The sequence below is a fragment of the Solanum lycopersicum genome, chromosome 4 (assembly GCF_036512215.1).
Source record: "Solanum lycopersicum chromosome 4, SLM_r2.1".
NCBI lineage: Eukaryota > Viridiplantae > Streptophyta > Magnoliopsida > Solanales > Solanaceae > Solanum > Solanum lycopersicum.
Window position 1 is genome coordinate 23,569,204 of NC_090803.1, and position 72,089 is coordinate 23,641,292.

The 72,089-nt window shown below is 34.8% G+C and overlaps 5 protein-coding genes across 5 annotated transcripts; 3 read left to right on the forward strand and 2 right to left on the reverse strand.

The window, feature by feature from the left end:
• The first annotated feature begins 4,324 nt into the window (after window positions 1-4,324).
• On the forward strand, window positions 4,325-11,752 carry LOC101259739 (homeobox-leucine zipper protein HDG11-like). Its single transcript, XM_069296625.1, has 9 exons — window positions 4,325-4,440; window positions 5,307-5,424; window positions 6,486-7,001; window positions 7,699-7,791; window positions 7,895-8,104; window positions 8,859-9,042; window positions 9,882-10,147; window positions 10,824-10,913; window positions 11,378-11,752. Exons 1-9 carry the CDS (start codon window positions 4,325-4,327, stop codon window positions 11,750-11,752), a joined length of 1,968 nt encoding a protein of 655 aa, XP_069152726.1.
• Window positions 11,753-14,568: 2,816 nt separating this feature from the next.
• On the forward strand, window positions 14,569-16,301 carry LOC109119299 (uncharacterized). Its single transcript, XM_019211771.2, has 5 exons — window positions 14,569-14,665; window positions 14,777-14,868; window positions 14,954-15,482; window positions 15,570-15,688; window positions 15,769-16,301. Exons 1-5 carry the CDS (start codon window positions 14,569-14,571, stop codon window positions 16,117-16,119), a joined length of 1,188 nt encoding a protein of 395 aa, XP_019067316.2. The 3' UTR covers window positions 16,120-16,301.
• Window positions 16,302-20,329: 4,028 nt separating this feature from the next.
• On the forward strand, window positions 20,330-45,310 carry LOC138348021 (uncharacterized). The gene is made up of 4 exons (XM_069296626.1): window positions 20,330-20,527; window positions 38,846-38,910; window positions 40,167-40,875; window positions 45,251-45,310. Exons 1-4 carry the CDS (start codon window positions 20,330-20,332, stop codon window positions 45,308-45,310), a joined length of 1,032 nt encoding a protein of 343 aa, XP_069152727.1.
• An 11,271-nt stretch (window positions 45,311-56,581) lies between these two features.
• On the reverse strand, window positions 56,582-57,034 carry LOC138348022 (uncharacterized mitochondrial protein AtMg00860-like). Its single transcript, XM_069296627.1, has 2 exons — window positions 56,841-57,034; window positions 56,582-56,660 (listed from the first exon to the last, which is right to left on the reverse strand). The coding sequence occupies exons 1-2, from the start codon at window positions 57,032-57,034 to the stop codon at window positions 56,582-56,584; spliced, it is 273 nt and encodes a 90-aa protein (XP_069152728.1).
• A 1,266-nt stretch (window positions 57,035-58,300) lies between these two features.
• On the reverse strand, window positions 58,301-58,861 carry LOC138348023 (uncharacterized). Its single transcript, XM_069296628.1, has one exon. The coding sequence runs from the start codon at window positions 58,859-58,861 to the stop codon at window positions 58,301-58,303; it is 561 nt and encodes a 186-aa protein (XP_069152729.1).
• Between the last annotated feature and the right edge of the window lie 13,228 nt (window positions 58,862-72,089).

Sequence of the window (72,089 nt, forward strand, 5' to 3'; positions counted from 1 at the left end):
AAACACTTGGGTATTTTGGAGCAAGTTTGAAGAGGAGAAAAGGAAGGGTTTCAAGCGTTCTCTAAAGAACTAAGGATTTCACCAAGAACTGTAAATCCCAAAAATTAAATAGATCTTCACATGTGTTTTATGAGTTGATAAGTTGTTGATGTAATGTTAAACTGAGTTTATAGGTCAGTTTGGTTGTATTTGAGGTCAAACGTCAAGGAACGACCAAAACGTTCGGAGACTAGTCTTTTATGTGCTAATGTTCTCTTATGTGTTTTGGCTGAAGTTAGTGTGTTTTTTGACGTCTAAATCATGGTGGGGATGACTCATGTTTGTAGAATATCGAGTTTAGGGGTTTCAATTCTGGGTATGACTACCCAAGGACCCACAAGGGGCACTTGAGGAGGACCCCATCTTTTAGTGAAGAAGTTGCCAGGCAACATGATTGACGACTCCAAATGATGGACCATCAATGCATTAAAGGCCAGTCAGTCTTGAGTGGTAATCAGGCATGCATATTTTTGAGCCTCTGGCCGAAATCAAGGACCCCATTGACGGGGCGTGGGCCAAGTCACGATCCCTCATCTGGTGGGCGTCAAATAGACCTGCAATTCTGAGGTGGTTCTGCCAACTTGGGGGTGAAATGGTTAATTAACCCCAAGTATTTTAAAGGGTAGGGTCGGTGATTTTATGCTTATTTAAGTTTTTTTTTAAGAGTAATAAAACATTTAAATCCCTAAATAGAATTCATTATTCACTTTTCCTAAAATCAAAGCCCTTTCTCCTAAGAGAGTTCTCTCTATATTTCCATGGAAGTTCAAGATAATGTCGGAGCTAGGGCTATGGATTCCAATTAATTCATTCTTCAATTATCTTGGCATTTCATCTAGTAAGGTATGTGATTTATTTATCTAATGTTAGCTATCACCTTTGAGACAATTTCAACGTGATTTCAAAGTTTATTAAAAATTTAAATGTTCACTCTAACTCAAGGGTTCTTGCATGAAATGATCTCAAATCATTAGATGTGAATTATTGATTTTAAATTGATCTTTCACAATGAAAATCACCATGAAACCTTGATCTTGAAAAAATTCCTCAATTTGGCTTTTAAATTGGCTTTTATTCCTTATGATATAATGTTGATGGAATTATGATTATAATAAGTTGCATAGTTGATTTCTATTGTAAATTATGCTATTATATTATGAATTGTTTAAGATGTTAAGTAATGACGATCTTGGCTATTGGATGAGGATAAGTTGACCTAATTCCCTTTATAATGTAGAATTGATATGAAACTGCTATTATGTGGTATGGTCCACTTATGGTGACAGTGTTTACTGCTTGTTCTTACTGTAATCCTTGCATTGTAGGCATTACTATATGAATTGTAGTTGTTTCATGTTATGATATGTATGAAGCTATAATGTGAAGTCAATGTGACCTTGTATAATGAAGTTATGGCATATATGAATGTATAAAATGAAGGATTATATGATATATATGTGATATTGTATAATGCGAATGTAATGTGAATGTGGACTTGTATAATGCGAGTTAATGTTATGAAAGGCATGAGTCCTCTAAATGTTGATGTGTGATATGATAGACTATGAAGAGTCTTTACATGTTGATATGGTGTCTTGATTAGGTAGACCTAGTTGTCCCTACTTGATACATGAAACTTACATTGAATGTAATATGTTGACTTGGTAGAATTAGGCACCCTTGTCGTGAGGATGAATGAATGATAGTCTAGGATCGGTAGACCTAAGTTGATGACAAAAGAGGTATTCTAGAATGTCTTGAACCAATAGACCTAAGAATGATGACCCTTCTTGATGAGTCTAGAACCCTAAGTGAATGTGAAAACCTTGAATATGAAAAAAAGATTTATAAAGAAGTATACCCATTTCATGAATGATCTATCCTAATGAACCTTGATCGACATAACTAATTTGGATCATATATGATGTTTCGATATTGTTACAGTTTGTGGTTGGGTTCCAAAAGAGGACCAACTACTTGATATAATTGTGACATTTGTGAATTAGGAAACTGTACATTGTTCGTAATTGATTATGATATTCTATAAGTTCGGTGTATGCATCGTATTATTATGTTGTGTTGTCTTATGTATGTTGAACATAGTGGGATAGTCGTGTGATCCTACCTGTACACTATGCTTGAATACTGATACTGCACTTACGTATTCTTTGTTGAGTTTAGAGCATCTTCAAATTACTATTAATGGACCTTAACTTGGTCAATTGAGCGTGACTGGATTCAAGGGTGAGTCAATTCTTTGAGGCTGCCATGGATTTCTTGTTTAAGTAAACTCTTTTTGGACTTAGACTATTTATTTAAGGTGTTGTTTAGTTTTTGGATTGTACCCCTTGTTCTTATACTTGTTGTTAGTAGAGTTTTGATATAATGATTTTTAGGTTCTAGGGGTTGTTCTTCCGCATTAGTTTGGTTAGTGATTGTGAAAGCCTTGGATTTTATGGGGACACAATTTTATTGTCATTTAAACCTACTTTTGTATCTTTAAATTTCTTAGTGTTCATAAATAGACAATTTGTTTGGGTTTTACTAATGATTCTCCCATGGAAGGGTAAGTGTGGTGAAAATCACGACAGTCTGGGTGGTAACACGTTCCAACATAGTTTGGATGTAGCTTCCATGAGAGAACCATTTGTAACTATTACTTTCATATTTACCTTCTAAGGATACTGAGGATTTGTATGTTGTACCCTAAAAGATATGTGAATTACGACTTTTGTAAACATGTGTTTATTGGGTTGTATTTAAATGACTTATATATAGTTTATTGGAATTGATTCCAAATGAGTGGGCCCATTGGTATGTGGGCTAATAAGTAGAGATTGATGGTCCAGGTGTTATTATTATCTATGGTTAGAGGGGTTATTTTTAGTCTTAAATAATGAGAAGTGGGCTTGTGTAATATTAAATTTTAGTTTTTTGAAATTCCTTATTTAATATAAAATTCTATTTCTCTAAATTTCTAAAGAACAACTATGATAATTGAAAAAGAAAAAATCAATAAGTAAAACCGCATTCACAACTGCAACAATTCTTTGTATCATACACTATTTTTTCAAATTTCATTAAATCTCAAAAACGACCTATCGAACTTCTAAATTATTGTTGTAATCATTAAAATTGTTATTTTTAGTAATGTGTTGTCAACTTGTGTTTAAATTGTTGTGTTATGTATTGTAATTTTAAATTAAAAATTTCATCATATCATTTAAATTATGTATATTCTTCATATTGAAAATTGATCATAATATCAAAATATATCACTTAACGTGAACAAAAAATTTTTTTTAAAAAAATATTATTAATTTGGCACAAAAGTAGTATATATTTTATAATATACATAAATATTATATCATATTCAAAAATAATTAAATACATGACAAATTTAATTAATGGATTTCTTTGATTAACAATATGTTAATTATAAATGTTATATAATATAAATAATAATAATATAATCAGAAAGTAAACTAGAGCGTGTGAATAGTAATTCTCTAAATTTGAAAAAATATTATTCACCTCTGATAATTGAAGACTAGAGTGTGAAATAACGAGTGGTTAGAGAGAGAATCCTTTAATTTACTCTCCAAATATAGAAAATAGAGCGTCAAATTGAAAAAGGTTGGAGATGGTCATTTTAATATGAAAAATAAACTTATAATTTTTCTATTATTAACATAATTATGAAGCTTTGATTGATAATTGTCATAATTATATTTCCATTTATGAAATTCATCCTATGATAAATTTTTATAGAAAGTATATAAATAGCAAACCATATATACTATTTCAAAACCAAATATTTTTGTGAAAGTCATAATTATATTTTCATTTATGAAATTTATCCTATGATATAACTTTTATAGAAAATATATAAATAGCAAACCACATATACTATTTAAAACAAAATATTTTTGTGAAAGATAATTAAAACAAATCACAATTTTTTTCTTGTGTTCATACTTTATAATATATCCGATTTTTCTCCTTTTTACAATTTTTAACTATTATATTTTACAATATGTATCTCACATATTAAGCCAATTTTTTCAACTATATAAACATATCATTCACTATGAATTGATAAATTCTCACACGATCTCTTCTTATCAGTCAAAAGTGTGTAGAAATCTCTCTTGTGTATATCTGCTCTCCTAGTTCTATTTTAGTATCTTCATAGATAATTTAATTCTGTAAATCATAAATCAAATAGATTAACATTGTTTTTTGTTTTGTTTTGTATTATTCAACAGAAATATAGAAAAAATAAATGACAGATTCAGAGAATGGACATGTTGGAGAATCTTCAAGGACGTGTCAGCAAAGATTAGAAAAGCGGAGACAAAATCAGAGACTCGTAGTGGAAAAAACTCAACCTGTTGAAACGTAAGTTTATTAATTTGTAAAATAAATAGAAACTGGTACATTCATATACGTTTATAGTTTTGTCTTGTTTGGTTACATAGATAATGTTATTTTTTCAGAGGGATGAGTGGTAAAATCAAAAACTATTTAGTGATATAATAATTTATTTTCTATATGTGTTTTTTTCCATTAATTTAGGTTAACTTGTTCTTCATTTCATATGTTGCGTTTTTCTTTTGTTTTTATAGCCCCGTTAATATTTAGTTAAATGTACGTACTTTTGATATACCTTTAATCAATTAATCTCTTTCTTCTTGATTATTCGTTAGTGTCTAAGCAATAAAGACGTTAGTTTCTTTAGGTTAAATGTCTTTCTCATTTTAAATAAAAAATGTAACTTCTTTCTAATGGTTGGTTCTCGATATTATTTCTAGACTCGACTAATTAAGAATCACATCAAAAAACCCGCATTAGGGTTCCACTAATCAAGATTTGATTGACAAAAATTAGTAGTTCTGTCCCATATACGCTAAATATGTGTCGAAAAGTCCAACTTTAGGGGTTGAATTATTCATAAATTCAGTAGAAAGTCTAACTTTTTTAGTAAAATGCTCCCTACCGAAGATGACAGACACAATGTAGAGGGAAAACATGATCCCTACGATTAACAATGGGATTAAGTCAAATGTTTTTGAATGAAAGGTTCTCTAGCAATGATGATTTAATTTTGAAATACAAATTTTGAGATCCTAGCTAATGACAGAGACTTATCAACCAATCATGTCTTTTATGATGCATAAAGTCCTTAATTCTTTTCTTTTTAGGTTTATTTTTTTTAAAAAAAATTGTCAATAACTATTGTTCTTTTCTTATATTCTTAAATGAAGATCCTCCAGTGCACGTTCACACCCAAATGAGAATCAACAAAATAAACTGAGTAGAGAAATAGGGCCTTATACCGAGCAGAACGTGGTTCGATTTCAAAGCAAAAGTACTCCGGTTGAGGTATTTCTTAATTAGATTGTCTTTTCTATAAATGCTCTAATTCTAATTGATGGCTTTTTATTATAATTGTTATCATCAACATTATCATTATTATTATTGTTCTTAATGTTTACATAATGATGAATCGATTTGTTTTCCATTAAAAAATTTAAAATACTTAAGAAATAAATTACTAATTGAAAGTTGGGTAGACTCCATGGTGTGGCTAGTGAATCTTTTGTATTAGGCCATAAAATGTTTCTCCAAATTTTGTTACGTTGTTCGAATGTGTGATTTAATACAACAATTACTTCCTCTTAAAAAAAATTTCGGACTCATTAACAAATAAAAAAGATCTTTGAATATTAAATGGAAGATTTGAACTAAATCCAGACTAATACAAATGGTTGAACAAGCAGATGACTAATAATTAAAAATATTTATGCCTAAAAATTTATGCCTGCTCTTTGAGAAATTGTATTCTCTTTATCAAATAGTTATATATCAAAAAGTTATCGCCAATATTGTGAGCATCTTGTAAGAGTTATACAAAAATATGATCAGGATATGCCATCCTTACAATGTCTAGTAAATCAGTATCAATTTCACGATGTACATATGCATAAACATAAAATAAGTAAAAAAAGATAAATAATTATATGTGCTAAAGATACTTGGTGATTGTGAACATTACAATAATATATTCGTTGAATTGTTTGATATAATAGTATTAAAAATATAACAAAAGAATAACACCAAAATGGTAGAAAATAGTGAACATTTTTCATACTAAATATATTTCTGTTAAATCAATTAAAAGTTAATTAAACTTTAATATAAAATTAACAACTCAAAAAGGAAAATATGTATGAAAAAGTATAACGACCTAACAAAAACAACATAAAAATTTCTACATTGACATAACTTACAAATATATTTAATAGTATAGAATATGACGTAAATTTGATTACAGAAATATGATGATGTTGATGATATATGATAAGAATGTTATATGATCACTTAGTATAGTAATAAGTGACTTAATTAAGAATTGTTATTTAGTTTTTTTTTATATTTTGCAGCACGAAAGCATATCAAATGTCATTCCAAGTGTTCCTGGAACGATGGGTTCAAATATGGCACCACCAAAATCTAATACATCTTATGAGAGTTTGTTGAGCCAAAATATTAGTGGATCTTCCACTGCATATCATCCTCCTTTTCTTCAAAGTAGTAATAATAATAATAATAACAATAATGCTAGAGCTCATTCAATAAGTGATAATATATCCTCAGTAATGTCTCCATCGCCACAAGAAAATTATGAATTTCATCATAATAATAGGGAGAAATCAATTATTTTGGGGATACTTATTGCAGCATTAAATGAAATGGCAGAACTTTTAAAATTCGATATTCCAATTTCTATTGAATCATCAATTAGTAATGAATTTTTATTTAATTGGGAGAATTATGAGGAAATATTTTCAAATCCAAATCAGCCTGGCGAATCACCGACAACTCGATTTGAATCATCAAAGGTTTATGGAGTGGTGCCAATGAATGTAATTGAGTTGATCCAAAATTTTCTTGATCCGGTAAGTGTCGTTGATACTTTCACGTTATACCTTATGACTGGTATATTATCTACTTTTGCTTAAATTGATATATATATTCTTAGAATGTGCCAATGTTGTAATGAAAGGGTTAATTACTTCATTTTATATTTTAGCTCTCCCATGTGTTGAAAAGAGAAAAATTGTAATTGCTAACAACTATTTGGATATAGTTTTTAAAAGTAACTAATGTTTTTAGAATTTGGTAAAAACTAGTCGTTTTTCATGCGAAAACACACCATACAAATTTCAAACTTGAGAGACTAGTTAAAGATTGAACATGTTTTCATGATTTTTCGAAAATCTAATTTTTTAACTTAATGATATTCTAAAGATAGCCATTCTCAATGACTTTCGAATTCTATGGTCGTTTTGATTGATTTTAAATTTATGTCTTTTAAATAAACTATTTTAATTTGATTTTATCTCACAAAATACTGATTATCATAAGTTGAAATAGAGTTAAAACTATTTACAATAAGTAGTTTTCATAGCGATTTTAGGATTAACTAAAAGAAAATTAAGTTAATTACACGAGTTTCAAGCTGCAATTTAGATGAATTCTTTGTTTACTTAGCTATATATGATCCTAGTTAGTTAAATTGCTTTTGAAGTATTATTGTCTTTCTTTTTTGATCATAAATCATATTCTTAAAAATAATTAATTTGTTATATGCAGATCAAATGGATGAACATGTTTCCTACCATTGTCACCAAAGCTAGGACTGTTGAAGTACTTGATTCGGGAGATTTAGGAGGCTCTATGCAATTGGTAAATTTATATTACATCATTTTTTATTTGTTTCAATTAAATTAAAAAATATATTCAAAAATCTTCCTTTAATATGAACATTTTTCTTGGTTCTTGAAAACAGATGTATGAAAAGTTACATATTCTATCTCCTCTAGTTGAAGCTAGAAATTATTACTTTATACGTTATTTTAGAAAACTTGATGAAAAAACATGGATTATGGTGGATGTTTCATATGATCTAATCAAAGAGATCCAAAGTGGTGAAACTTCTCATGCTTGGAAATTTCCTTCTGGTTGTGCAATCCAAGATTTGGAACATGGAGAAAGTAGGGTAAGTAATTTTCCTATCTATATATGTATCAATATCAAAAAGTTCTATTGTACGCAATTCTACACACAAATTTTTGGGAGAGATTGTTTTACAATTCAAATTAATGATATATATGTGTGTGTGTGTAACTTATTTTTGAGCATATCATCTAGGAAAAAATTAACATGTACCGATACTTATCTCATAATGTTTATTTTTATTAATATAATATAAGAACCAAATCCGTATTTGTTCTTGATTTATCCAATTTTGGATCATCATGTTATGTTGATAACACTCCAAATAATGTCGATAACGCTCCAAATATTGGAATGTACGTTCGGGGCTATTTAAAGTGTCCCCATTATTCATTTAGAAATGTTTTTTTTTACTTTATGTATACGCTTGTAGAATCCCACCAACAGGCTTATATGTTATAATTTGAAATTATGTTAGATTGAATAACGATTTTTAAAAATATATGTTAATAGAGTCATTAGACCTATAAGTATTACTCTTAATTTACCGATGTTAGAACATTGATCCACATTATGTTCGATATTGAACATTGACCCATATTATGTTGTTCATGTCAAGATGTTCAAATTTAAAAAAATGGATGAATAACTTTCACTATGTGTTGTTTTAAAAAAATCTTCACCTTATATCTCATTTCTGAAAAATTATTATTTCCAACATACTTTCATGTCGTTAATATTACTAATGATCTAGCTAAATATTTATTTGATTTCTTGAATAATTTTTTCTTATGTAGGTTACTTGGATTGAACATGTTCAAGTAGATGAAAAAATTCCAGTCCATAATATGTTTTTGCCTTTATTGATTGACCGTCAAACATATGGAGCTAAAAGATGGATTGTTACACTTCAAAGAATGTGCGAAAGATATAGTGTTGAAGTGGGTGCAACAAGTCTTTCTAGGCATGATCCAAAACAAGGTTCTATTTTATGTACCTTCTTTATATGTTTACGGCTTTATATTTTTTAATTTATATTACAACGTAAGGATTTTGTAAAATAAATTAATGACTTCAAGGCCAATTTGATAAAGAAAAAAATGTGGGTATACAACTATTAGAAAATTGGGAAAAAATCTAGATAAACACAAAAGAGGTGGGGAGGTAGAAAAAATCCTCTAACAAAAAACAATGACCAGCCTTGGCAATGCACATTCTTCATTATCTCAAGCCATCAAGTAAATTAACTTTAACATGCTAAGTCACATGTTTCACGTAACATAGAAATAGTAAAAGTACCCTTAAAACTAGGAAATAAGAAACTAATCTATTTGATTAAAAGATTCAACAATAAATTAATCTCCTTTTCTTTGCCTAAATGTACATGACATTACTTCTGAATTTCTCTTTTATATTTTAATGTGTGTTTTTTCTCACAAGTTTATTTTATTTTTCTTAAAATATAAGTAATTTATCGATTTGATTAAAGAAAATGATATTTCTTTAAAGTGGCTAAAATATGATTACTTTTTTTGTAATTTGGGGGAAGTCATTTTTCTCTTCACAATCATATAAACTTTAGCATTATATCAACACTTTAATGACAATTATACATTATTACCACCATTAAAATTTGATGATTTCATCAAAACACCATCAACTTTGATAAATTTATTATGAGTAAGATCAATCTGAAATAATCTTTTATAAATACTTTTTCAAGTAGTTAATTATTCTCTAAAAATGACTTTTGTGACGCCATTTACAGTCTAAAATGATAAGTTAAATATATTTTTTAATTTTGTTTTTTTTATTTGCAGTGCTCAATGATCCAGAAATCCTCGAAAATATAATGCAAATATCTCTAAGGATGGTGAAGAGGTTTTGTGAAATCCTAAGCATGACTGAAAAATTAGATTTTCCAACTTCGTCAAAATTTAAAAGTGAAGATAGAGTTTCTATAAGAAAAAATGAAGACATTACACAACAAAAAGGCTTCATTATCACTGCTGCTACTTCCCTCTGGCTTCCTCTTTCATGCCGAAATGTTTTTAATTTCCTCAAAGATAATAACTCAAGGTGTCAGGTATGTTTTATAATCTTGATAGTAGAGTGATTTGTTCAAATATTTTTTTTGATGTTCACGTTGAAATGTCGTTAGAAATATCATATAATATAACAACCTTAATATACACGTAGGTTCAAAACAAAACATAGATATTATACAGAAATGTTGTTATATAGTCGTCGTCTTATATGTAAAACATAGATATTATACAGAAATGTTGTTATATATTCGTCTTCTTCTACGTATCCTTTTATTGTACATTAAATTTTTAATACTATGCTCCAAACGTCTGTAAAATTTTTTAGAGTTATTAATCTGAGTAAAATTTGTTTTTTAACCAATCGACGAAAAACTTAGTAAACTTGCAGATCCACTATAGATTTACATATTAAACCAGCAAAAGCAACAATAAGTATGAAAATCTGAACTCATAATTTCAAATGTATAATGTGTTATTTATTAAAAATCTTCCTAACCATTAAGTCAAAGTCCTTATTTTAACTATTCTACTTATTTTTGCGCTCTCATGTTGTTTTCTACGTGTTTATCTCTTGACATTAATTTTACATAACTTTTTTTATTTTTATTTTTACTATGTGATCTTACAATGCTCATCTCATATGCTAATATTTTTACTATAAAATTATTGTTTCGTTTATTATTGAATTTATATTTGACTTTTTTTTATTATCAGTGGGATGTTTTGGCTGGTGAAAATACTGTCACTGAATTAGCAAGAATAGAAACAGGATGTGTTCCAGGAAACAATATTACAATCATTCAGGTATTTATCATCTTTAATTGTTTATAATTTGTTTTTATTTTCTTAATCTATAAATAAAATGGTATTTCACTATTTCTTGTTAAAAAAAAATGGATATTCATATTCCTTTGGCATGTAATAACACCACAATGTATAACTTGCAATTTTTTTTTCACTATACTATTTGATCTTTGAATATTACATGAAATGCAATTCCTAGATTAATTATTCCACTTTCTTTTCTTTCAATATTTTTATCAAACTAATTATTATTAGTATATTCCAGTATATAAAAGGATAAGAATTAACTATAAATTTTGTTATTCATTGGTTTCCAAAAGGATGTAGAAAATAACATTTCATTATAATACAATGTTAGATGAGATTAATGAAAGAAAAGTTTGTTGTAAAGGGAAAAAATATACATATGTAATTTTTTACTGCTTACAGTATTTTTTTTAATGATAATTGTAATGTAAATGCAGCCTTATGTTCCAGAAGAGAAAAACATGTTGATTCTTCAAGAGTCCGCCATTGATGAATTGGGAGCATTTTTAATCTACGCACCCATTGATTTGTCAACAGTCAATTCAATTTTTAATGGAGGTGATGTCAACAAAGTTTCCATTTTGCCTTCAGGATTCATCATATGTCCCGATGGTCGCCACAATTTGGACACATACATTACTAAAAATGCACAAAATGGTTCAATTTTGACAATGGCTTTTCAAATATTGATTTGTCATGCCGACAACGCTTCAATCTCCTTGAAGCAACAAAAGAGTGCAGTGACTTCTGTTCATAACCTTTTGAGCTCTACAGTTTTAAAAATTAAAGCAACATTAGGTTGCTCTGACTAAAAATTATAATGTTTTAGTTCCTTCATATCTTTTTTGGGTATCTGAAATCTTAGATAAATTAAAATGTTTAAAGAATGACATGTTCTTTTTTTAGTGACAATTGTAATATTCTCAAGACGATGAGATATGTTAGTGTTGTTGTCTCATATATTGATAGAATAAATTTGACAGTCTCATTATTTGATTATTTAAATTTTAGTTTATTTGAAAAAAAAATCAAAATCTTCTTTCATAAAAATATATTATTTTTAAGCAAACAATCTATCGAAAAGGTAGAAACTTTTATTTGGCTACTAAATTTGAAAATTACTTTTTCTACTCTTTCTATTTGTTATTTGGCATGCAAAACTTTCATCCCAAATTTCTCTAGTCAATTTTAGTGGACTAGTGTATGTAGTATTCATGCGTTGATGAAATTATTCATACAAATTTGATAACCTAATCTATTTGAATCATGATTTGGATGATATATTTTGTGTTTTTTTTAAATATTTAACTTGTAGCTTGTATTGACATACTTCAACCTCCTCTTTCTCCTCCCTTCCTCTTTTACCAATTTATTGTGTTTCTCTAAAATTTGTAAGATGTCCTTTTTCATTGTTTTGTTTCATTAAAACACTAGTCTTTTCTTTTCGGAACATTAATATCTATCAGTGTCATTAGAATTAAAAAGACAATAATTGTGTATGTTTTAAAATTTATTACCCTAAGAGGGGATTAATACAACATAAATTACGAATTAATTAGTTATACTGCACCGAAGATAAGAAAGGCCTAATGAATATGAGGGAGTGGAGTGTCACGTATCGACACAAAAGGATTAATGAATATGAGGGAGCGGAGTGTCACGTATCGACACAAGAGAAATAAAGATAATGAATCTTAAAAGATGTTAATATACTCAATCTAATGAACATAATTCCCAAATGAGTATGGTATTGAGGCTTGAGTCCTCATGTGTGAACTTGACGGTAATTGTTAATGATATAGTACTTGCTGTTGCTACATGTTGAGTATCATAGTTGATTTTATGATATTACTTGGTATATATTGATTTCTATTTTGAGTTGGCCGATGATATCTACTTAGTATCCGTGTTTTGTACTGACCCCAACTTTTATGTTTTTCTTCTTGTTTATTTGTGGAGTGCAGCAAACGTGCCGTCATCTTCGACTCAACAGTAACTCTAGCCAGTCTTCATTACTCCGGATATTAGGTTGAGCCAGGGTTATGAAAGGCGCTCGCCTCGTCGCCAAAGGCGAGAGGCGAGGCGAGGCGAGGGTGTCTCGCCATTCACTGCCGAGGCGAGGCGAGGTGAAAAAGGCGAGATAAAGGCACTGAAATGGCGATAATGGCGAGATAAAGGCGCCACCTTTTTGATTAAAAATTTTTTGACTTAATAGTTTTAGTCAAAATTAGGGTTTTTGTTTTTACTTTCGAAAACCTCTGAAACTCGCGACTCTCTCTCTTTCTCTCGATCGATCGACTCCTCTTCTCCCTCGCCGGCCCTCGCTGCTCCCTCGCTGTCCCTCGCTGGCCCTCGCTGCTCCCTCGCTGCTCCCTCGCTGTCGCGACTCGCGTCTCTGCTTCCTCGCTCTCCCTCGCTGTCGCGTGTCTTCTCCGTCGCCGGCGACCTCGCGACTCTCTGTTTTCAGGTAATGTCGCGTCTCTGTTCTTCTTCTTCTTCTGTTCTTCTTCTTCTGTTCTTCTTCTTCTTCTTCTTTTGTTCTTCTTCTTCGAAAATTTCTTCTTCATTTTTTTGGTAAGCTGCGTAAGCAGCAGTAAGGACTTCAGTAAGTGTTAATTTTTTTTAAGAATTCTTTTCCTAAGACCTAATTATTTATTCCAATATTCCTAAACAGCGAATTAATTGAATTTGATAATCAATGGCGGATGCTAGGAAAAAGAGGGATATTGGATAGAATTATGACACTCAAGGAGCGACGAAAGATTCGGTCACTTGTAACTTTTGTGGGAGTACTTTCAATGGTGGAATAACGCGACACAAACAACATTTAGTGGGTGGTTTCAAAAATGTTAAACAATGTGCCGCTTGTCCGTCGGAAATTAGAGAAGAAATAAGGGCTTATATGCAAAACAAAATAGCTAATAATCCCAAATTTCAAATGAGGCAACCGGAAGAATTTGTTGATATTGATGATCTTGATGAAATGGATGATTATGCGGAAATGAGGCCTCCCTCCAAAACTCAATGGATATCTTCTAGTGGAGGTTCATCCACCGCACGGAGTGTGACGAAAGGACCTTTGAACCTCTATTTTTCACAAAAATCAACACAAAAAGGAGGCTTAGAAAAAGGAGGTGGAATCGAAGAAACAAAGAAAATTCTAAGAGAGCGTGCGGTAAGTGCTTTTGCAATTTGGATGTATGATGCCGGGCTCCCTTTTAATTGCGTCAACCACAAATCGTTCGATAAATTTATTGAGGCGGTTGGACAACATGGCCCCGAAATGAAGCCTCCTACATTCCATGAAGTTAGAGTCACTCACCTTAAAAAAGAGGTGGATAAAGTAGAAAAAATTGTTGAGGAGCATAAAGTGCAATGGACAAAGTTTGGTTGTTCCATTATGATGGACAAATGGACGGCACGAAATGGCAAAATGATCATCAATATTTTGGTGAATTCTCCAATCGGTAGTGTATTTCTTGGTTTGGTTGATGCTAGCAATGAATCTACCGATTCCACCAAAATGTAAAAGTTATTTGAAAGCACTATCGAAAGAATTGGACAGGAAAAAGTGGTACAAATTGTCACCGATAATGCTAGTGAGAATGTCAAAGCGGCAAGTATGATAATGGGTGCGTATCCACACATTTATTGGACTCCATGTGCCGCTCATTGCATCAAGTTGATATTTGGTGACATATTCAAGGTTAAGCCATATGCTTCCGGTAATCAAGCTATCCTTTAACTTTATTAAGTTTCTTTATAGTCATAGTCAATACTCAATACTCAATAATTTATTAGCTACTAATTAATTTAATTTAATCTTTCTATAACAGTTTTTAAGAAGGCCATCAGAATCCATTCTTACATTAGTCAAAGGCCATTGTTGTTAAACTTGATGAGAAAATTCACCAGAGAAAGAAATTTGGTGAAACCGGCCAAGACAAGATTTGCAACGGCATTCTTAACTTTGAGAGCTATGTACATTCAAAGAAAAAACTTGAAAACTTTAGTCCTCTCAACCGAATGGAATTCAAGCAAATTTACAGAGGAAACTTCGGGGAAAGAAGTTGCCAATCTTCTTATTATCTATCCACTTTTGGAATGATGTTGTTCGGGCACTTACAGTTTGTAGCCCTTTGACAAAAGTGCTTCGTTTGGTGGATGGGGAGAAAAAACCACCAATGGGTTATATTTATGAGGCAATGGATAGAGCCAAAGAAGATATTGCACATGGTTTTCGTGGAGTTGAGAAGCATTATGAGAAAGTGTTTCAAATTATTGATGCAAGGTGGTCAGAACAACTCCATCGGCCTTTGCATGCTGCAGGCCATGTTTTGAACCCAGGATTATATTATAAAGCTGAAGAAGAGGGAACTTTATTACAGAGTTTGTGGACGGAGTATTATGCATGTGTTGAGAAGTTGGTCCGTGATACAACAATACAAGATGCAATAATCGCTAAGCTTCCTAAGTACAAAATGGCGGATGGACTATTTGGTTGTGGTCCGGCTAAAAGAGCTAGAGACACAAGGTCACCGGGTAAGTGGGTTGATTTAGATCTTACATACTTACTTATATTATTTGACTTACTTATAGTCACTAACCTTTAAATTTATTTTATTATAGTTGAATGGTGGTCACTATTTGGTAGTGAAACACCAAACTTGCAAAAGTTTGCCATGAAAGTGTTAAGCCTAACTTGTAGCTCATCTGGATGTGATCGAAATTGGAGTGTGTTTGAACACGTAAGTAAAAATTTATATCCTATTTTTCATATTATATTATTATCAATATCAACTAGTTAATATCAATAACTTATGCACAGATTCATTCCAAAAAGAGGAATAGGCTTACACTATCGCGTCTCAATGATCTAGTGTACATTAAGTACAATAGAACATTGAAACGCCGTTATGATGCTCGTGATCTTATTGATCCAATTCGCTTGGATAACATAGATGATTCCAACGAATGGTTAGTTGGATGCCCCGAAGATCAAGAAGATGAACTAGTATATGAGGATGATGATCTTACTTGGGGTAGTGTTGCTACGGCAATTGGAGCGGACGAGAGTATCTATCATCTTAGGGGACTTTCTTCAAGATCAACAGTACTTGACAAGGGCAAAGGAGTAGAAAGTACATCTTTAAGTTCTCAAGTAGGACTCGGACACTAATTGATGAAGAATACGAGGAGGAAGAAGATGAAGAGCAATATAATGATGTAGAATATTTTGATCTTCAAGAGTTGGATATTTTTGAAGAAGAATAGACTTTTAAAGTTTTGGTTTATTGTATTTTGAAATTTGAATTGTTTGGTCTTTAAAGTTTTAGACATTCTATTGGTTTTTGAATTGAATATTTGCTATTGAATATTTGCTAATATGTGTTATTGCTATTAAGACTTTGGATAAAATATGCAATTAAATATTTTTAATTTTTGGTATTAATTGGAGCCTTTATTCAAAAAGGCAAGCGCCTCGCCGCTCGCCTCACCGCGTGGCGAGGCAGGCCCTTGTCGCCTTTTGTCGCCTCTCGCCGTCCACAACACTGGGGTGAGCTAATGCTTCTAGCTTGGACTGGATCTTACTCTTCATGTCTTGATGCCTTGATGTTCCGGCATGGACTAGCTTTTACGTATTTTAGCTTCTTAGAAACTCATAGATTTAGTAATTTGGGGTAGATGTTCTTGTGATGATGACTTTCAGATTTTGGGTATAATAATAGTTATTGATTTTATTAATGAGTTTAAGTCTTCCGCATTACGTTCTGTTGATATTATATTGAAATGTTTAAGGTTTAGATCGGTTGGTTCGCTCACATAGGAGAGTAAGTGTGGGTGCCAGTCGCGGCTCGGTTTCGGGTCGTGACAAACTTGGTATTAGAGCATTAGGTTCGTTGGTCTCATCACACAAGAACGAGTCTAGTAGAGTCTTAAGGAACGGTAGGGGAACACCTTTACTTTTCATTGAGAGTCTAAGACTTTAGGAAAATTCCATTCTTTCATTCTTTCTTTCGTGCTATTACTTGGATCCAATTGGTATCTAGGTGATACAAATTGGTATCTGACCATCTTCACTCTATTTCGCAGATGGTTAGAACTAGAGCAACAACCGCGCCAACACATGCACCGGCGGGACAGGGTGCGTCTGAACCAGCCACTTGGCTGTGGCTAGAGGAAGAGTAGCGGCAAGAGGCCGTGGAAGAGGTCGTGGGAGGACGTCCTCTAGAGGAAGAGGACAAGCACGTAGCCCATCTAATGCTAGGGCGGTGACTCCTCCACCGACTGAGGAAGTAGTAAGAGAGCGTGAGGAAGGGGAGAATGAACAAGTGCAAAATGAGGAATTGCCACCCCAACCTACCCTAGAGATGATCAATCAGGTTCTCGCTTATCTTGGTGGGTTGTCTGATCAGGGTCAAGCACCTCCAGTGTTTTCTGCACCAACACCTCCGATTTCAAAGGTACAACATGCAACCACTATGGCTCCTCGTATGGATGCCTTATTGGACATAGGCACGTTTCCACGTCTGACTACTGGGCCTATAATGACAAATGATCAGCATGAACTTTTCAGTAAGTTCTTGAAATTGAAACCTCCAGTCTTCAAGGGTGCTGAATCTGAGGATGCTTACGATTTTCTGGTTGACTGTCATGAGCTACTACACAAGATGGGTATAGTAGAACGGTTTGGTGTTGAGTTCGTGAGTTATCAGTTTCAAGGGAATGCCAAAATGTGGTGGCGGTCACATGTTGAGTGTCAACCAATAGAGGCACCACCTATGACTTGGACCTCATTCTCTAGCTTGTTTATGGAGAAGTATATCCCCCGGACATTGAGGGATAGGAAAAGGGATGAGTTCTTGAGCCTAGAGCAAGGTAGGATGTCGGTCAATGCATATGAGGCTAAGTTTCGTGCACTATCCAGATATGCCACCCAACTTTGTTTCAGTCCACAAGAGTGGATTCGTCGTTTTGTGAAGGGGTTGAGGTCAGAGTTGCGGATTTCAGCCTTACAGGTAGCGGCTACGGCAAAATCCTTCCAAGAAGTGGTAAATTTCGTGGTAGAGGTGGAAGGAGTGAAGCCAGATGAATTCACCATGGCATCGACATCAAAGAGGTTTCGAAAGGGAGGTGAGTTTAATGGTTCTTACTCTAGAGGACAGGGTTCCGGAGGTTACTCAGTTCGACCTATTCAGTCTTCACTACAGAGTGTAGTTGGGGGTCCACCTCAGACCGGTCAACACTTCTCTGAGAGACCTATGCTTGACTCTAGAGAGTGTTATGGATGTGGGGAGACTGGACATATTAGGAGGAATTGTCCCAAACAGAGTTATAGACCCCCAATAGCTAGAGGTAGAGGTGGTCATGGTAGAGGCCGTTATTCTGGAGGACGTGGTGGTCGAGGTAATGGAGGTCACCAAAACGGACGGGGTGATGGGCAAACAGGAGCGCCTATATCACAACATGGTAGGGGCAACGGACAAACAAACGAAAGGGCCCATTGTTATGCTTTCCCTGGGAGATCGGAGGGGGAGACATCTGATGCTGTCATCACAGGTAATCTTCAGGTTTGTGATTACATGGCTTCTGTATTGTTTGATCCTGGATCCACATTTTCTTATATATCTTCCTCATTTGCTAATGGTCTAAATTTACATTGTGAATTACTTGATATGCCTATTCGTGTTTCTACTCCGGTGGGTAAGTCTGTGGTAGTTGAAAAGGTATATAGGTCTTGTTTGGTAAACTTTGTGGGGAGCAACACTTATGTAGATTTGGTTATCTTAGAAATGGTTGATTTTGATGTAATTCTGGGTATGACTTGGCTTTCTCCGCAATTTGTGATGTTTGATTGTAATGCTAAAACGGTGACATTAGCTAAGCCTGGGACAGATCCGTTAGTGTGGGAGGGTGACTACACTTCCAATCCGGTGCGTATCATATCCTTTCTTCGTGCTAAGAAAATGGTTAGTAAAGGGTGTTTAGCTTTCTTGGCACATCTCAAGGATGACACTACCCAAGTGCCTTCGATTGAGTCGGTTTCGGTGGTCCGTGAGTTTCTGGATGTGTTCCCTGCAGATCTTCCTGGTATGCCACCAGATAGGGATATTGACTTATGTATTGATCTTTAACCGGGTACTCGCCCCATTTCTATACCCCCTTATAGAATGGCTCCCGCGGAGTTAAGAGAGTTAAAAGCCCAACTTCAAGAGTTGTTGAGCAAAGGCTTCATTAGACCAAGTGCATCTCTTTGGGGTGCTCCGATTTTGTTTGTAAAGAAGAAGGATGGGAGTTTTCGGATGTGCATAGACTACCGGCAGTTGAACAAGGTAACCATAAAGAACAAGTATCCTCTTCCTCGCATTGATGACTTGTTCGATCAGTTACAAGGTGCTTGTGTCTTCTCTAAGATTGACTTGAGATCCGGTTATCATTAATTGAAAATACGGGCAACGGATGTGCCAAAGACTGCTTTTAGAACCAGGTATGGGCATTACGAATTTGTAGTGATGTCTTTTGGTCTTACAAATGCCCCTGTTGCGTTCATGAGTTTGATGAACGGGATTTTTAAGCCATATTTGGATCTCTTTGTGATCGTATTTATTGATGATATACTGATAACTCTAAAAGTAAGGAGAACATGAGGAGCATTTGAGAATGGTATTGGAAATGTTGAGGTGAAAAAGCTTTATGCCAAGTTCTCTAAGTGTGAGTTTTGGCTAGATGCAGTGTCCTTCTTGGGGCACGTGGTTTCTAAGGATGGAGTTATGGTGGATCCTTCTAAGATTGAGACAGTGAAGAATTGGGTAAGACCTACCAATGTGTCAGAAATAAGGAGCTTTGTTGGGTTAGCTAGCTACGACTGTCGATTTGTCAAGGGATTCTCTTCTATTGATTCCCAACTGACGAACTTGACTAAGCAAAATGTTCCATTTGTATGGTCGGATGAGTGTGAGGAAAGCTTTCAGAAGCTCAAGACTCTGTTGACTACTGCACCAATCCTTACCTTGCCAGTGGAAGGTAAGAATTTCATTGTCTATTGTGATGCATCCTATTCGGGTTTGGGTGCAGTACTAATGCAAGAGAAGAATGTAATTGCTTATGCTTCAAGGCAATTAAAGGTGCACGAACGTAATTACCCAACCCATGATTTGGAATTGGCTGCGGTAGTGTTTGCCTTGAAGCAATGGAGACACTATCTATATGGGGTTAAGTGTGAAGTATACACGGATCATCGTAGCCTACAATATGTTTTTACTCAAAAAGATTTGAATTTGAGACAAAGGAGATGGATGGAACTACTGAAGGACTACGATATCACTATCTTGTATCATCCAGGAAAGGCTAATGTTGTGGCAGACGCCTTAAGTAGAAAGGCAGGGAGCATGGGGAGCCTAGCTCACTTGCAAGTCTCCAGGCGTCCATTGGCTAGAGAGGTTCAGACTCTAGCTAACGACTTGATGAGATTAGAAGTAAATGAAAAGGGAGGATTGTTGGCTTGTGTGGAGGCAAGATCTTCCTTTCTTGACAAGATAAAGGAAAGACAGTTTGATGATGAGAAACTGCGCAGAATCCAAGATAAGGTATTGCGAAGAGAGGCTAAGGAAGCACAAATCGATGAGGAAGGTGTTTTGAGGATCAAGGGAAGGGTATGTGTACCCCGCGTCGATGATTTGATCAACACTATTCTGACAGAGGCTCATAGTTCAAGGTATTCTATACATCCTGGTGCAACTAAGATGTACCGTGACCTAAAGCAACATTTTTGGTGAGTAGAATGAAGCATGATATTGTTGACTTTATTGCCAAATGTCAAAACTATCAACAAGTAAAGTATGAACACCAGAGGCCCGGAGGAACACTTCAGAGAATGTCCATTCCTGCATGGAAGTGGGAAAGGATTGCAATGGATTTCGTGGTTGGTCTTCCAAAGACAACGGGTAAGTATGACTCTATTTGGGTGATTATTGATAGGTTAACTAAGTCTGCTCATTTCATTCCGGTCAAGGCGACTTACAATGCAGAGAAGTTAGCCAAAATCTATGTCTCAGAAATTGTTCGGTTGCATGGGGTTCCACTCTCCATCATATCAGATAGAGGTACGCAATTTACTTCTAAGTTTTGGAAAACATTGCATGCGGAATCAGTCTAAGCGAACGATTCAAGTGTTGGAGGATATGCTTCGTGCATGTGTGATAGAATTTGGTGGTCAGTGGGATAGCTTCTTACCCTTAGCAGAGTTCTCCTACAACAATAGCTATCACTCAAGCATTGATATGGCCCCATTTGAGGCTATATATGGGAGAAGATGTAGGTCTCCCATTGGGTGGTTTGATGCATTTGAATCTAGACCTTGGGGTACTGACCTTCTGAGAGAATTGTTAGATAAAGTGAAATCTATTCAAGAAAAGCTTCTAGCGGCGCAAAGTAGACAGAGAGAGTATGCAGATCGGAAGGTTAGAGACTTGGAGTTTATGGAGGGTGAACAAGTCTTGTTGAAGGTTTCGCCAATGAAAGGGGTGATGCGGTTTGGTAAGCGAGGTAAACTTAGCCCAAGGTATATTGGTCCATTTGAAGTACTTAAGCGAGTAGGGGAGGTGGCTTATGAGTTAGCCTTGCCTCTAGGGCTGTCCGGAGTGCATCCGGTATTCCATGTGTCGATGTTGAAAAGATACCATGGGGATGGAAACTACATTATCCGTTGGGATTCAGTTGTGCTTGATGAAAATTTATCTTATGAGGAGGAGCCTATTGCTATTTTGGATAGTGAAGTTTGCAAGTTGAGGTCAAGGGAGATTGCGTCCATCAATGTTCAATGAAAGAATCGACCAGTCAAAGAAGCCGCTTGGGAGAAAGAGGCTGATATGCAAGAAAGATATCCACACCTGTTTACAGATTCAGGTACTTCTTTTCGCCCTTGTTTTTCTCCTTATGATCGTTCGAGGACGAACTATGGGTAAATTGGTATCTACTGTAACGACCTATTTAGTCGTTTTGAGCAGCATACTTCGATTCTGGAAAAACTGGCAAAGACAACGGGCCCCACGATGGACCGTCGCAGGGTCTCGTTTCAAAACACTTAGAAAATTTGAAAATTGGGTACTCAAATCGACTCTCTGAACTTCGTAAAGGAATGGAAGGACGGACCGTCACAGGTGTGACGGACCTTCACAGACTCTTCAGAGAAATTGAGTCTCTGAAGTCTGTGACGGAGCAGCAGGCCGGACCGTCACAGGCGCGACGGGCCGTCACAGGCTGCGTAATCCCAGTCTGAGTCGGATTTCCTCAATTGTTTTAAGGGACATTTTTTACTATTCCTGCTTTAATTATATAGTTAGTGGGTTAATGTTAATAATTCTAATTACTTGGGGGTTAAAAGAGGTAACCTTAAGTTAATTAGTGGGTTATTATTGCAATCTTTTATTCTTAATCATATGCTAATTAGGGTAAAAGAAAGAGGGTTTTGAATAAAGAAAATAGAAAGAACAAGAGAAAGAGAGAGAAAGTCGAACGAGAAAAAGGAGAAACGAAGAGAAACAAAGCTTGGGAAATTGCTTGCTTGATCACTAATCTTCGGTGGAGGTAGATTATGGTTTCTCTTACGATATTCGTAGTAAACTCTTAATAGCGAATGATATGTATTGATAATATTGTAAACCCTGCTATGTGCTTAATTGTATGCTTGCATTAATGTAATTATATAATTGTGATTATATAAGAACGATAAAGTTATTGTATCCCAAATCTTGCAAAACCCTAATTTCTTTGTTAATGATGAGGCCTTGGTATAAAAGAAGGCGTGATGAACTAAAATAATGAGATTGATGATGCCTTGGTAAGAAAGAAGGCTTGATGAATTGATAGAAGGAGATTATGGGATCGGGTGTCACGAACCGACACATAGATTTAGGGGATCGGGTGTCACGAACCGACACGTAGATTTAGGGGATCGGGTGTCACGAACCGACACATAGATTTAGGGGATCGGGTGTCACGAACTGACACGTAGATTTAGGGTATCGGGTGTCACGAACCGACACGTAGATTTAGGGGATCGGGTGTCACGAACCGACACGTAGATTTAGGGGATCGGAGTGTCACGTTCCGACACATAGTAGTAGGGGATCGGAGTGTCACGTACCGACACAAGAGGATTAATGAATATGAGGGAGCGGAGTGTCACGTACCGACACAAGAGAAATAAAGATAATGAATCTTGAAAGATGTTAATATACTCAATCTAATGAACATAATTCCAAAATAAGTATGGTATTGAGGCTTGAGTCCTCATGTGTGAACCTGATGGTAATTGTTAATGATATAGTACTTGTTGTTGCTACATGTTGAGTATTATAGTTGATTTTATTATATTACTTGGTATATATTGATTTCTATTTTGAGTTGCCGATGATATCTACTCAGTACCCGTGTTTTGTACTGACCCCTACTTTTATGTTTTTCTTCTTGTTTATTTGTGGAGTGCAGCAAACGTGCCGTCATCTTCGACTAAACAGTAACTCTAGCCAGTCTTCATTACTCCGGATATCAGGGTGAGCTAATGCTTCTATCTTGGACTGGATCTTCTTCTTCATGTCTTGATGCCTTGAAGTTCCGGCATGGACTAGCTTTTACGTATTTTAGCTTCTTAAAAACTCTTAGATTTAGTAATTTGGATTATATGTTCTTGTGATGATGACTTCCAGATTTTGGGGATAATAAAAGTTATTGATTTTATTAATGAGTTTAAGTCTTCCGCATTACGTTCTGTTGATATTATATTGAAATGTTTAAGGTTTAGATCGGTTGGTTCGCTCACATAGGAGGGTAAGTGTGGGTGCCAGTCGCGGCTCGATTTTGGGTCGTGACAATAACACTCAGATTATTCTATATTTAGCCTAGACCCAAAAACTCACCTAATTATAAAATCAAATTCCTAAAGTTCAAACTAAGGGTAGGTCTTAGTTCCCCTAAATAACATAACTTTAATGAAATATAAATAATTTCATACACCTAATATTTAATTACCTATTTTAATATACTAAACTCAATTTAAAAGAGGATGATACATAGTTTAATTCAAGATTAAGCACTGGTTTCGAACCCTAGTGGCAAAACGTCTAACCCAATTTTTCAACTTAGCAATTCTTCTCATCTAATACCTTCTAATCCAACCATAATTAATTTCATATTCAATGTATAAAATTATAACATATAATAAGATATAAAATATTTTAATGTCTAAAATTTTAAGTTATTGGTGCCAACCCAGTGGCAGTAAGTTTTTCCACATACACATCTATACCTTAATCTTCTAATTTGTTTACACATTAATGATTAATGGCTGCCTAACTTTTTCAATCAACAATTTGTACTTAAACCTATCTCGTAGCAATTTAGCATACATCCGAACATTTATAGTTTGACAAGAACTAATATATTCTTTCCACCAATCTGTATGTTATGAATTTATAAAGAAACTTACCGCTAAACGAATACACGCTTAATCTTTAATGTAGCTGCACAGGTAAGCCGTCATTCTAACTGTTCTTCTTTTTTCCTCTTTTCTTTTCTTCTACAGGTTATGTGTTACCCTAATTATTATACTAATATAATTATAATAGTGATAAAAGTGACCCATTATTAATTATAAAATTATTTCTTAACCATTAACTTAATAAATTAGTAAAACTACCTCACTAATGTCATAATTATAATTATAAATAGTCCAAAACACCCACTTAAATCTATCAGAAAGTATTTTTTAACATAATAATTTGTAGTGCCCCAACCGACTGCATGGGTTGTTACAATAGATACCAATTTACGCATCGTTCGTCCTCGAACGATAAAAGGAAGGCAAGGCAAGAAAGGATAGTTATCTCAATGATTATTCCAAAATATTAATACCCATTGTCTCATCTCAATAGTATCAAAAACTAGAGATCTACACCTCCCCTCATAGAATGTCTCTAATATAATTGCACACATACTTGGTTTATCAAACTCCACATTCATTGAAGTCAACACTCTTAATAATAACAAAACATATAACTACATCGATCATCTACCTTACTCTCAAACCATCATCAGTATCAAAGTATGCTTATCAAATACATGTTCAAACTATGGCTATCTCTTTCTATTTAAGCATTTCCTGACAGATACGAGTCCCAAATAAGGCCTATAGCACTAATTTCAAATGTCATAGTACCTTTTCATTGAGACAAAAATATTAAATCACGCCTAAAGTCCACTCTACACCACTTTCACATACCATGCTTAAGGTACCATTTTAAACCATTATATCTATCATGCCAACACTTAGGAAAATTCTTTGTCACTCAAACTATTCTGTATACTCTAAGCTCATAACCTCTATTAACCATCAAATGTCCATGTAACACACCTTAACATTCTATGAAGTCCCATCAATAGAGTAGTATTAACCCAACTTTATTCTTAATAACCATGTAGAATTATGTCTCACCTTTTACATCATTCTTAAGTCTTTAATCCTAACTTGAGCAATCTAACCTCATCGTAAAATACTAAAATTTTCATACCTCATTATTTGTCAGCTAAATCAAAACTCTTTTTTTTTAGAAGTCGATGATAAACTCCTAGTAATTCTGTACCAAACTAGTTCACATCTCACAATTATATCTAAACTCATAGGCAAAAATTAAAACAACCATCAACTACACCCCATGGATTTATACGAGAGGTCTTATTCTTTCACTCTTCTCAAATTCTTTTCATGGTGAAAATTCTAAACATCTCGCTCCTTCAATATATCAAACTCTTGTTTATCTAGCTTTCTTACCGATCTCATGTTGTACTAATAATCCATGACATTTTACTTCACACTCTAAATCAAAAGTAACAACTTTTTGGTCCAAAGCATGCATAAATTCTTTCACGTGCTCAATAACGATGCAATCAATCGTTTCTCATCTTACTAATTCATACCTTGACAAAATATACCACAAGAAATTCAGACTTATAACAAAAGAAAAATTTGAATTATAAGTCCAATTGTGTAACACAATGCCCTTAATTATCTCCATCTGCTTATACTTTGAAGATTTTTACGAATCACCTTATCTTAGCTTATCATTGATTGCCTCTCCACCAACCATACCATATGCTTCACTAAAAATCCAACCCTACTCATTTCTAAATTCAACAGTACAATAGAACCTATCATCTCACTCATGTTGAACGTCTGCACACTCCTCTCTTAAGTTCTATTCAATAGCTTTTAACCAAGCTGATTAACCTGTTATGCTATTACCTTAACCAAAACAAAATAGATGAAATCACACAATTTCGAACCTAATTCTCGATCCCTTTGAAGATACATTTTTAGTTCTTACAATCAGAGAAAATAATTCTACTCTCACTTATTTTTCTTAAGGCTATACATCCCACAAGTTTTATCTTATTTTAGTTATGATTCCAGCTCCTGTAAATTATATTCGAGCGTGCCTAAACCTCCTAAAATTTATTATACAACCACATTATTCACTAAATAGTAGAAATATCAACCTTAGATACTCACAAATTTTTTCTCACCATACAAAATTTAGTTGACCAATAATTTGTATTCTATAATTTGCATCTCCGTCACCATCAATCACTTACTCCTATCACCATCATGTATTTGTAACCCCTTTTCATCACCACAAAGTCAATTTTTTTTCCTCGACATGACACCTTAAAGTCAGATATAGTAATCAAAATGAAGAGACTAACAAATTTTATATTCACTTTCTTACTAAAATCTTCATTTTACTTCACCCAAAGTATACCCATTAGGATTTTCTTTCCCTATAAGTCTGTCATGCTAGTATCAATCTACCTTTTGAAGCTTAATATAAAACCACCAGTCCTCACTCAAAACCCTCAAGATACATTGCACAGTTTAAGTTGTGTTAATATTTGTACCAAAGATCCACCACTAAAGATTTTCTTTAAAAGAATGCTCAACCACTAAAATTTTACTTCAAAATAATGCTCAATCTAAGTTCGTGTAGTAACAAACTAATTGGTTTCTCAAATGTGAATGCAACACTAAATCTTATTATCTTACCATGTCGTACAACTTGTAACTCCTTTAGTAATTAATATTCATACTTGACAATTGACGTACTTGTTTCCACATAACCCTTGAACTGCCACACCGTGAAAGTCCATTAGATACCTTACTAGAACACATCATACCTGTCCATAATATCGTACCCAAATAGCCCACATATTTCTACCCATTGAATAATTGCAAAACATTATCGAAAATGTTCTCTCTCTAGACCAAACAATTTGTTTTAATTTTTAGATTAATTCAATAACAAAATAACACACTTCCTAACTCTAACCAAGTAAGCATCGATGACTTTCTTGAATATACCCTCACTCTATGAAGTCATAGTAGTGTCTTTATTAACCGACACTCAACATGAGACTACCACCACATTTTGCGATCGAGAAATTATATCTATTTCTAAGGACATATTTTTTTTCTGTTGTTGCTATTTCAACTTCAAATAACTCTTGTAGTATCCATATTTGAAATAGAGTGAAGAAGTTCAGATACCAATTTGTATCACCTAGATACCAATTGGATTCAAGTAGTAGCACGAAAGAAAGAAAGAAATGATCTTTCCTAAAGTCCTATAGCTTCTCAAAGAAAAGTAAAGGTGTCCCCTTACCGTTCCGCAAGACTCTACTAGACTTGTCCTTGTGTGATGAGATCAACGAACCTAACGCTCTGATACCAAGTTTGTCACGACCCAAAACAGGTCGTGAATGACACCCACACTTACCTCCTTAGGTGGGCGAACCAACACATCTAAACCCCAACATATACCAATAGTTTAACTATAAATAATATAAATAATGTGGAAGCTCCAAAAGATACTAAGCAACCAATTAAAATAAGTTTCTAAAGTTTAATACTTATCATCCCAAAATCTGATAGTAATCACATCAAGGACGTCTAATCTCCAATACTAAGTCTAAGAATATCGAATATACTCAAATAAAGAATAAAATGGTATGTGTGCGAAAGTATAGGACATCATGTCGTGACCGAGAGAATCCAACACGAGCTTGAATGGATAGCTCACCCTATAACTTGATATGCAGGAGCCTGGCTAGAGCTGAGGGAAATCAGAAGTCATAGGTACTCTCGCTGCATTTCATAAAAGGAAAACAAAGAAGAAAACAAGTAGGACTGAGTACGAGGCAACATGTACTAAGTAAGTATCATCGGTCAACCCAAAATAGTAAGTAATATACAAAGAATAATAGTATGAATTCAACTATAGCACTTAACATGTGATAAGCAACAAACAACATGAACAAGTGTCAATAAAAATAAAGTAAGCACATATTAAGTCAACGGTATCAAGATCACACATGAGGACTCATGCCTCCAAACCAAACCATTTTGGGAGTTGAGTTCTTTGAGATTGAATATCTTCCATTAATTCAACATATTTTTCCTTTAATTTTATCGTGTCGGAACGTGACAATCCGATCCAAAAATACCATTTCGGAACGTGACACTCCAATCCAAGAATACCGTGTCAGAACGTGACACTCCGATCCAAGAATACCGTGTCGGAACGTGACACTCCGATCCAAAAATACCGTATCGAAATGTGACACTCCGATCCAAGAATACCGTGTCGGAACGTGACACTCTGATACAATTATACTATTAATTTATCCTTTATTATCACCGCTTTCAATTCATTGATATATTATTTTCATCAAGCCTTCTTTATTCAAGGCATCACTTCGATAGATAGGATTAGAGAATATAAATTCTACGATTTCAGGATTTCAGACCAATCACAAACCACACAAACAAATCACATAATCACACAGTCAAGTACATAGAGAACTTCACAATATCATTCAAGACATATTAAGAGTTTACTATCAAATAGCACAAACCATAACCTACCTCCACCGAAGAATTGAAGTCAAGTAACTACTTCTCCAATGCCTTTCCTTTCCTTATTGCCTCCGAACCTTTCCAATCTATCAAGTATATATATGCACAATTTGTAAGTTAACAAGTCTATAAACACTCAGATTATTCTATATTTAGCCTAGACCCAAAAACTCACCTAATTATAAAATCAAATTCCTATAGTTCAAACTAAGGTTAGGTCTTAGTTCCCCTAATTAACATAACTTTAATGAAATATAAATAATTTCATGCTCCTAATATTTAATTACCTATTTTAATATACTAAACTCAATTTATAAGAGGAAGAACGCAGTTTAATTCAAGATTAAGCACTGGTTTCGAACCCTAGTGGCAAAACGTCTAACCCAATTTTACAACTTAGGAATTCTTCTCATCTAATATCTTCTTATCCAACCATAATTAATTTCATACTTTAATGTTTAAAATTATAACATATAATAAGGTATAAAATATTTTAATGTCTAAAATTTTAAGTTACTGGTGCCAACCCAGTGGCAGTAAGCTTTTCCACATGCACATCCATAACTTAATCTTCCAATTTGTTTACACATTAATGATTAATGGCTGCCTAACTTTTTCAATCAACAATTTGTACTTAAACCTATCTCGTAGCAATTTAGCATACACCTGAACATTTATATGTTTACAAGAACTAATATATTCTTTCCACCAATCACCGCTAAACGAATCCACGTTTAATCTTTAATGTAGCTGCACAGGTAATCCGTCTTTCTCTCTGTTCTTCTTTTTTCCTCTTTTCTTTTCTTCTACAGATTATTTGTTACCCTAATTATTATACTGATATAATCATAATAGTGATAAAAGTTACCCACTAATAATTATAAAATTATTTCTTAACCATTAACTAAATAAATTAGTAAAACTACACCACTAATTTCATAATTATAATTATGAATAGTCCAAAACACCCATTTAAATCTATCAGAAAGTATTTTCTAACATAAAAATTTCTAGTGCCCAAACCGACTACACGGGTTATTACAATTATCTTATAATATTGTTTTGTTATATTTCTAATTTATTATATGTTCATGTATGTCAAAAATAGCCGATGAAGAAATTACCATCGATTTCTAAGGCCTTCCATGTTTATAAGACGGATTTTTATTTAAAGTTATTATTTAAGTTATTATTTTTATTCATAATTAATTTATTACTCACTCTTTTACTAACTGTGTTTACATGTGCCCCCGAGTTGCTTCTCATCGAAGCTATTCCAATGGAATTCAAATGTATTTCATATGCATCATTGTGTATATAATTGATGTTAGACAAACATTTGGCTGATACTTACATTAATATTTTATTTTATTATTTATTTATATTACATGCTAGTTAGAATTGTATATTATTTTTTATTTGCTCCTCAATTTGAAAATATAAATTCAGTCGGGACCCACAATTGTGAATTTCAAAGGGTGCCTAACGCCTTCCCTTCGAAATAACTTGAACCCCTTACATAGAATTTCTCGGTTTCGTAGATCACTTATTCATTTTCTATTTTTTTCCTAAAATTAGGTGGCGACTCCTTTTAAAATTCATTTTTTTCTTAGAATTCTTTTAAAATTGAATCAATTGTTTATTTTTTGTGTCACCCGATTGTTTCGCCCTATTTGAATAGAGTGGGCACATTTTGGTAAATTTTATGTTGACCTTAGAATGGGGTTCTCCTAAGTGGGGGAGTATGTGAAGAGTATGGTTGATCGGAGTGAGGTACCCTTAGCCTTTCTTTAAGTCTTTATTCAACCCTAAAACAAAGAGTTCTTAGTAACTTGATTGGTGTAAGATCCCGTTTGGATGAGCTTAATAAAAACAATTTTAAAAAAGTACTTTTGAAAGTGCTGAAACTTATTTTTAAAATAAGCAGTTATGCGTTTGGATAATTGTGCTGAAGTTGTTATGCCAAACGTGATAAGGGAAAAATAGAAGAAAGAGATGTTAGGGTTATATGGTAATTTGGAGATTGTATAAAAATATTAAAGGAAAAAAACATAAAAATATGGTCAACTTAAAACAGCTTATAAGCTAAAAAAAAAAAGCACCCCTACCCCAGCTTTTAACTTTTGGCTTAAAATAAGTCTTTTTAAACTTAAAATAAGCTATTTTGAGTATTGCCAAACAGTTAAATAAGTCAAAAACTAGCTTTTAAGTCAGTTTGACCAGCTTTTAAGCTGAGCCAAACAGGCTCTAAGAGTCTTTTCTGAAAAATAAATTCCAAACATTCTCCTTATGATATACATGTTTTGGTTGAAGTTTTGTTGAACGAGAAAATGAGTTTTCATGCATGGTATGTTCCTCATGGTTCATGTGCATCTAGTGGAGATTGCTAATTGATTCATGAAGATTAATAGTGTGCATGTCAAAATGATTATATGAGATTGAATTGTTGACCATTTACAAGGAATTTCTTAACTGTTGCATTGTTAGATTGTGAAGCATGTTCAATATAAAGCTTCCACGGTTTTTTTTTCACTGTGAGGTTTTTGCAAAAATTGATCAGTTCATTCTTTGACGGAAAATTGTTGTAATATTGTTAGAACTGATGTATATGAGCATTAAAATTAATATAAAATGATTTTTGGTTATTTAGAATGAAGGATGTGAGTTTTATGACATAATGAGTTATAGAATTTATTCTTGTTTCTTTTTGTGTTGTGATTCTCTTTTATGAAAAATTGATGTTTCTCCTGGAGTGTCTGTTGTATAATGTGTTGTATGGTATTGTCATGAACTGTTAATTTGAGTCTCTACTCTTGGAAGTGTTCAGGGAGTGTAAACTGTTATTCCAGGACCAATGTTGTCCAAGTGGGGGAGAATATAACACCTCAAAAATGACATAGGTGGAACTATGTCCTAATGTGTGTGACATAAAGTCTTGAAGTACTAAGAAGGTTTAAATGATGTCTGAGGCAGTGTCTCAAGATTTGGGTTAAGTTTGAAGTCAAACGTCAAGGGACGACTAGTCACCTATGTGCCTTATGTGTTTTCATGTGCTTATGTGTGTGTAATGAGTTTATGAAGTTGTTCTATGGTTTATATCACTGTTTGGAGTCATCATGTGGAGTTTATATGTCAAACGTCCAAGAACGTCCGATGACGTTCAAAAGATTGCCTTTAGATATCTGTGTGAGTTTGGATGTGTTTTAGCATATTGCGTGGCTTGTTTGATGTTGAACATGTTTGGAGATGTATTTAATACCTATACTAAGGTGTTTATAGGTTTAACATCCGGTTACGACTTCACGTATGGCCCACAAGGGCGCTAGAAGGACGACCCAACGTAGAGCTCAACACTGCCAGGCAGTGGCAATCGACTGCCCCAAAACGACGGCCAGTAAGCCAGACGGTGGCTTGTCGATGGATGGCGTTGATGGAGCCATGCAGCCTGTAGGTTGAGGAGTTTCAAGTGCAACCAATGAACCCCATCGACAGGGCGTGGTCACACCCACGGACCGGAGATGTTAGGGCATCGATGGTGTTGCAATTTGCCAGCTTTTCTGTTAAGACTTCGGAGTTTTTGGGAATTCACCCCAAGTCTTATGAATTGGGAGGACGGTCATTTTGGATGTTTATGGGTATTTTAAGAGTATATAAGTCAATTTAAACCCTAGCACCTAAATCAAAACCCATCCCCCCCCTCCCCCCCTCCAAAGTTTCTTCAAAAACCTCCATTAGAGCTCAAGGTTAAGATAGAGCTTGAAAATGGATTTTTTCTTCAATTATCATTGGATTCTTCTAAACAAGGTATGTGAGTTCTTCATTTAAGGGTTTCTATCACCTTAGAGTCAATTTCAAAGATGATTTTCAACGATTTCAAAAAGTTAAAAAAATCCAATTTCTACTTTAAGTCTTGGGTTCTTGCATGAAACGTTTTCAAACCTTTAGATATGATATTATTGATGTATAATTGATGTTTTCTAATGAAACTATCCATGAACCCTTGACCTTCTCAAATCTCTCAATTTGACTAAGATATGGGTAATGTGATCATGCTTTAATATTAATCAATTCATGTGTAGATTGTTATGGGCTCTCTATTTATGTATGGATTATCATTGTATAATTTATAGGATGTTTCAATATGATCAATTGAGTAAAGTATATTCTTAGATCCATTGAATATTAAGCTTATTGAATTGATATTGACCTAATGCTTATGAATTGTAGTATATTTAAAATGGGCTATTGAATGATGTAAGAATTGTATTCAATTGAAGTGTTATTGGTCTTAGATTGATTAATCTATATTGAATTGACCTAGATTCATTGAGTCTTGTAGTTTATGTATTGAATTGATGTTCATGACCATGAGTAAGGGTCTTATGGTATTGAATTTGATGATTTAGCTTTGGATTAAAGTTGTGAGATTGAATGAGTGGTATGCTACCTTAACTCTCTTAATATTATGTATAGCTTTTGTATTAGAATGATGATTGGTATGGTCCAGTTATGGTGGCAATGCTATGTCAATTGATGTGGCCTTGTCGGCGTTACTTTATGTATTATGATTATCATGGCCTTGTCGGGACTACTTGATTTAATGATTTGTGTAGTTGAGTCATCATAAATATGAGCATATATATATATATATATATATACATTTGACTAAGTGAAAGTAGGTGTTCCTTATATGTATATTAGGAGATCATGTTAGACTATGACTATGTGTTAATGAGTGTAGTGGTAGAGTTGGTGCATGATTGTACCTATTTGACGATATGAGTCTGATGGTTATATTGATGATGATATGGTAATGTATAGGTTGACATAAAGATGATAAGGGTCATTCCTAAGTGCTTCAAACAATGATATGCTATATGTGATAAAGTAAAGAATGTTGTGTCTTGTTTTGGTAGACTTGTGTCCATTACTTGATACTCGTATGAATGATATGTTTAAATATGAGATATCTTATCTAGGTAGGCTTAGTACACCCTTGTCATATATTAATGAATGATATGTGAGACCTTTAATGATGATATAGAGGTCATGTACGTGGAACCTTAAACCTAGTGGTGAAGTTATGAATGTTGAAGTCGAGAGTCGTAACGGTATCCTTCATGTAATGGAATGATAGACTTAGGGTTGATTGGCTAGAACGACATCATATCATCCGTAGGAAAGTCATGATGAGCTATCTATGTCACCATTGCAAGGTAGCCCTACTAGACCTCTTTGGTAAGGTGAATCTGATTAGGTTATTAACTAGATATGGAACCTCTTCATGTGATCCTTTAATGTAAATTACTCTATGAGAACAAAGGCTATCACCGAGTGAGTGTGTTATGGGAAGTAGTTCAACTTGATAAGGAGACTAGAGTACAATTTAGCTCTACTTGAAAATGAGACTAGAGAGCATAAAAGGCCTTCATATTCCTTAACCATATGCCCACATGAGTTTTGTCCTAGTTCTACCCTTGGCAAGTAGAACACCCTCATTGGAGTAGATAGAACTCCGGATTCCATGTTTAGCTACCATAGTATATGTCGGTTATTTCCTATTCTCATCATATGAGATACCTACTAGCATTAGAGAAGTTCTATGAAGTTAACGTGGTGATATTGGACGCTATCTAGACATTGAAAAATAGGCTTTGAAGGTGTTAGATAGAGTCACTTGATCTTGTCCAAGACCATTACTTGAATGTCTTTTTGTTATAAATGAGTCTTAAATAAACAAAGTAATGTAATGGATTAGGTTAAGAAAGCATGTTAAATAAATAAATACTATAGTAGTTAAGGGTTGTCTAGTTAAGGTGTGAAAGAGGCATAGGAATGGTCACTTCATATCTTACCTAGATAAGTCGTAAAAATTACTCAATTTAGGGAAGATGGTTGATTATGTAGACATGATCTAAGCCTTAGATAATCTTAAGGATTATTTAGATAATCTTGAAGAGGTCAATCATGGACGTTATCTTCTTGATTTACTTAAGTAAGTCTTTTGATAGCCCGTGGAAGGAGAATGTCATATCCTCTATGTGTCGTTGTATTAAGTGAGAATGATTCTATCTTAGGTAGTCTATAGAATCTGTTAAGTGCGTGTGTAAGGGATTGTATGAGCGATCACTTCACAACTCACTCAAGTGAGACTTAGAATCACCTTTGGTAGGAGGATCTCATGTTTATGTGCTTGGTGTGTATCTTATTATAGGTGGTCTTAAGGATCATTAGGTATGCCTAGAGAGGTTCTATGGGCGGTCTCTCTTTGTCTCACTTATGTGAGTCGTAGTATAGCTTTTAGTGGAAGGATTGCATGCTAGCAAGTGTTCTATGTGAAATTAATGGACTTCATTGTACAGTAAACTTATTTACTGTGAATTTATTCTAAAAAAATGTGAATAATTGCTTAAAGGATTTCTTATGTGTTCCTAAGATATTAAATGTTGATCTTATGCTTATAGTATGATGTGTTAATCAAAATTTATGAAAAACATGTTATTTACTAAATGTCCCTTTTTAATGGTTTGTGAACGGCTTCCATACTTAGTGCATCTGATAACCCCTTCTTTTCCCTTTATGACTAAAGTGTAGGGAATTGGAAGTCTTGATATTCCATGGAGGATGGATAGGTTTCTAAGGGTTGAAGATGAAGTATTGGTGAGTCCTCATCGACTCGAGGACAATATCCGCATGGTTTTTTATGTCTTAGTCTTTATTTTATGTCTTGTATGGGCTTATTCCCAAGGGTTGTATACTCTAAAGTTTAGATGGTTCAATGAGATGTTGTAAAGGTTTAATGTTTTGAATGAAAGTCTTCCATTTTTGTATTGATTATGGAAAGAGTTCTTCGTGTGTGAAGAAAGTTTTTAATGTTTATTATGCAATCAATGATACAACTAGCTTTGTTGAGTCTTCTTGAAGTCTCATTTGCCATGGGGGGGGGGGGACAAAAGGATGCTCTAACTTCTAGGGAGTACTTGCGGGTCGTCACACACAGCGTACTCGACCTCTCGGAGGTCTTATACAAACCTCTTAGCATTCATCACATATATATAAAAAGTAGTGCAAAATTTAAAATTTTCTCAATAAAGTCATTATGGAAACTCTTTTTTTAAGCATAAGAGGAACTAAGTAACCTCACAGGTCATCTTAGACACATCTCATTACCATAGGATCAATACCCTTACATCAAATAGAAAGTCTAGAATATGAACTATAACATAGTCACTTAATAGACAAAAGAACTAAAGCAAGAATAATAGGTCTCGTGTCCTCGGACTTAAGGACTCACTAACTTGTAGAAAGAAAATTCAAGTTTCTTGAGATGTGACCTTGAATTACCTCAACGTCCTAAACATACATTGTTTAGGAAAAAAAGGAGAAAATATAGGGTTAGTACGATTAATAACTAAGTATGATGACCATGCAAGAAATCATGTGAAAATGGGACATTTTAGTTGAAACCTATTTTTCATACTACTTGATAGAATCTCATACCAAGTATACAAGTCATCTTACAAGTCAATCATCAACATACAAGATAATACTCCCATAATCCACAATATATTACCATATTCATTTAGTAACCCATTTATCCATATAGATCCTCTACTTAAGGTTATCCTAAGACCCACCTAAGTGAGACATGAGTAGACCACCCATACAACCTCTTCAATACACACCTAAGGGTTCCTTAAGACTACCCAAAATAAATATATTTCCTTTACAACACAACCACAACAAGTCAATATTCATTACTAAATATCGTAAAAGAGACATCCATGCATTTGAGTGACTTAACATAATTGTCTTGGAAGACTTGGGGAACTCGCTTTAGCATTTTTAAATCCTACTCGTGCCATGTGTAGATAGAGTCCCATTCCACTACCTACACGTTGTAGAACCTATCTAATCACTAGAGTGCACATCCCACATGATGAGAATATTCATTTATCGACATAGACTATACTAGCTAGGTATGGAATCCGGTGTCATAAGACCCCACACCGTGGAAGGTGTTTTAATTTCCAAAGGTCGAACTAGAACAAATCCCATGTAGGAATATGGTTTTGGGCATATCAAGGGCTTCTTTGTAGTCTAATCTCAAAATTAAAGTAGAGATACTAGCAGAAGCATATCCACTCGGAGGATTGCCTTGGTTCTCATAGAGTAAGCTTATTCACCTAATAGTATGTGAGAAGGTACAATATCTATGTCCTACCAACTCATAATACCACTACCAGGAAGGGGTCCACTTTTTCACATCCCGAGAGTATACCCTAGAAGCTATGTCACTCTCGGAGTGCGACATGGCATACTTTACCTCTCGGAGGTCTTGTACAAACCCTTTGTTGTCAATATTGCATACATGTATGAAAAGTAGTGCGTAATTAAAACATTTTACACAAAATATCTTAAAACATCTTTCATATTAAAATCTTAGGAAAATACTAAGTCTCAACATATGTCAATCTTAGACTCAAGAATATTTGGGACACGACCCATAGATTACGAATATACAAATACATAGTCTATTACAAAAAAATTGAATAAAAGAAGTCTAAAGATAATCATGCCCCTGAGTCAATTGAGGACATACTGCAACGTTGCTTGAACGTTAAGTAGATTCCAAGATTTGCTTCAAGACGCTTCTCACCTTTCACATACACCTTTAGATATAAAAAAGTATGGAATTAGTACAATGCATGTACTAAGTATGACTTAGTGCATAAAATGATGATAAACGTACATTTATGAGAAATATTCTCTTTTTGATTAAAACATCATATCAAAAGTATAAGAACCACATTTACGCAGTAAAAATTACCATTATAATACCTTACCAATGATATTCAATTTATAAGAACATTACAGTAAACCTACAGTAAGCTTACAATGACTTCTTCACTATAAGTTCACCTATAATTCACATTTCACAATATCACATCACTAATTCATACAAAACATATAATCATGAGATACTCCTACCAAAGGTGATTCAAGGCTCACTTGAGTAAGTTATTAAGCGACCACCCATATAATCCCTTCACACACACCAAATAGATCCTTTAGACTTCCAAAGATAAGGTTACTCTCATTACACACAATGGCATATATATAATATAATATGACATTCTCCTCCCAAAGGTTATTAAAATACTTACTTAAGTAATTCTAGAAGAGAACGCCCATAACCCCCTCAAATATTGCCTGAATAATTCTTAAGAATACCTATGTTTAGATCATGTTAACTTTATCAATCTATTTTCCCTATGTAGAGTTATTCTTAAGACTTACCTAGGTAAGACATGAAGTTACCATTCATATGACCACTTCAACCTTAACTAGGCAACCCGCAAACTCTAGGTAAGTACTTATGCATCAACATGCTATAAAGACTGGCTTATAAAGACTCATGCCAATTTAACAAGAATGAAAAGAATAACTTGTGAGTAGGGTAGTCAAATCATTTCCTTAGTGTTTTGGACTACTTACTTGTTTCATTGTAGGAATGGGACTACGATGAATCATTGCACTCGTCAGTAAAACATAGTATCAAAGGATATCATTGAACCAAACAACAAAATAAAGAAAATACTGAAAAAAAATCCAAGTGTTGGAAAAGGAGCTCTCGGCTTAAGGGTGAGCAAAAATATAAAGTTTTGCTCGAGTTGTTCTAAAATTATGTGCATCATTCCAAGGTATTATGTTCATATATAAAATGAGTTATGTGCTTTAAATGCATGAAAATATTTCATATTCATAGCATAATTCATAAATAACGAATTAGGAAAGTAAAGTGACTTCAATGTCCAAAAATGGTATGTAGCTATAGGATGAGCTTTCCTTGATAATGCATAGTCCTTATGTGTTTATGTTCATAAAACCATACATAGTACAAGTGTGTACTAACCCATTACTGTTACTATTTTTATAGGTGCAGGTCCTTGAAGAAGATGAAGATTCACTTGAAGCTGTTTGGATTAGTATCTCCAGACATTGGTAGGTCCTCTTTAGTTTAAGGATTCCTACGTTTTATATTCTAGCTCTAGTATATTAGACATAGATAGTGAATGTTGTCCCTAGCATTTCCTTTCAAATATTTGTTCAAGCTTTTATATTAAGGAAGGTTTGGCAACTATTATTATTATTACTATCAATTCTTCATTTCAATTGTTCAACTTATTAATAGATTGTTGTTTAGTTTGAGCTATTAGTAATCACTTTTATGCAAAAATTATATGAAGTCTAAGTACACTTCAGTAAAGTTAAAAAGTATTAAATTTTCAGCTAATTTAACTGTACGATTGTGATGAAATCTAAGAAAAGTCTTGTCTATGACCTCTGAGAGGTTGACTACGCAGGTCTCATCTAGGATCTAAAACCCGGGTGTGACAAAACTTGGTATCAGAGCATGATGTTAAATTACCTAGGAACTAAGGCTCAACACAACCACATTTCGTAGTTTCTATATTATGGTTGTGAAGTGCACCACAACCATGACATAGATACTTAGTGATATTAGGAATTGTCCCTTCTTTTAATCTTTATCGTGCTATGTTGATCTTTGACATTTTGTGTCGTTCTAGCATCTAACATTCTTCTTGTGTTTACATGTAGAAAAATGAACACAAGAAGAAACGCAGGCAGAAGAGTTAGAGAAGCAGCTGTTGGGGGGAAACCAAGCTCCTCCTCAAAACCCAGCTACTGGAGTGCCAGTGCCTAACAATCCTATCGCGTTGATGGATGGACAAGTGATAACAATACTGGTTCCCAAACCATTACTGCTCAGGCACAGAATATCATAGCGCAGGACACTAGATAGGGTGTTCCTAGGGAGACCCACATGCTAGCACCATGGCTAGAAGACAAAGAGATTTCACCATGATGAATTATCCTGTCTATTTCGGGTCCAAAACCAATGAGGATCCCTAGGAGTTTGTGGATGGGTTCCATAAGATTCTCTATGCTATGGGTGTTAATAAAGAGGAGAAGGCTGAGTTGTCTGCATACCAACTCAAGGATGTGGCTTAGCTATTGTACAAGATGTGGGTATATGGTCGAGTACCAAGAGAAGTCCCCATCACTTGAGACATTCTCAAGATTGCATTCCTAGAGAGGTTCTTTCCTAGAGAGCAGAGAGAGGATAAGGTTGAGGAGTTTATTAACCTACATCAGGGAGGTATGTCATTCAAGGAATACTCCTTAAAGTTTGTTAAGATTTTCAAATATGCTTCTTTCCTGGTGTCCAATAGCAGGGATGAGATGAGCAGGTTTTTGACTGGTGTATCAGAGGATATGGAGGAGGAATGTAGGTCAGCCATGTTGCATGATAACATATATCTTGGTAGGTTGATGGTACATCCACAAAAGGTGGAGGATAGTCATTGGAGAAAGAGAGGCCGAGAAAGCAAGAAGACTAGGCCCTCGTATCAGGTTGGTTCTAGCACTGGTAGGAGTTCGTTTGGAGTCCAGGACAGGTCCAAGTTCAAGAAGGGTCACCAACACTCAAGTAATCCTACGTCTTCTAGGAACACTAATACCAAAGAGGGCAAGTCTTGCCTCAAGAGGGGCAACGATAGAAATGCCCAGCGTGACAGAAATTTGTGTGGTAAGTGTGGTCATTTGCATGGAGGTGAGTGCTTAGTAGGTACTAATGCCTGCTATGGGTTTGGCAAGAGTGGGAATATAATCAGGGACTTACATGTGAAGAATCAGGCCAAGGAAGATACTCAGCCTCTGTCTAATCCAATTGTTGTAGCCGAGCCTCGCAAGATGAACAAGTTCTATGCTTTGAAAGGCACAGAGGAGCAGAAAAAGTCTGCTGATGTGGTCACTGGTAACTTGCTTGTCTTTTCTCTTCCTGTGTATGCATTGTTAGATTCAGGATCCACCTTGTCTTTTGTTACTCCTTTAGTATCTATTAAATTTGACTTGCTTCCTAAGATCTTGCATGAACCTTTTCTAGTTAGTACTCTCATAGGGGACATCATTAGACATAAAAGAGTATATAGAGATTGCACAATAACTATTCTTGATATATTCATTCATGCTGACCTAATAGAATTAACCATGCTTTACTTTTATATAATTTTGGGTATAGATTGGCTCCGTAAGTGTTATTGTAAGACCCCAAAGATGACCTAGGTTAATTAAAGCCTAACATGTGGGTATTTATGTTCTAAGGTAAATATGTCTAATCTGTGGTATAGAGGCAGTAAGCTAAAGTATTATGGGTGTTAGAAGTCAAACGTCAAGGGACGACTAAGACGTTTGATGACTAACTCACTTAAATGTGGTTATATGTGTTTATGTGTGTTTCATAGTGTTTTAAGGTTCTTAAATGAATTTATATAGAATTTGTAGTAAGTGGTTAATGTTTTGAGAAGTTTGGAGGTCAAACGACCAAGAATGAGCAAGGCATTCAAAAGATATGCCTTGAGTCATCCTTGTACGTCTAGCCGTGTTTCGTCAAATTTTATGTGTTTATTTTAGGTTGAAATTCATGAAAGAGGATTTAAAACTAAAGAAGGTCGTATTTGGGTTGTAAACTTCTGGGTAAGTATCCCCAAGGACGATCTAAGGATCCTTGAGGAAGGACCCAAAACTGTTGGCATGGCAGTCCCAGGCAGATGCCGAACGACGGAGCAGTCGACGGATCGTAGGCCTGTTGACACCCCGCCAAACGGTCTTGTCGTGAGGGACTTGACATGGGTGAATAGAGGAACCTTGTCAAGCCACTGTTGCCGCTGACAGAGGCCTGTGATGGCCCGTCGTGGCTGTGACGCCCCGTCAAGGGCAGGCGTCGTACACACCAGTCTTCCTGCGCAGGTTGCTGCAAAAATAGGTTGAATTGGTAAATTCAACCCATTTATAAATTATGTAATGCATGCTTCATTATGTCTTATTTGGGTATTTTGATTAAGAATATGGGGGGTAATCACATAGAAGACATCATTGTTAAAAATCATAAACCCAAAAAATTTAGAAAATATTCCAAAACATCCATTGAAGTCCAACTCGAAGAGGCAGCTTGGTGAGGGGTTTTTCGGTCAAAATTTTCATCAAAGTGAAGAATTATCATCCTTGAGGTATGGATTTTTATCCTTGAAACTCGTTTCATCAAGGAGCCCAACTCTCAAAATGTTTTTCAAAGGTTTTCAAAGTGAATTGTGCAATTTAATGATTCTACCATGAGTTCTTGCAAAAATGATTTGTTAACATTGAATATGATCTAATTGATATTTTATTGATGGTATTAATCTAAATTACCTATTAACCCATGTAAATTGACGAACCCTAGATTTTTACTATAATGTGGGTTACTTGATACTAAGCTAATATTGATAAATTGTTATGTAGTTTCTTATGGGCTATCTAGTGATATAATAATTGTATTCAATTGATATGTAATTGACCCTAGATTGTTAAACCTAGATATAATTGATGTAGATTCATTGAGTTTTATGGTGATTGCTTTTAATTATTGTTCATAACCATGGGTAATGGCCTTGTGATGTTGAATAGGTTGATTTGACATTGAATTGAAGAATGGATAAGGGAGTAAAGGTATGCTGCCCAGTTTTACTTAATTTGATATTATTTATACTGGTATGGTCCTTTTATGCTAGCGGTGTTATGTGTTTTACTAGCAATTGACGTGGCCTTGTCGTCATTACCTTATGCAATATTTTGAGCATGGCCTTATTGGATATTACTCTAACTTATATGGCTATTTATGTAGTTGATTTGATGATGTGTGATAATATCTACCTATATGTGAATGTATGCGTTAGACTATTAATACTATTTAGATAATAATGTTATGTTATGGCTATGTGTTAAGTGTGTAGTCTTAGAGTGGATACATGGTTGATCCTAAATTGGCTAGATGAGTGTAAAATGGTTAGGTTGATAATGTTAAGGTAATGAATAGGATGACTAAGTAAGGTTAATGGTCATTCCTAAGAGTCTAAAAGAAGTTAGGGAATTTGTGTTAAATAGAAGTATGTTGTGTCTTGTTTAGGTAGACTTGAATACCTTGCTTAATGCTTATGTGAATATGTGATGTCTTGACTTAGGAACCTAAAGGGTCTTAGTCTTGAATAAATGAGTATAGGTGAGACGTTTTATAATGATACGAAGGTCATTTGTGTGGAACCTTGAGTTAAGGGAAAGGTGAAGATTGTTGAAGCGTAAGCCGTAACGGTATCCTTCAATGTAAAGGAGTGATGGACTTAAGGTTGATTGGCTGGAAAAACATCATTTAATACCTTAGGAAAGTTATCATGAGCTTCTTGTCTCCATTGTGAGGTTGCCCTTGTGGAACTTCCTTGGTAGGGTAAATGTGATTAGGTTATGAACGTTATGGAACACATTTATGTGAACCTAATGTATGAATTAATCTATTAGAAGGAAGGCTAGACCCGAGTGAGCATGGTAAAGGAAAGTAGTTCTAGTTACATATGAGACTAGAATACAAAGTATGCCCTTCATATTCCTAAACCATGTGCCTACATGGGATGTGTCTAAGTTCTACCATTGGCAAGTTGAACAACCTCATCGTAGTAGGATACAACTCTTATTCCATGTCTAGCTATCGTTGTCTATGTCAGTTATTGCATATTCTCATCATATGGAATATCTAGCATTTGAGGAGTTTATGGAGTTTAGGTGGTGGTATGGGACGCTATCTAGAAATTACACAATAGACTTTTAAGGTGTTATTTGGAGTTCCTAGGTCTTGTCCAAGACCATTATTTGAATGTCATTTATGTGATGTATGAGTGTTAATGAACTAATGAACTAATAAACTAATGACTTATGTTATGAAGTATGTAAATAAATGAGTACCTAATCTTAAGTGACTTAAGGATTTCTTAGCTAAAGTGTGAAGAGGGCATCAGGGATGATCTCTTCATGTCTTATCTTTGGAAGTCTTGAGGATGACTCTAGTTAGAGAAGTTGACATGATCTAAGCCATAGGCAGTCTTAAGTACTATTTAGGTAATATCGAAGAGGTTACTATGGACGTTATATTCTTGATTTACTTAAATAGGTCTTTTCATATTCTTTGGGAAGAGAATGTCATATTATCTATGTTTTGGTGACTTAGTGAGAATGATGCTATATTAGGGAGTCTATAGGATCTCTTAAGTGTGTGTGTAAGGGATTGTATAGATGGTCGCTTCACAATTCACCCAAGTGAGACTTAGAGTTCACCTTTAGTAGAAGAATCTTACCTTGATGTTTATGATTTCATTGTAAGTATGTAAGTGACTCATTATAACTAATCATAAAGGTTGTTTAAGCCCATCTAGGGAGGGTGTATGGGCAGTCTTTCTTTATGTTACTTAAGTGAATCTTAGGATGACTTTGAGTGAGGAAATTATATGCCAGAAGTATCTTATGTGTTTCTTAAGGGTTGTTTAGGCACATCTAGAGAGGGCGTATGGGCGGTCTCTCTTTATGTGACTTAAGTGAATCTTAGGATGACTTTAAGTTAGGAAATTGCATGCTAGGAGTATCTTATGTGTTTCTAAATTGATTTATGATGTTATTATGATTATAATATGATTTTCAAATTAAAAGATGCATATTTCTACTAAAGTCTGTTTTCGTGATTTTTATGCATATAGCCATACTTAGTACATGTAGTTGTACTAATTCCATGCTTCTATATATATATATATATATAAATCTTGGTAGGTGAAGAGCTTTGAAAAGTGATGACTTTGATATAGAAGATTGTTCAAGAGAAGTTGATGTATTTCCTCACTTGACTCGATGTCATACATATGTCTTTTATGTTTTCATTCAAAGTATTATAATAGACTAAGTATTTCTATATTTTTTTTATCTTGAAGTATGGGCCCTGTACCATGTATTCTTATGTCTTAAGATGATGAGTTTGAGACTTAGTATTTCCTATTACTTTTATATGAATGAGATTTTAAAGACGATATTAGTTTTTTTGAAAAGTTTTAATTCCTCACTACTTTTCAGTATGTATATGCAATGAATGATATGAAAGAGGCTTGTCTAAGAACTCCAAGAGTTCGACGATGCCGATTGAATCTAAGATTATACCTTAACTTTTATGGTATGGTTTTTAGATGTGACAAGCTTGGTATAAAAGCATAGGATGGTGAAAGTAGTATTAGGAATCATGAAGTCTCATCAAGTTACATCTAGTAGAGTCTTAACCATCCGTGTGAGTTGCGACACATCTATGGCCGAGAGGCTATGGGACGATAGTGTTTCTCTTCATTTCTACTCCTATGTCGTGCGGAAGAGTAAATGTTATGAGTATCCTTCTTATGAGTTTCTTTGTGTTTTGTAGGAGATGATTACTATAAGGATGGCTGTTAGAAGGTTGGAAGAGGAGAGTGTGAATGAGTAGGTTCCCTCTCAAGTTTATCGAGTTGGGAAAGTTCCTCAAGGTGGGCAAGGATTTCAAGGTGCTCAAGATGCCCAAGTACCTCCCTGAGGTTATCCTATTCCTAATGTGGAAGGAAGTATTGCGGTTCTTGAGATGTCTAATAGGGAAATGAGAGAGGCTTTGATATCTATAGCCCGAGCCGTGACTATGTAAGCTAATTTTAATATGATTCCTAGGGTTGTGGATAACACTATGAAATCTAGGTTGAGAGATTTTGTAATGATGAATCCTCTTATTTTTCTTGGACCTAAGTTAAATGAGGATCCCAAAGAGTTTCTTGATGAGGTGTATAAAGTTTTGAGTTTTCTGGGGGTTACATGTAGGAGAAGGCGGAGTTGGATTCTTACTATTGAGGGATGTTTCTCAAATTTTGTACACTCAATGGAAGGATAATAGGCTTGAAGGATCGGGCCCTATTCAATGGGACGAATTTAAGGAAGTTTTTCTTGGTATGTACTTTCCCCGAGAGAGGAGAGTAATTAAGGTAGAGGAATTTATCAATCTCAATCAAGTAAATATGACTGTTGCAGAGAACTCTTTAAAATTCTCAACATTGTCTAGGTATGCCCCTTCTCTTGTGTCGAATCCAAGAGATGAAATGAGTCATTTTGTGACGGGGGTAGCCGACTTAGTGGTGGAAGAATGTCGTACCAGTATGTTACATGATGATATGAGCCTATCTAGACTCTATGGTATATGCACAATCAATTGAAGAGTCTAAGGTTATGAGGATGGCTAGAAGCTTGAAAAGGAATGGTGCTAGGGATCAAGAGAAAACAATGTTTAAGAACAAGGTTCAATCTCAAGGAGTTTCTAGGAGTGCTAAGTTTAAGGTTAATAAACGACGTGGTTCCATGGATGGCAAGCCTACTTGTGCGAATTGTGGGAAGAAGCATTATGGTGATTTTCTATTATGTACCACGAGTTGTTTTGGTTGTGTTAAAGATGGGAACAAAGTGAGAGATTGTCCTATGATTGCTTCTAAAGGTAAAGAGGTAAGCAAGTTGCTCCTAGTGTTCCAAAAGATGATGCTTCGACTAAGATGTATTTCTATGCACTCCGTTCTAGGTAGGAAAATCTGGATGAGAAGGAGAGTGATTATGATGTTGGTATGTTTTCTTGTTAAGATATGAGTTCCTTCTAAGTGGGGGAGTATTGTTTGTAGATATGATAGAAGTTCTTGAATTTGTTGCTTGTGCACGATGTTTAGGAGATTGGTTGAAAAGAATTTCATTAAATTCTTACATAGTTTTTTCTATGAAGCATTGATTATTTTGTAATATGTGTTTATATGATGTTGTTTTTCATATTAGAATGTTTATATCATGAATTGCTTAAAATGTGGATTTTTGAAAAATTGCTTAAAAACCACTGTTGCTTTAAGACTGCATTGCTGCCATATTTTTTGATAAAATGACTAATTGATTCGTTTGCCTAATAATATTTAATTTGGTTAGAACTAATTTATATGAGTAGGGTATTGAGTATAAAATGAGTTTTTACTATTTGGAATGAAGAATGTGAGTTTGTAGCATAATGAGTTACAAAATTGAATGCGAAATTCTTGTTGTGTTGTAAATCTCTTTACTATATGAAATTTATGTTTTATTGTTTATTATGTGTTGTATGTAATGGTTATTAGCTCTTATCTGAGTCTCTTTAATCTTGGAAGTGTTCGTTGAGTGGAAAGTGTCATTCGAGGACGAATGTTGTCCAACTAGGGGAGATTGTAAGACCCCAAAGATGACCTAGGTTAAATAGAGCCTAAAATGTTGGTATTGATTGTCTAAGTTCCTAAATATGTCTAAAATGTTGTATAGAGGATGTAGCTAAAGTATTAGGGGTGTTGGAAGTCCAACGTTAAGAGACGACTAAGACGTTTGACGACAAAGTCATCTTAATGTCTTAAATGTGGTTTTATCTGTTTATGAGTGTTTCATGGTTTGTATGGTTCTTAAATGAGTTAATATATCATTTATAGGAATTGGTTAAAGTTTCGAGAAGTTTGGAGGTCAAACGACCAAGAACGTCCAAGGCGTTCGAAAGATATGCTTTAAGTCGACCTTGTACGTCTCGGTGTGTTTCGTCGAGTTTTATGGGTTCGTTTGGGATGAAATTCATGTAAGAAGTATTAAAATTATATATGGTCGTATTTGGGTTTGAAACATCTGGCAAATTATCCCCACGGACCATCTAAGGGTCCTTGAGGAAGGACCCAAAACTGTTGGCATGGCAATCACAGGCAGACCCCAAACGACGGAGCAATCGATGGCTCGTAGGCATGTTGACGACCCGTAAAAGAGTCCCTTCATGACGGAATTAACCATGGGAGAATATAGGGACCTTGTCAAGCCACTGTTGCCAACAGAGGCCTATGACGCAGGCGTCACACGCACCTGTCTTCCTGCGTAGGCTGCTACCAAGTTAGAGATGAATTGGTAAATTAAACCCACTTCTAAATTAAGTTATGGAAGTTTTTTATGGGTTATTTGGGGATTTTTATAAAGAATATAAGGGTTAATCACATGGAAGACCTCATTCTTCAAAATCATAAACCCAAAACACTTAGAAAATATCCAAAACCTCCATTGAAGTTCAACTTGAAGAGGCAGCTTGGTGAGGGGTTTTTGTGTCGAAATTATTCATCAAAGTGAAGAATTATCTTCCTTTAGGTATGGGTTTTTATCCATTAAAGTCGTTTCATCAAAGAGCCCAACTTTAAACATGTTTTTCAAAGTTTTCTAAAAGGAATTTTCCAATTTCATGATTCTACCATGGGTTCTTGCATGGATGATTTCTAAACACTGAATTATGATCTAATTGATTTTGTATTTATAATTTAAATCTAAATTACCTATCAACGGTTGTAAATTGATGAACCCTAGTTTTGACCATAATGTGGGTTACTTGATATTAAGCTAATATTGATTAATTGTTACGTAGTTTCTTACGGGGTTTCTAATGATATAAGAATTTTATTCAATTGATATAAAATTAATCCTAGATTGTTTCAGATATATTTAATTGATGTAGATTCATTGAGTTTTATGGTTATTGCTTTTAATTTTTGTTCATGCCCATGGGTAAGGGCCTTCTGATGTTGAATTGGTTGATTTGACATTCAATTGAAGGATGGATAAGGGAGTAAATGTATGCTGCCCGGTTTTCCTTAATTTGATAATATTTATACTACGATTCTATTGTGATTGCTATGGTCCACTTATGGTGGAGGTGTTACGTGTTTTACTTGCAATTGACGTGGTCTTGTCGGCGTTACTTTATGCAATATTATGAGCATGGACTTATTGGCAAGTACTTTAACTTATATGGCTATTTGTGTAGTTTATTTGATTATGTGTTCTCATATATACCTATAAGTGAAAGTTTGTGTTAGACTATCGATACTTTAATTAATAATGTTATGTTATGGGTATGTGTTAAATGTGTAGTTTTATAGTTGATACATGGTAGATCCCAAATTGTCTAGATGATTCTAAAATTGTCAGGTTGATGATTTTAAGGTTATTAATAGGATGACTAAGTAAGCTTAAGGGGAATTTCGAAGAGTCTAAAGGAAGTCAGGCAATTTGTGTTAAATGGATGTATGCTGTGTCTTGTTTAGGTAGACTTGGGTCCCTTGATTGATGTTTATGTGAATATGTGATGTCTTCACTTAGGAACCTAAAGTATCTTAGTCTTCAATAAATGAATATAGGTGATACCTTGTATGATGATATGAAGGTCATTTATGTGGAACCTTGAGTTAAGGGAAAGGTTAAGATTGTTGAAGCGTAAGCCGTGATGGTATCCTTCAAAGTAAAGGAGTGATGTACTTAAGGTTGATTGGATGGAACAACATCATATCATACCTTAGGAGAGTCATCATGATCTTCTTTTCGCCATTGTGAGGTAGCCGTATTGAACCTTCCTTTGTAGGGTAAATGTGATTGGGTTATGAACTTGTTATGGAACCCTTTTATGTGAACCTAATGTATGAATTACTTTATGAGAACAAAGCCTAGCACCGAGTGAGTATGGTAATGGAAAGTAGTTCTAGTTAAGTATGAGACTCGAATACAATGTAGGCCCTTCATATTCCTTAGCCATGTGTCTACATGGGATGTGTCGAAGTTCTACCATTGGCAAGTAGAACAGCTTCATCGGAGTGGGATAGAACTCTGGATTCCATGTCTATCTATCATGGTCTATGTCTTTTAGTGCATATTCTCATCATATGGAATACCTATTAGAATTTTAGATGTTTACATAATGGTATGGATTGGTATCTAGACATCGCAAAATAGACTTTGAAGGTGTTATTTGGAGTTCCTAGGTCTTGTCCAAGACCATTATCTGAAAGTCCTTTATGTGATGTATGAGTGTTAGTGAACTAATGAACTAATGACTTATGTGATGAAGTATTTAAATAAATGTGTACCTAATCTAAAGTGACTTAAGGATTCCTTAGCTAAAGTGTGAAGAGAGCATAAGGGATGATCTCTTCATGTCTTATCTTTGGAAGTCTTGGGGATGACTCTAGTTAGAGAAGTTGGTTGATTTTGTGGACATGATCTAAGCCTTAGGCAGTCTTAAGTACTATTTAGGTAATATCGAAGAGGTTACTATGGACGTTATATTCTTGATTTACTTAATTAGGTCTTTTGATATTCTTTGGGAAGAGAATGTCCTATCATCTATGTGTTGGTCACTTAATGAGAATGATGCTATCTTAGGGAGTCTATAGGATCTCTTAAGTGTGTTTGTAAGGGATTGTATAGACGGTCCCTTCACAATTCACTCAAGTGAGACTTCGAGTTCACCTTTGGTAGAAGAATCTTACCATGATGTTTATGATTTCTTTGTAAGTATGTAAGTGACTCATTATAGGTAATCTTAACGGTTGTTTAAGCACTTCTAGAGAGGGTGTATGGGCGGTCTCTCTTTATGTGACTTAACTGAATCTTAGGATGACTTTAAGTGAGGAAATTATATGCTAGAAGTATCTTATGTGTTTCTTAAGGGTCATTTAGGAACATCTAGAGAGGGCGTATGGGCGGTCTCTCTTTATGTGACTTAAGTGAATCTTAGGATGACTTTAAGTTAGGAAATTACATATATAAGTATCTTACGTGTTTCTAAATTGATTTATGATGTTATTATGATTATAATATGATTTTCAAATGAAAAGATGCATATTTCTAATAAAGTCGATTTTCATGATTTTTATGCATATAGCCATACTTAGTACATGTGGTTGTACTAACTCCATGCTTTTTCTATCTTTATAAATCTTGGTAAGTTAAGAGAATTGAGAAGTGAAGACTTGGACTTAAAAAAAATGTTCAAGAGAAGTTGAAGTATGTCATCACTTGACTCGAGGGCATATATATGTCTTTTATATTTTTATTCAAAGTATTGTAATGGAGTAAGTATTTTTATATTTTTGTTTTGAAGTATGGGCCATGTCCCATGTATTCTTGTGTCTTATGATGGTGAGATTGCGACATAGTATTTCCTATTGCTTTTATATGAAAGAGATTTTGAAGACTATATTATGTTTTGTGAAAAGTTTTAATTTTGCACTATTTTCACTATGTATATGCAATGAATGATATGAAAGAGGCTTGTCTAAGAACTCCAAGATTTTTATGACGCCATTTACAATCCAAGATTGTATCCTAACTTCTAGGTTATGGTTTTGAGATGTGATAACCTTGGTATCAGAGCATAGGATGGTGAAAGTAGTATTAGGAATCAAGAAGTCTCATCAGGTCACGTCTAGTAGTTTCTTGACAATTGGTGTGAGTCGCGACATATCTATTGTTGAGAGGCTATAAGACGGTAGTGTTTCCCTTCATATGTACTCCTATGTCGTGCCGCAGAGTAAATATTATTAGTATCCTTCTTATGAGTTACCTAGTGTTTTCTAAGAGATAAATACTAGAAGGATGGCCTCTAGAAGGTTGGAAGAGGAGAGGGTGAATGGGGAGGTTCCCCTCAAGTTGACCAAGTCGAGCATTTTCCTCAAGGTGCGAAAGGAGTTCAAGGTGATCAAGATGCCCAAGTGCCTCCTCGAGGTGATCCTATTCCTAATGCTGAAGGAGATATTAAGGTTCTGAAGATATCTAATTGGGACATTAGAGAGGGTTTGATTGCTATAGCTCGAGACGTAACTATGCAACCTAAATCTAATATGATGCCTAGTGTTGTGATGAGCATTATGACATCTTGGTTGAGAGATTTTGTGATGAGGAATCCTCCTATCTTTCTTGGATCTAAGGTAAATGATGATCCCAAAGAGTTTCTTGATGGAGTGTATAAAGTTTTGAGTGTTATGGGGGTTACATCTAGGGAGAAGGCGGAGTTGGCTTCGTACTAATTGAGGGATGTTTCTCAAATTTTGTACAATCAATGGAAGGATAAAAGGCTTGAAGGATCGGGTCCTATTGAATGGGAAGAATTTAAGGAAACTTTTCATGGTATGTACTTTCCCCGAGAGAGGAGATAAATGAACGTGGAGGAGTTTATCAATCTCAATCAAGGCAATATGAGTGTTGCAGAGTACTCTTTAAAATTCTCAACTTTTTCTAGGTATGCCTCTTCTCTTGTGTCTAATCCAAGAGATGAAATGAATCGTTTTGTGACGGGGGTAGCCGACCTAGTGGTGGAAGAATGTCGTACCGCTATGTTACATGATGATATAACCCTAGATAGACTCATGGTGTATGCACAATCAATTGAAGATTCTAAGCTTAGGATGATGGCTAGAAGTTTGAAAAGAAGTGGTGCTAGTGATCAAGAGAAAACTAGGTTTAAAAAGAAGGTTTAATCCCAACGAGAATCTAGGAGTGCTAAGTTAAAGGTTTTTAAGGAGGTGGTTCCAAGGACGGCATGCCTACTTGTGTGAATTGTTGGAAGAATCATTATGATGAGTGTATATTAGGTACCAGGAGTTGCTTTGGTTGTGTAAAAGATGGGCACAAAGTGAGAGATTTTCCTATGATTGCTTCTAGAGGTCAGGAGGGTAAGAAAGTTGCTCCTACTGTTCCAAAAGATGATGCTTCAACAAAAAGGTATTTCTATGAACTCCGTTCTAGGGTGGAGAATCCCGAAGAGTAGGAGAGTGATTATGATGTTGGTATATTTTATTGTTAAGATATGAGTTTCTTCTAAGTGGGGAATATTATTAGTAGATAGGATAGAAGTTCTTGAATTTGTTGCTTCTCCATGATGTTTGGGAGTTTGGTTGAAATTGAATTTCATTAAATTCTTGCATTGTTTGATCTATGAATCACTGATTATGTTGTTATATGTGTTTATATGATGTTATTTTGCATATTACCATGTTTATATAATGAATTGCGTAAAATATGGTTTTTTGAAAAATTGCTTAAAAACCACTGTGGCTTTAGGCTTGCTGCCAATTTTTTGAGAAAATGACTAATTGATTCGTTTGCCTAAAAATATTCTAATGTTTTTAGAACTAATTTATATGAGTATGGTATTGAGTATAAAATGAGTTTTTACTATTTGGAATGAAGAATGTGAGCTTTGTAGCATAGTGAGTTATAGAATTGAATGCGAAATTGTTGTTGTGTTGTGAATCTTTCTATGTGAAATTTATTTTTTCTTATTTATTATGGTTTGTATGTAATGGTTATCAGCTCTTAGTTGAGTCTCTAATCTTGGAAGTGTTTGGAGATTTGCAAGTTTCAGTCGAGGACAAATGTTGTCCAACTGGGGGAGAACCTAACATGTTGGGATTGATGGGTCCTAAATATCTCTAATATGTGGTATAGAGGCAGTAGCTAAAGTATTAGGGGTGTTGGAAGTCAAACGTCAAGAGACGACTAAGACGTTTGACGACTAAGTCACCTAAATGTATAACAGGTGGTTGTAGGTGTTTAATGATTTTTTTAAGGTTCTTAAATGAGTTAATATATCATTTATAGGCAGTGGTTAAAGTTTCGATAAGTTTGGAGGTCAAACGACCAAGAACGTCCAAAGGGTTCGAAAGATATGCCTTGAGTCGACTTTGTACGTCTAGGCTTGTTTCATCGAGTTTTATGTGTTCGTTTAGGAAGAAATTAATGTGATAGGTGTTAAAATTATATAATGTCTTATTTGGGTTGGATACGTTTGGGTAATTATCCCCAAGGACCATCTAAGGGTCCTTGAGAAAGGACCCAAAACTGTTGGCATGGAAGTCTTAAGGCAGACCCCAAATGATGGAGCGGTCGATTGCTCGTAGGCCTGTTGACGCCCTATCAAAGGGTCACTTAATGAGGAACTTAACCATGGGTTAATATAGGAACCTTGGAAAGGCATTGTTGCCACCGACGGAGGCCTGTGACGGCCCGTCGTGGCTGTGACGGCCCGTCGTGGCTGTGACGGCCCGTCAAGGGCAGGCGTCGCACACACCTGTCTTCCTGCGCAGGCTGCTGCCAAGTTAGAGGTGAATTGGTAACTTCACCCCACTTCTAAATTAAGTCATGGACGGTTTATTAAGGGTTATTTTGAGTATTTTAATTAAGCATATAAGGGGTAATCACATGGAAGACCTCGTTCTTCAAAATCATAAACCCAAAACACTTTGAAAATATCCCAAAACCTCCATTGAAGTCCAACTTGAAGATGAAGCTTTGTGAGGGTTTTTTTTGTCCAAATTATTCATCAAAGTGAAGAATTATCATCATTGACGTATAAATTTTGATCTTTGTAACACGTTTTGTCAAGGAGAACAACTGTCAACATGTTTTTCAAAGTTCTCAAAAGTGAATTGTCCAATTTCATAATTCTACCATGGGTTCTTAAATAAATGATTTCTAAACATTGAATTATTATCTAATTGATATTTTATTTACGATTTCTATCTAAATTACCTATCAACCCTTGTAAATTGATGAACCTTCATTTTGACTATAATGTGGGTTACTTGATATTAAACTAATATTGATGAATTGTTATGTAGTTTCTTATGGATTTTCTAATGATATAAGAATTGTATTCAATTGATATCTAATTGATCGTTTATTTTTAAACCTAGATTGAATTTATGTAGATTCATTGAGTTTTATGCTTATTGCTTTGTATTATTGTTCATGCCCATGGGTAAGGGCCTTGTTATGTTGAATTGGTTGATTTTACATTGAATTGAAGGATGGATAAGAGAGTAAAGGTATTTTGACCGATTTTCCTTAATTTGATATTATTTATACTTCAATTATATTTTGATTGGTATGGTCCACTTATGTGGAGGTGTTATGTGTTTTACTTGGAATTGACGTGGCCTTGTCGGCATTGCTTTATGCAATGTTATGAGCATGGCCTTATTGGCAAGTACTTTAACTTATATAGATATTTGCGTAGTTGATTTGATAATGCGTGATCATATCTACCTATATGTGAAAGTATGTGTTAGACTATTGATACTTTAGTTTATAATGTTATGTTATGGCTACGTGTTATGTTTTTAGTCATAGAGTTGATACATGGTTAATCCCAAATTGTCTAGATGCGTCTAAAATTCTTAGGTTTATAATGTTAAGGTAATGAATAGGATGACTAAGTAATGTTAAGGGTCATTCCTAAGAGTATGAAGAAATTTAGGCAATTTGTGTTTAATGGAAGTATGTTGTGTCTGGTTTAGGTAGACTTGGGTCCCTTGCTTGATGCTTATGTGAATATGTGATTTCTTGACTTAGGAATCTAAAGGATCTTAGTATTGAATAAATGAATATTGGTGAGACTCTGTATGATGATACAAAGGTCATTTGTGTGGATCCTTGAGTTAAGGGAATTGTTAGGATTGTTGAAGCGTAAGCCCTAATGGTATCCTTCAAAGTAAAGGAGTGATGGACTTAAGGTTGATTGGCTGGCACGACTGCATATAATACCTTAGGAAAGTCATCATGAACTCTTTGTCGCCATTGTGAGGTATCCCTAGTGTAACTTCCTTGGTAGGATAAATGTGATTGGGTTATGAACTTGTTATGGAACCCTTTTATGTGAACTTAGTGTATAAATTACTCTAGGAGAACGAAGGCTAGCAATGAGTGATTATGGTAAGGTAAATTAGTTCTAGTGAAGTATGAGACTAGAATACAAAGTATGCCTTTCATATTCCTTAACCATGTTCCTACATGGGATTTTTCTAAAATCGACATTGGCAAAATAAAACAACCTAATCAGAGTAGGATAGAACTCTTGATTCCATGTATAGATATCATGGTCTATGTTAGTTGTTGCATATTCTCATCATTTTGAATACCTATTAGCATTTGCAGAGTGTATGGAATTTATGTGGTCGTATGGGACGCTATCTAGACATTGCACAATAGACTTTGAACGTGTTATTTAGAGTTATTTGGTATTCTCCAAGACCATTATTTGAATGTCCTTTATGTTACTAATGAACTAATGACTTATGTTAAGGAGTATGTAAGTAAATGAGTACCAAATATTAAGTGACATAAGGATTCCTTAGCTAAAGTGTGAAGAGGGCATAATGAATAAACTCTTCATGTCTTATCTTTCGAAGTCTTGAGGATGACTCTAGTTAGAGAAGGTTGTTGATTTTGTGGACATGATCTAAGCCTTAGGCAGTCTTAAGGACTATTTAGGTAATATCGAAGAGGTCACTATGGACATTATCTTCTTGATTTAATTCTTCTTAAGGTCATGATAAATCTTGGTGGAACGTGGATGTATTGAATAATGGGAACCATGGGCCTCTGCAACAATTTTTGTCCGCAAATCATCAACATCTGGTACGCACAACCTGTCGTGGTACCTAAGTATGCTGTCACCTCCCAAAGCAAGAGACTCATTCATATTTACCAACACTGAGTCCTTCAACACCATTAACACAGGATAAAGATGCTGACCCTTCTTGACTTCAACTACAAAGTATTATTTAGAACTAGGATGAACTGCAACACCCCCAATAGTAGAGTCAACCAATTGCACACCTAGTCTGGACAGTCTATGTACATCTTTCACTAACTCCTTCTTCTCATCCTCAATGTGGGATGTACTCCACATGCTCATCCTGCTCAAACCATCAGCTACACCATTAGCCTTACCTCGATAGTAGTGGACATTCATATCACAATCCTTCAACAGCTCAACCTATTTCTGCTGATGTAGGTTCAACTTTCTCTGCGTGAACACTTATTGAAGACTCTTGTGGTCTATGAACACATCCACATACACTCCATACAAGAAGTTCCTCTACAGTTTCAGTGGAAACACCACAGTTGCCAACTCCAGGTCATGAGAGGGATAATTCTTTTCATGAACCTTGAACTGCCTGGACGCATAAGCTATCAACTTACCACAGTACTTAAGAACACAACCCAAAACAATCCTAGATGCATCACAATAAAACATGTAACTCTCACCACACTTAGGTAAAGTAAGAAACAGGGATAAAGTGAGTCTATCCTTGAGCTCCTGGAAACTATTCTCGCAAGTCTCCACCTATTCAAACTTGACTTTCTTCTTCATCAAAGCTTTGAGTGGGGCATCAATTGAAGAAAAACCCTCCACAAACCTACGATAATAACCATCCAATCCCAAGAAGCTAGGAATATCGGTGGGAGTAAGAGGTTTTGTCAAGTATTTAATAGCCTCAGTCTTTCTGGGGTCTACCTCCACACCTTTGTCAAACATAACATGACCCATGATCGTTAACTGATCTAAGCCAAAATTTACACTTGCTAAATTTGGCATACAGTTGATATTGTCTAAGTATCTGCAAGGTTAGTCTAAAATGTTGTTCACGCTCTTCCTCAGTCTTAGAGTAGATGATAATTTCAGCAATAAATACTATAACAAAAGAGTCAAGATATTCACAGAGGACCCTATTCATGAGATTCAGAAATGCAGCTAGTGCATTAGTGAGACCAAATTACATGACTAGGAACTCATAATGACCATAACGGGTACAAAAGGTTGTCTTTGGGATATCTTCATCCCTAACCCTAAGCTGATGGTACCATGAACGAAGATCAATTTTCGAGAAGAAACTAGACCCTTGAAGATGATCGAACAAGTCATCTATTCTGGGAAGTGGATACTTATTCTTGATAGTTACTTTGTGGAGCTGCGGATAATTGATACACATTCTAAGGGTTTCATCTTTATTTTTCACAAAAAACACTGTAGTGCCACAAGGGGATACAATTGGCTGAAGAAAACCCTTATTAGTGATATCTTTTAACTACAACTTCAAGTCTTTGAATCCCACTGGAGCAATTCTGTAAGGAGGAACCGAAATTGGTTTAGTGTCGGGTTCTAAGTCAATATGGAAGTCAATATCTCGAGGGGGAGGAACTCCAGTCAAATAATCAAGAAACAGATCTGGGAACTCATTCACTACAGGCACTGAGTCTATGAAAGGAATTTCATGATCTAGATCATTGACACTCTTAAGATGACAAAGATCCATTGGTCATCATTTTATTGGCTTTAAGGTTTGAATTTAAGGGATAAAAACGACTCGAGTTGTACCCCCCAAGACCAGATCTACATCATTTGGGGAACAAAATCTCAAAATCGTTCATAAGTAACTCAACCAAGTCTGCACACATAGTCCTACCACATACAACTATTAGGAAATCCTTGTACACTCTATCAACTCTTATATTTTCTCCTAAAGGTTTACTAACCACTAGAGGATCATGAAAAACATCAGGCAATATCTCAAAAGTGAGAGCAAGTAAAGGAGTTACGAAGGAAAGCGTAGACGTTTCATCAAGTAAGGCATAAACAGAAGTTAAGAATACTTGCAGTATACCTATGACCACATAAGTGGACTCTCCTACTCCGTGACCTTCAGGGCGTAAAATCTATTCCTATAAGGAGGCTCGGCTGCTGCTGCACCCTGTGGATTAGGCCTAGGATGAGCATTACCCCTAGACTGTCCCCTGTGCTATTTGAAGTCTTTGATCATGTGCCCTCTATTCCCGCAACTAAAGCAGGCATTAATGCCCTGTCTACACTCTCCACTGTTAGTACAACCACTCTTGGACACTCCCTTATATGACACTGCACATCACCTCCATTTCCCTTCTTGGGTTCTGGTTTGCCTCCTCTAGGTTCTGCACTTCTCTGAGAGTTAGAGCTCCCTGAACACTGTTGCCCATTTTTAAATCTGGGTTGTTCACGGACGCCGAAGTTGTTCCTGCCTCCACCATAACTAGGACCTGCCTGATCAGACGGTTTAGGCCTCCTAACCTCACTGACCCCTCTCTTCCTCTTACTGTCCTTTACCTGTTGCACATATACCATTAATCTCGAGAGGTCCATGCTATTGTGGAGCATCACAGCCCTACACTCCTTCTCCAGATCTCCTGAGATTCCTGTGAGGAACCTACTCGTCTCATCCCTATTGTTAGATACAATGGAAGTGACAATCCTGGACAATTTAACAAACTTCAGGGAATTCTCCCTAATGGGCATCAATCCCTGTTTAAGGTTGATAAACTCCTCAACCTTGGACTCCTTCATCTACTTGGGGAAGAATCTATCAAGGAAGGCTGTCTTAAACAACTCCCACATGACAGGACCACCGCCCAACGCTCGGCTATCCTGCCACATCTTGCACTAAGACTGTGCAACATCCTAGAGTTAGTAGGAAGCCAGCTCAGCCTTTTCAGTATCTGTGGCCCCCATAGCCACTAAAATCTTATGCACCTCATCAATAAACTCCTGAGGATCGTTTGAAGTCTTGGACACTGTTAAAATCCAAGGATTCATCCTCGTGAAGTCTAGTAGTTTGTCTGCCATGCTACGTGCTGGTAGGTTCTCCCACTGAACATCCTATCTAAGGACCTGGGCCGTCATAGTCTGGGCCTTCATAGTGATGGCTTGAGCCATCTAAGACAAATAGGTCCGCACTTCTACATCAATCAACCCAACTAGTTTAACCAGCATGGACACTTCTTCAGCTGGATCCTGGGGTAAAACTTGGTTAACCCCAACAGTTGCTTCTCTTCTTCCCCAACCAGCGTTCCTTCTTGTATTCATTTTCTGAAAAAGATGAGAATTGATGTAAGATACACTCATAACACTAAGAAATCATTCATTAGAGAAGGCACGATATGATCAGAAGAAGGGAATAATTCCTACGCATCATACAGTCTGTAATTTAGGATAGTGGTGCACTTTACTACCATGAGTTAGAAACTACTCGATGTGGTTGATGTGAACTTATTATCCTCGGAATTTAACCTAATGCTCTGATACTAACATTGTCACGACCAGAGTCTATACCATATCCAAAATCGGCGTTGTTGACCTCTTAGAGGTCGCATACAAGCCTACATACATCATCATTCCATCATCTAGGTTAATTTTGGCGGAAAATTTTGAAATTTTTGTTTACTTATAATTCATAGTGAGGAAAATTGAACTTGTATAAGACTATATACATAAACTCATAAGTTTTTCATAACAACCATCTAATATCAAGATAATCAAATGAAAGACATCGTCACATCTGTACAAAAATATAGATTTTCCAAAAAGACACCAATAAAAAAATAACTGGGAAACAAACACTAGTTGAACATACTCCACTAGCTCATGCCTACATCTAAGATATAATATAAAAGATGGACATCCTCGAAATCAAGAAGGCCTACCATGTTCGGATAAATAATCCACATCCGAATAACTTCAGCGTAGTCTCGTAAGCTCTAGCGTTCACCTGCATCTGCACCTGCACCTAAAAGTAGAGAGTTGTATGGGATTAGTACACACTTGTACTAAGTATGGCTATATGCAAGCACATACCAATAACATGCATGATTAAGAAGATCTTTCTCCTAACGATATGAGTCATGGAAAGTCAAGTCAGTGGACTTGCCAAATAGGATTAGGAAAGTCAAGCTATGTGCAACAACCTTAAAAATGGATATGCTTAGTAATGCTTAATGTGTCTAGAATACCTAAGTAGACCAGGGTTCACACAGATTGATGCGCGTAGAACAGACCTCAGAACCCTTACGACAGCAAATCCAACTAACTTGGGAAGTTAGTTGCGCTAGGAAAGGTTGGGTCCAGCCATGTAGGGCTCTCGAATACAAAGATTTACTCGAATGAGTCTTTACTGGACTTAAAAAGAGCAAATCATACTTTTGGAGGGTCTAGTGGTAAAATGGACTTTTTTCTAGGCTAAGAGTAGTATCGTAATTACCCTAAATACATAATTAATTATTTAATTAATAAGGTGGAGGCGAATTTTTTTGAGAGAGGGCCCAAAATGTGCCCATGAAGTGAAGTCTTGCCCCACCCGGGTTTGAACCTAGGTGGAAGCAATGAATTAAAGTTGTTTTTATTCAAGTTATTAAAATAATGTAATTAATTAATATTTTTATGCGTTATATGATTTAAACTAAAGGGAAATAACATTTTTATTTAATTAAACCTTATTTGACTAAGTCATAAAGTAGACTCCTAAGCCTAATAAAACTCTCACTCTCTCACGTCAATCTCTCAACTCTCACGTTCAATCTCTTTTTTATTTAAAGATTCTCTCTGCCAAATAGTTTCAAGAACAGTAGGTAAACAAAAGTTCTTCTCACTTAATGAACTCACAAATGAAAATTTTAAACAAACAACTAATTAATCACGTAGGCAAAGAGAAGGTTTTCCGTCGAGTTTGGTGGTGAACTTTTGGTGTTGGATGTGTGTTTGGAGGATTTATTTGGCCAGAAAGTCGAGGTTTGACTGTCAAAAAGGTATTGTCTCTCTTCTCTCTTGGTCACTTTCCCAAGAGACTTCTTATGGTTCAGACGAATCTATTTCGAATACTAGGGTTTGTCCCCATTGGATGTCCCTATCACTAGCTCCCAATGATTCTTAGGTTGGGTATATTTGCTGGTAGATATTAGGCATGTGTTGTGTTTTCATGACGAATATGTTCATCAATGTATGTATGACAACCCATGCTTTCCGAACTATGTGAAATTGTGTGAAAAATGTGAACTATGGCCCATATCCCTCGGGTTTAAGGCTCAAAAAATGATGTATTATGTTTGTATTTTTACGTGCACAAACTTAAGTAAATCATGATATTCATATGAAATGTTATGTCGCTGATGTGAATGAGAAACTCTTGTCTAAACGAATACATGAAAATGCACCTAAAACGTTATCAATGAACCATGAAGTTTCCCTAAGAACTAGTGTGTAACTTGTTGAAAAAGATGCTGAATTTTTTTTTTCAAAAATTTCCAGCAATAATTGATGAATTGTGGTCAAGTTATGATGGTTTAAAATGTTATAAAAAAAAGGAAGAAAAAGAAGTGAGGTCACTGAGGGTCAAACCTGTGATCTGTCTATGATAAAAATCATGAAAATAATGAAGTAAAAAGGAATGTGGTGAAGGGAATTCGAACCATGGTTTTAGGGTTGGAAAATCATGTATGAAAATAAGAAATTAGAGAAGTGGGATTCGAACCCACAACCTCTTGTCAAGCTTAAGTAAGAATGTGAAACACACGAAATGTCCAAGTGCATTGGCATATGAGGAAATGAACCTTCACGTAAAAAGGGGTGAGTAATAATTAAGAGCAAATGTGCTAATGTTACTGAATGTGGTGACAACATGTTATGAGGCTAATGTAAAAGATGAGATCAATCTCAAATAATCCTAAGTAAATTTTACCAAAACATACTCATCTATGAGAGTGTAAAGTAAATGAAGAGACCAGTCTCTATGAAAGATTAACAAGCTTAGTACTAATGATGAGATGAGAAATTATCTATTGAAGTACGATTTCCTCATACTAGAAGCCAACTTCTATGACGTTTGAGTTGAATGTAATGAAACTTTATACTGAGCACCGATAGACTAGCTATGAGCAGTGATTCCTTCTTTTGGGAATGGCAGAGGTTCACGTAACTCTCATGAGATGAGACTGTATGGCATGACGGGTATGGGTGTCCTTATATCTCCTAGTCTTTCAACCTATACTGCCAAGATTGGGATTTGGCGGGGTTCAATTCCCATGTACTCTAGCATGTTTTGGGTCACTTTATCCAGTGATTCCACCTCTTTTTGGTGTGGGGGAGACACTGGATTTCATGATGCTCACATTATATATGTTGGTTAAAGTTAAAGTTCCCAATGAATGAATGAGGCCAACCTCAAATGATGCATATAATGAAATGAATGATACCAAAGGTGTTAGGATAGGATAATAAAGAGGTGAGCTATACTTAAATAATGACATTAGGTCATTCTTGATCATTTCACTGCGAAAGTGATGAAATTCTTAAACTACATCCTAGGTATAGCTAGTGTGGTGTTTACACTAGCCTATGAATGAAATGAAATAAATTACGTATGAACAAATGAAGCAAAATCTGTGTTTTCTAAAGAAGGGTCCTTAGTTAAGGTCCCATATGTTGAGCCCTCATTTTCGGGAAGTGTTGATGTCAAGTCCATAATTCCAAGGTCTTATGGAATATGAATGAATAATATGAAAAATGTTATGTATTAAATGCAACATGTTATTTGCTATGTGCTAGATGTTATGTGTTGTGTGCCATATGGTAAGTATGATGATGCATGTTACTCTCATGAAATTACATTCCTAATCCAAATTTGGAAAGTTCTCTCACTTTCCTAATCTATATTTGGAAAGTTCACCAACTTTTCTAATCCCGATTTGGAAAGTCCACTGAGTTGACTTTCCATAATCATGTTGTTAGGAAAGAGCTATTCTTACTCAGGCATGTCTTTGGTGTGTGGTTGCAATTACCCATATTTAGTACAAGTGTGTACTAACCCTATACGACTCTACAATTTTAGGTGCAGGCACAGGTGGACGCTAAAGCTACAGGTTGACGCTGAAACTATCCTGACGTGGATCATTCATCCGGACTTGGTAGGCCCTCATGATTTTGAGGATTCTTTCTCATTATATTCTAGATAAGTTATAGTATTGAACTAGTGGAGTATGTTCTACTAGCGTTTCTTTCCGTTTCTTTAAGACATTGTACTGGTGCCATTTTGGCAAGTATACATTTAATGCTATATTAAACTATTTGATTCATTTGATGATCTTAATGTTAGATGGTTGATAGTGAAAAATTATTAAACAGCACATAACATATTACACATATCATATCACATAGTTTATATCATTCCTTCATATGCCATGAGATCTTGGAATCATGGACTTGACATTTAGACATCCCAAAATGAGGGCTCAACATATAGGACCTCAACTAGGGATCCTTCTTTGGAAAACATAGAGTTTGTTTTATTTATTCATACTTACTTCATTTTCATTCATTCGTAAGCTCGTTTAAACACCACCCATAACTAGGATGTTGTTTAAGACTTTCATCAGGTTCGTTGTGCAACAACCAAAAATGACCTATTGTCATTACTTAAGTGTAGCTCACCCCTTGATTATCCTATCCTAGCACCTTTGGTATCGTTCATTACATTATGTGCATGACTTGAGTTTGGCCTTATTCTTTATTTGGGAACTTTAACTTGAACTAACATATATCATGTGGGCATCGTGAAATCCAGTTTTTAACCCTAAACTGAAAAGAGGTGGAATTATCGGCCAAAGTGAACCAAAACATGCTAGCGTATATAGGGAGTCGAACCATACTAGAACCGTATATTGGGAGTATAGGTTCAATGACCACGAATATGAGGAGATCATACCCATTTGGATGGACAATCTCATCTCGTGAGAATTACACGAACCTCTGACTTCCCAAAAGAAGTAATTGCAACTCATAGCTAGCCTATCGGTACTCAGCGTAAAGTTCCCTTACATTCATCTCATACATCATAGAATCTGGCTTCTAACATGAGGGCCTCATATCTCAGTAGAGGATTTCTCATCTCATTATTAGTATTAATTATACATTAACTTCAATACTTTCATTTGAGTGTTCACAGAGACTGGTCTCTTGATCAACTTTACACTCTTATAGGTGAGTACGTCTTGGTAACATTTACTTAGACTCATTTGAGATTCCTCTCACCTTTCACTTTAGCCTCTTATCATGATTTCTCCACATTCTTTAACTTTAGTAGATTCACTCTTCATAATTACTCACCGGTTTACGTGAATGTTCATTTCATTATATACCAATTCACTTGGACTTTTAGTGTGTTTCACACCCTTACTTAACCTTTCTGGGGTCTCATTATTCATCATATAACATCTTAGGTTCACTTTCTTTATAACGTATGCTGGACTTAAGAGTCTATATACAGAAGACATGACACATTATTCATACTTCATTTAAGCAATTCATATTTCCCAAGATTATATTGTACAAGACTTATGCATCTTGTAAGTACGGCAAGGTCTTAAATATGTCAATACTGAATAGGACAAGGGAACCCTATTTCAAATCCCTTGTATAACACTTAGTTAATTTTCTTTATGCTTTTCATTGTCATAAACTCTTTGGCTAGGGAATCCGAGATCAATTCCACACAACTACATTTTTTATTTTTTTTTCCTTAAATAATTCGGCCTGGGGGACCCAATATCTAATCCATACGCCCAGACTCTTTCTTTTTTCCTTTATTTACATGCTTCATTCGTTTGGATTAAGAGGGTGTGGGATAGAACCCTCACAACCTCACCTTAATTTAATTAAATTTTCCCCTTACCTTCTTATTCGGGACAGATGTTGTGGATTCGAATCCCACATACCTCATTTTTATTTTTATTTTTATTTTTATCCTCTCTCCTTCATCCGTTCAACAGGTTGTGTGTTCGAACCCCACATGCCTCACTTCATTTACTTTCATTTTTTCCCCTTCATTTTCACTTGACTTTACCCCATTCCGAATCCCCCTTACCACATTTTCAAAAAATATTTATAACATGTATATGGTGAGGTATTGGGTTCAATTCCCAGAGACCTCAAGCATTAAAAAATCTTTTTTATGAACGTGACTTTTTACAATAAGCTGCCAAAAAAACAATTCCAGAATGTTGGAAATTGGTTCACCATCTTTGCAGTCCATTTTTCTCAACTTTTAAATATTAGATTTAGAATAAATTTTTATGTAAAATCTAGTGCATCTTTCGGTAAGTTCTCATGGTTACTTTTGAGAATTTAATCAACTTTTTGCAGTCCATTTTCTCACCCTCTTTCACGTTAAACATTAAGACATTTTGAGTAGTGTTTGGGTAGATCTTTAGGTGCATTTTCATGATTACTTTCAATCAAGAATTTTGATTTAATTCAGAAACCTTGAACTTATATGAACATCACATTTTAAACATATTCATACACGTAAAATAAAACAATTTAATCATTCCAAATTTCATGCTCTTAGCTGAAACCAAGTCACAGTACATACGTGCACTCACAAGTTAAGATATCACACATTTTTGGAGACACTTTTTTCGTTTCTATATAATTCCAAATACACATTCAAACACGTAATTGCAACCATCCCTAATATCGTCTACCAGAAGTCACACTAATGCATAGTTGAATCTTTTAATGGATCTAATGACAGGGTCATACAACGGGGACAACCTTAGTTTTTGACTTGAATTATGCTAAACATAGGGGTCACTTGGGAAAGGGACCAAGAGGGAAGAAAACCCATACCTTAATGTCGTTCAAAGTGTTCTTACGTGTTGTAAAAATCCCCCCCACTAAGACAACGTCTCACCACCGAAATCACAAGCACATCCATAGAGAACTTGGTTTTTGCTTTTCGTTTTTAAGATTAGTTTTCTTTTGATTTTTTAGCTTTCAAGTTCTTGATGAACTTCAGCATTCACGTTTGGTCTTATTTCTTTTGGTTGAGGAAGATTATGAATGAGAGAAAAGAGAGTGAGAAACGTGTGGGAGAGTTGGCTTAGGATTAAGGGAGATACTTAGTCAAATTAAGATTAATCAATAACTAATAAATAAAAATCTGACTTTTCCTTTTTCTTAAATGAGAAATTAAATATTAATTGAATTAAATTAATTCATCAAATAAAATAAATCAAATTAAATCATTGCTCCCACTTAGGTTCGAACCCGGGTGGAGCAAGATTTCACCTCCACCTTATTTATTAATTAATTGATTAAATATTTAGGGTAATTACAATACTACCCTTATCCTGAATAACGACCATTTTATCCCCTGACCCTCCAAACTTAAGATTACCCCTATTTAAGCTCGGTTAAGACTTATCCGGGTAGATCTTCATATTTGGGTGCCCCACATTGCTGGACCGAACCTTTCCTAGCTCAAATAAATCACCAAGTTGGTTGGCTTGGCTGTTGCAAGGGTTCAAAGGTGTGGTTCTACACACATCAATCCGTGTGAACCCGGTCTAATCGTAGGCATTCTAGACACATTAAACATTACTTAGCATATCCCATTTTTAAGGTTGTTACATAAATAATCCGTAAGACTACCTAATTTATATAATTTCTACTTTATCAATCTTTTTACCTATATAGAGTTATTCTTAAGACATTCCTAGGTAAGACATGAAGTGACCATTCCAATGCCTCGTTCACACCTTAACTAGGGAACCCTTAAACTACTCTAGGTAAGTACTTATGCATTAACATGCTTTTCTTAATTAATTAATTTTCTTTAATAATATAATAAGAGAAATTCAACACACAAGGACATTCAAGGAATCGCCTTGGAGAAGATCTAGGGACTCACTCAGCAACATCTTCAAAGCCTAATCATGCAATGTCTAGATAGCGTCCCATACCACCACCTAAACATCATATAACTTCAGGAACACTAGCAGGTGTCCTATATTATTAGAATAAGAAATAACCGACATAGCCCATGGTAGATAAGAATGGAATACAAAGCCAAACCTACTCCGATAAAGGGTGCTCTACTTGCCAAAGGTAGAACTAAGAAACTTCCCATATCGGCACATGGTTAAGGAATATCGAGGGTTTCTTTGTTCTCTATTCTCATATTTCAAATTGAGATACTTCCAAAGAGAAACCAGTCGGTGCTAGACTTTGTTCTCATAGAATAGTTCAATAAATAAATATATGTAGAGGTTCCAGATCCAGCTCACAACCAAATCATAACAACTTACTAAAGACGTCCCCTGGGGTTGCCTTTCAATGGTTAAGAGGATAGCTTAATGATTTTTCTAAGGATGAACTCGTGCCATACAAGCCAATCAAAAATAAGTCCACCTTTTATACAAGAAGGATACTATTACGTCTTTCAACTTCAAGGATATCAGAATCTTCCAACTAGGTTGAAGGTTCCACATAAAGACCTTCTTAAAAATGTTCAAGGTCACATGTCAATCATACATAAAAGACTGAGAAGCTTTTTCATACTAAGTCGAGAAGTTATATTCACATTCGACATTTATCAAGTAAGGTACACAAGTCTACTAAAACAACACACACATATACTTTACATATATCATATCATTCAGGAAGCACATAAGTATAACTAATATCATCTATAGTTCACCCGATTCACTACTACATAATCGTAAATCTAAGTATCACAAGTATCATATAATCTATCAAGAAACATCATACTTCAACATCAGGTAATTCACATAATGACTATACCATAGTGTACAAGAGAAACATATCATCAAGTAGAAGACTCATGCTTTGACTCCATATAAACACATAAGTCATCAAGACATTCATAATATTCACGTAATTAAGTTATAACATGATAAATCCATCATACATAAAGAAATTCCAACGAGGCCACATTGTTTCACAATTCATAAAGTAATGCCGACAAGGCCACATAAGTCACAAGTATAGCACATAAGCACCTCTACCATAAGGGACCATGCAAAACATCATTACTATCTAAGGAATATATTACACAATTTAGAGAAAGTTACGTCAACATACCATTGATCAAACCTCACAACTTCAATCCATAGACAATTCATCCAACACAATACTCAAAGGCCCTTGCCAATGACCATGAGTCATCAATTCAATCCAATAATTACAATACATAATGAATTAAAGATAATACAATATGAATTTATGAATTTAGAACATATTACTAACAATTCTAACATGATTCTATCATAATTAAATAACCCTAATCAAACTACATTAAAAATCACTACACGTGATATTGTTGGTGTTAAATTTTTTACATTGAAAATCTCCATGAACCCTTGATATTCATAAAAACCCAATTTTTTCTAATGATATGGTTTATTTTTTTATAATCCAATGTTGATGGCATTGTGACAACAATGAAGATTTCTATGGTTAATTATTCTTTTATATTGTGAATTGTTGGAGATGTTGATGAATGGTGATATTGGATATTAGAAGAGGGTAAGTTGATATAATTCCCTTTCTAATGTAGAATTGATATTGTGTGGTATAGTCCACTTATGGTGGCGGTGTTTACTTCTTGTTCTTATTGTGATCATGGACTTATCGACATTATTATGTGAATTTTAGTAGTATCATGTTATGTTATACATGAATGATTACTGTTAGTTTGGTTATGTGAAGTCAATATCCTTGTATAATGAATTTATGACATATATGAACAAATAAATTGAAGGATTATGTGTTATATATGTGATCTTGTATACTATGAATATAATGTGAAGGTGAACTTGTGTAATGTGAGTGAATTTTTATGAAGACGTGAATCCTATAATGTGAGTGAATTGTGCAAACCTTGAATATGAAAAGAAAGTTTATCATGAAGTGAATCAGATAGACCTAGCATGGTACCCATGTTGTGGGATCTTATGACACCGGATTCTATACCTATCTAGTATTATCTATGTTGGCTAATGCCTATTCTCATCATAAGGATGTGCAATTGGATAGGTTCTATAACGTGTAGTGCCACATCAAGAAACCACACCCTAGAAGTTTGGGTAAATCTTAGATTGCAACTGGCGTACTTGACCTCTCAGAGGTCTTATACAAGCCCTTAACATATCGTTCATCGCATATACATAATGAAAAATAGTGCAGAATTAAAAATTTTCACTAAACATTTTATAGTCTTTAAAAACTCTTTCATATAAAGTCATAGGAAATAGTAAGTATCAATCTCATCAAACTTAAGACACGAGAATACTTTTGGGACACGACCTATACAAGATAATAATATAGAAATACATAGTCTATTACATTACTTCAAATGAAAACATAAAAGACATCTATGCCCTCGAATCAAATGAGGACATACTTCGACTTCACATGAATGATGCTACGATCCAAGTCATCACTTCCCAAATGCTCCTCACCTATCAACAACTATCGAGATAGATAAAAGCATGGATTAGTGCAACCACATGTACTAAGTATGACATAATGCATGAAAATCATGAAAACGAACATTTAGTAGAAATATGCATCTTTTCATTTAAAAATCATATTATATTCATAAGAACAACATTCCACAACATAGAAACACATAAGATAACATTTAAAAGATTTAACACAATTTTAAGCTAACTTAACTGTGAGCTATATTCAGTGTATAGTGAATTGCTTCACTGTTATAGTGAAGTATCTCTTCCTTCTTTTAACACTTTCTAGCGTGTAGTTTTCTCACTAAAAGATATCATAACACCAGTTAAGCAACACAAACAGAGACCGCCTATACAGCCTCCCTAAGCATACCAAACTGACCCTCAAAAATACTTATAATATGACACCTACACAATTACAAGACATTAAATACATCAATATTAGATAATATGACATTCCCTTACCAAAGGCTATCAAAATACTAACTTAAGTAAATCGAGAAGATAACGTCCATGATTGACCTCTTCAACACTACCTAAATAATTCTTAGGACTTCCTAAGTGTTTTCATGTCCACATAATCAACATTTTCCCTAACTAGAGCCATTCTTAAGACTCATCAAGGTAATATATGAAGTGACCTTTCCTATGCCTTCTTCAAACCTTAACTAGACAAACCTTAACTACTCAAGATAAATACTTATCCAATTACATACTTCCTTAACATAAGTCATTATATTCATTAGTTTATTTAGGAGACATTCAAAACATAAAGGACATTCAAGTAATGGTCTTGGACAAGACCTAGGAACTCAAAGTAACACCTTCAAAGCCTATTGTGCAATGTCTAGATAGCGTCCCATACCACAACCTAAACTTCATAGAACTTATCTAATGCTAATAGGTATTCGATATAATGGGAATATCCAATAATCAACATAGGCCATGATAGCAAGACATGGAATCCGAAGTTCTAACCTACTTTGGTAAGGGTGTTCTACTTACGAATGGTAGAACTTAGACACATCCTATGTAGGCACATGGTTAAGAAATATGAAGGGCATGCCTTGTAATCTAGTGTCATTGTTTAACTAGAACTACTTCCCTTACCATACTACCTCGGTGCTAGCGTTCTCATAGAGTAATAATACTTAAGGTTCATATAAGGGGTTTCGTGTCAAGTTCATAACCCAATTACATTTACCCTACCAAATAAAGGTCCACTAGGCTACCTCCCAATGGCAAAAAGAATCTCGTCATGACTTTCCTAAGGATTAATATAATGTTTTTCCAGCCAATTAACCTTAAGCCTATCATTCCTTTACTTGAAGGATACAATTACAACTTTTGACTTCAACATTCATAAACTTAGAACTAGGTTTAAGGTTTCACATCAGAGACCCTCTTAACCTAATTTAGGTCACATGTAATTCATACATTTAAGACTCACAGACTTTAGCATCCTAAGTCAGGACATCATATATTCACTTTCATACATACATCAAGCAAGGGACACAAGTCAACCAAGACAAGACACCACATACTTCACTTAACTCATAATGCATGTCATTCTAGAAGCACATACAAATAACCCTTATAATCTTAAAGTCACCTATATAATATCATATCAACATAAATATGACCATCATAGACTCATATATTCAAGTATTAATAACACACATCAACCCTAAGACTATACACACAAAGCCATATTCATAATCTAACTTGATCACCTACATAACACCAATTGAACACATATACTTTCACATTACTTAACATGTATATAACCATTATCATACTTCATATAACCAACTACACAAATAATCACATTACTTCAAGAAGTTTTCCGAAAAGGCCATGATCATCATATTACCTATAATAACGCCGACAATGCCACATCAATTACAAGTAAAGCACATAACACCGCCACCATAAGTTTACCTTACCAATAACAATAAATTGAATTCTAAAAATCATAAAATAAATGAAATAGGGCATCTTACCACCACTCCATCCTCAATACCTCAATCTAATGCCAAATCACCACATTCTATATCACAAGGCCCGTACTTATAGACATAACCAACAATTAGACATAATTACAACAATATTCATGAAACTAGGTCAAATTACTATATATTTACCAATCTAATACAACATAAATATCAATTTACTAAAATTATTACATCAATTAATAGCCTATAGGAAAATACATTTAGATCAATATCCAATAACCCATAACTTATTCAAAAACTAGGGTTCATACAACTCATGTGTTCGTAGGTAATTTAGGTTAAAATAATAAATGAAATAACAATTCAACCATTATTCAATGTTTAGAAACCATTAATGCAAGAACCCATGGAATAGATCATAAAATTAGATAATTGAACTTTGAAAACATTACAAAACATCTTTGTGAGTTGGACTCTTTCATCAAGAGAGTTTCAATGATAAAATACATACTTTGATGACGCTAA

What these genes read in the sequence shown, in the direction of transcription:
- LOC109119299 (XM_019211771.2), top strand. Translation starts at nt 14,569, where the DNA reads ATGGGTGCGTATCCACACATTTATTGGACTCCATGTGCCGCTCATTGC. An exon ending in GGTTAAGCCATATGCTTCCG is followed by an intron (nt 14,666 to 14,776) that starts GTAATCAAGCTA and finishes TTTCTATAACAG; the next exon opens with TTTTTAAGAAGGCCATCAGA. An exon ending in TCACCAGAGAAAGAAATTTG is followed by an intron (nt 14,869 to 14,953) that starts GTGAAACCGGCC and finishes TGAAAACTTTAG; the next exon opens with TCCTCTCAACCGAATGGAAT.
- LOC138348022 (XM_069296627.1), bottom strand. Translation starts at nt 57,034, where the DNA reads ATGGGTCATGTTATGTTTGACAAAGGTGTGGAGGTAGACCCCAGAAAG. An exon ending in TTGATGAAGAAGAAAGTCAA is followed by an intron (nt 56,661 to 56,840) that starts GTTTGAATAGGT and finishes TTATGCGTCCAG; the next exon opens with GCAGTTCAAGGTTCATGAAA.
- LOC101259739 (XM_069296625.1), top strand. Translation starts at nt 4,325, where the DNA reads ATGACAGATTCAGAGAATGGACATGTTGGAGAATCTTCAAGGACGTGT. An exon ending in TAGGAGGCTCTATGCAATTG is followed by an intron (nt 7,792 to 7,894) that starts GTAAATTTATAT and finishes TCTTGAAAACAG; the next exon opens with ATGTATGAAAAGTTACATAT. An exon ending in TGGAACATGGAGAAAGTAGG is followed by an intron (nt 8,105 to 8,858) that starts GTAAGTAATTTT and finishes TTTCTTATGTAG; the next exon opens with GTTACTTGGATTGAACATGT.
- LOC138348023 (XM_069296628.1), bottom strand. Translation starts at nt 58,861, where the DNA reads ATGAAGGAGTCCAAGGTTGAGGAGTTTATCAACCTTAAACAGGGATTG.
- LOC138348021 (XM_069296626.1), top strand. Translation starts at nt 20,330, where the DNA reads ATGGGGAGCCTAGCTCACTTGCAAGTCTCCAGGCGTCCATTGGCTAGA. An exon ending in TGCGCAGAATCCAAGATAAG is followed by an intron (nt 20,528 to 38,845) that starts GTATTGCGAAGA and finishes CTATTTTTATAG; the next exon opens with GTGCAGGTCCTTGAAGAAGA. An exon ending in ATTAGTATCTCCAGACATTG is followed by an intron (nt 38,911 to 40,166) that starts GTAGGTCCTCTT and finishes GTCCAATAGCAG; the next exon opens with GGATGAGATGAGCAGGTTTT.